General features: G+C 35.3%; 5 protein-coding genes and 1 long non-coding RNA gene across 15 annotated transcripts; 4 read left to right on the top strand and 2 right to left on the bottom strand.

Moving 5' to 3' along the window:
• Positions 1–2,261: 2,261 nt before the first annotated feature.
• Positions 2,262–8,036, top strand: LOC108172714 (uncharacterized). Of its 2 annotated transcripts, none has more exons than XR_011571254.1 (3): positions 2,262–2,530; positions 2,639–3,063; positions 7,257–8,036. It is a non-coding gene; the product is annotated as an uncharacterized lncRNA (long non-coding RNA). The 2 variants fall into 2 exon arrangements; XR_001789289.3 differs by lacking the exon at positions 7,257–8,036 and adding an exon at positions 4,318–4,837.
• Positions 8,037–8,659: 623 nt separating this feature from the next.
• Positions 8,660–10,956, bottom strand: LOC103444233 (GDSL esterase/lipase At5g37690-like). Its single transcript, XM_008383154.4, has 6 exons — positions 10,662–10,956; positions 10,438–10,565; positions 10,192–10,318; positions 9,889–10,001; positions 9,243–9,492; positions 8,660–9,160 (listed from the first exon to the last, which is right to left on the bottom strand). Exons 1-6 carry the CDS (start codon positions 10,888–10,890, stop codon positions 8,931–8,933), a joined length of 1,077 nt encoding a protein of 358 aa, XP_008381376.3. The 5' UTR covers positions 10,891–10,956; the 3' UTR covers positions 8,660–8,930.
• Positions 10,957–11,877: 921 nt separating this feature from the next.
• LOC103429405 (uncharacterized) lies at positions 11,878–26,670 on the bottom strand. The gene is made up of 12 exons (XM_029108632.2): positions 26,464–26,670; positions 22,307–22,900; positions 20,730–21,929; positions 20,318–20,645; positions 19,881–20,136; positions 19,575–19,791; positions 19,054–19,403; positions 18,387–18,896; positions 16,922–18,119; positions 16,433–16,780; positions 15,995–16,232; positions 11,878–14,768 (listed from the first exon to the last, which is right to left on the bottom strand). The coding sequence occupies exons 1-12, from the start codon at positions 26,545–26,547 to the stop codon at positions 12,271–12,273; spliced, it is 7,821 nt and encodes a 2,606-aa protein (XP_028964465.2). The 5' UTR covers positions 26,548–26,670; the 3' UTR covers positions 11,878–12,270.
• A 1,024-nt stretch (positions 26,671–27,694) lies between these two features.
• Positions 27,695–32,746, top strand: LOC139188086 (uncharacterized). Of its 9 annotated transcripts, none has more exons than XM_070805141.1 (9): positions 27,695–28,155; positions 28,268–28,350; positions 28,433–28,521; positions 29,515–29,628; positions 29,795–29,909; positions 30,857–30,915; positions 31,649–31,783; positions 32,220–32,337; positions 32,470–32,746. In XM_070805141.1, the coding sequence occupies exons 1-9, from the start codon at positions 27,968–27,970 to the stop codon at positions 32,493–32,495; spliced, it is 927 nt and encodes a 308-aa protein (XP_070661242.1). In that variant the 5' UTR covers positions 27,695–27,967; the 3' UTR covers positions 32,496–32,746. The 9 variants fall into 9 exon arrangements, with proteins under 9 accessions (XP_070661242.1, XP_070661236.1, XP_070661238.1 ...); XM_070805135.1 differs by having other exon boundaries at positions 32,506–32,746; XM_070805137.1 differs by having other exon boundaries at positions 32,220–32,316; positions 32,506–32,746.
• Positions 32,747–35,361: 2,615 nt separating this feature from the next.
• Positions 35,362–40,188, top strand: LOC103411769 (uncharacterized). The gene is made up of 5 exons (XM_008350391.4): positions 35,362–36,263; positions 36,366–36,424; positions 36,542–36,670; positions 38,462–38,597; positions 39,404–40,188. The coding sequence occupies exons 1-5, from the start codon at positions 35,565–35,567 to the stop codon at positions 39,734–39,736; spliced, it is 1,356 nt and encodes a 451-aa protein (XP_008348613.3). The 5' UTR covers positions 35,362–35,564; the 3' UTR covers positions 39,737–40,188.
• A 4,735-nt stretch (positions 40,189–44,923) lies between these two features.
• LOC103444236 (microtubule-destabilizing protein 60) lies at positions 44,924–47,487 on the top strand. Its single transcript, XM_008383157.3, has 7 exons — positions 44,924–45,003; positions 45,157–45,216; positions 46,109–46,138; positions 46,380–46,478; positions 46,591–46,650; positions 46,756–46,850; positions 47,123–47,487. Exons 1-7 carry the CDS (start codon positions 44,971–44,973, stop codon positions 47,253–47,255), a joined length of 510 nt encoding a protein of 169 aa, XP_008381379.3. The 5' UTR covers positions 44,924–44,970; the 3' UTR covers positions 47,256–47,487.
• The last annotated feature ends 4,320 nt before the right edge of the window (positions 47,488–51,807 follow it).

A 51,807-nucleotide genomic window follows, 5' to 3' on the forward strand; every position in this document is an offset into this window, starting at 1 on the left:
CACCAAGATAGCCTGCATCCACTAGGATCTCCAACGAATATTTGTGAAAGAACAACGGCCCTGATCTAGCCACCACATTAACCCCAAAGCCAAAAAGGTCCAAGCAATCATACACAAACATAATATGACTAACTGAGCCAACATAAATATATAGTATAATAACGACTCATCAAATACCTCCAAACTTAGCTATTTGTTTGTCCTCAAGCAAAACAAAACTCAAAAACAAAAATAAAAACTAACAAACTAAAGACTTAAAACAAAACCTAACTAATACAAAACTTTCATATTCAAGTTGCAATCCATAGGAAACGTTAAAAATTAAAACACCTTTCCAAAAGTTCCAGCCAATTCCACTATAAAGTCTAAACCATTTAGAATCAATTAGAAAAGAATTCATGAACTTCCTTTGGCGTAAAGTGAATCAACATGGTTAAGGAAGCTCGACTAAACCTCTTACCTCTCGTCCTTTTTATTCAATACTTCACACATACTAACTTGAAACGTAACTATTATTTTTCTTTCGATTTCTTCTCCTCTTTTTTTTTCCTTCTTTTTTCATATTTTTTTTCAGTAATAGTAGTGGTCGGGCAATGTCAGTTCACTTACGCTTTCAATCCAACCCATGCAACAAGCTTTAAGTCAATGACTCTCAAACCACTAAGGCTTTAAGGCACTAGGTGTAGAACATCCCTAAGAACTTGGTAACTCAAGTTGAAAAGATTATGAAACCAACTAACCATCCTGCCCCATAACAAAACTCTACCGTTTGACGCAAGAATCATTACTGATTAGGTAGGACTGGCCTAGTTATTAAGCAAAGCCTATGGTGGAACAATTATTACTTTATTTAGAACAAAATTGACTCTAATATAGGATTAACCTTCACTATGTCCATTTGTTCTAATGTTTAAAATAATCTATAGATATTAACTTAAAAACAAAAAATTTTAACTGACAGAAAAAAAATTCTAAAAAAATTTCTTATTTCCCACCCTCAAATTTATATCACACATTATCCTCAAGGTGTGGAGAATAAAACAAAGATAAAGATACGACAAAAAAAATAAACTATAAGTTAAAAACAACCTGAACTAAGATAAATAAACTAAACTATGTAAAAACATGAAAAGAAAACTAAACAGAAAAGGAATTAACAGAAAAACAAAATAATTGAGAAAACAAATAGTAAGGCCATCTCCAACCGAAGGGTCCAGAGGGCCAGAGGGCCGAAAATAGCCCTAAAACCGTCTCCAACCGAGGGCTAGGCCAGAGGGCTCGGGAATCTGGGAGGGCCCCACGGGATCGGAGAGGGCTGGAGGGCTGGCTATTTTTTTTTTTAATGTTTCTTATTTCTGTCGGTTATAACCGACAGAAATAATATAATATATATTATTTCTGTCGGTTACAACCGACAGAAATAACATTTTGAATTCAAACTTCCAACGGCTAGCGCCACTAGCCGTTGTAAATCCTTTTTTTTTTTTTTTATGAATTTAAACCTTTTTTTTTCTTTTTTTTCTATAACTTCCTATAACTTCTATTTTACAAAATTTGTTTCAAATTTTTTTTAATTCTATTTTTTTCCTATAACTTATATTTTACAAAATTTGGTTCATATTTTTTTCATATAACTTCTATTTTACAAAATTTGTTTCATATTTTTTTTTAAATTCCATTTTTTCCTATAACTTCTATTTCACAAAATTTGTTTCATATTTTTTTTAAATTCTAATTTTTTCCTATAACTTCCTAAGCCATTATACAACATTAAATTAAATTAAGTAACATGAAACAACATTAAACAATATGAAACAACATTAAATAACATTAACCGACATAAAAATTATACAACACTAACCAACATGATTTTTAAATAAAATTAAGTTGTAGTTTTTAAATAATAAATTATGTTTGGCCCTATGGCCCTTTGGCTCTCGGTTGGAGACGGTTTTTTTTGACAGGGCTAAAACGAGCTCTCTGGCCCTCTGGCCCTCGGTTGGAGACGGAGGCAAATATGGCCCTGTACTGTTCATTAAAATATTAATATCTTGGAGAATCTTGGAGGGCCAGAGGGCTAAAACGAGCCCTCTGGCCAACCATCGGTTGGAGATGGCCTAAGGAAAGATATAGCCTGGGGGTTCGAACTAAGGACTAGGAAGAACAAGAGGTGCTGCTCTTTGCGCGCACAAGCCGAGCGACACGTGCAGCCTTCACGTGTCAAGTACCCTAGGAATTCGCTATACAAACCTCATCTAGTAGCAGCTGCTCATCTTCGAAACCCTCAGCCGTTTTTGGCTCTCGCATTTTTCCTCTCTAAGTCTAAACATTGCACCTCGAGCCCAGCGCCAAATTGCTCTTCCTTTCATAAAAACCTTGGTTGCTGCAATCAAAACTAAAGCTTCCTCTCTAAAACTCTCAGATCCGAGCCACAACCCCCAAAATTAAACTCGACTCCTCCCCAGCCCCTCTTCTCTCATCTTCGTTCATCTCCTCAGCAGATTTCCCGTACCATTCCGACGCCACAGAGGTAGAATGCAGCCATCCTTTTCTCCATTTCTTCTCAATTTCTTCTTCTGGCTTAGAATCATAGTAAAATCGATACTAATCTCTCTTGCATGTTTGTGTCATGTGGTAGGAACCTCGTTTGGTAAATGAAGAGAGCGTGAAAATTGAAGGAATGACGGAAAATCATAGATCCAACGGTCAAAATTGGGAGCGGAGATATCAAAGACCTGCGGATCCGAGATTATAAGGTATATATATATATGCCTCTCTTTTGCTTTTTTTTTTTTCACATTCGAGCAGGAACCAGCTTGATCTGTGAATGTGCTATATGCGTATGTTGGTTTAAAATTGCTGAATATAATGAACTGTGTGATTTGGGCCTGTGTATCCGTGTATGAATATGATCTCTGCATGCTCATAATTGTCCTTTGTGTTTGTGCATGTCTCCTGATGATTAATGTTGAGCAAAATTTTGCATGAAACTTGATCTGCGATACGTGGACCCTTCTGCACACTTGGATCCCGGATTGTAGAGGCTTCCAAGCAAACCCCACTGTAAGCAATCCTGAATCTCAATTCATTTTATTTTTCGTATCGGCACTGCCTAATCCCATGAATGTAGAAGAATGGATGATGAATGTGCTGGGGTGAATGAATGTTGATTGCAGCTGAATGCAAAATTTAGTCTAATGTGCGTGTGTACTGGATATTTAGGGCCAATCAAATCCGAATGAAACCGGCAAAAACACACATTAAAAATCTAATTAGAATAAAACCCAAAATAAAATAATGATTAACCAAAAAAAAAATTAGGGCCTGTTTAGTAGTGTACTTGAATCCAACTTTTTAAACTTAAAAACAATTTTCAAGTTTTAAGCCTTAAAAACTTGTTTGGTAGGATTATTTTAAAAAACTGAACTTAAGACTAACTAAAAAATATAGTCTATTATCTAAAAACATAAAAAGGAAGTTTTTAGAGGTTTTAAACTTAAACTCACTTCTTTCTTTTCTCTTCCTCCTCCACTCTCGCTCCAAATCTCTCTCTTTTCTTCTTTCTCTATCCTCTTTTTTTTTATTTTTTTTTTTATCTTTTTCGTCTCTCCTCCAATTCGCTCTTTTTATTCTTTAGGTTCTTTTTTTCACTCATCTTCCTCTTTATCATTCTCTCTCTTCTCTTTCTACCTCTTTTGCGACCTCCTCTTTTTAGATCTCTTTGTTATAGTTTAAGTCGTAAGATTTAAAAATTTTAAATTAGAAACCAATCAAGTTTTTGAGTCTTCAAAAAAACCTGTTTTCAAGAAATGTTCTTAAAAAATATTTTGAGAAATGATAAAAAATTTCAAATAGGATACCAAACAGGCCCTTAATGTTTTTGTGTTTTTCAATTTTCTTTTTATTTTTCATATATGTATTTGTTTATTTATTTATTTTGATGTGATTTTTGTAATTGAAATAAAAGCAAGAAAACTAAATTGAATGAAATTAAAAAGACAGGAGTTGGAAAAATTGGGTTGCGTTCCACTTAGTGCTTTAGTTAACGACTATAGCTAGACGTAGAGGAAGTAATTGATAATCACATCACTTGATTTTTTAGAGTCAACCACTCTTTAATAGCATCATTGGGCAAAAGTAGGTACGGAATGAGATGTTGTTTATCAATTATGTGTTTTAGGTGAGTGTTTGAATCCTCCATATTTGGCCTTCTATGTGAATGAAGCTTTATAATCAAATAGAATCCCTTTCCCGTATAGAATTTACCCTGCTCGGAGGATTTTCCATGAATTTCCTTAGGTTTAATGGGCTGTGCAGGTGCAGTGTTTGTGGAAACAGCTAAAACATTTTTATCAGTGGTTGTCTGTCGTGTATCCAAGTTTAGTCTCCAAGAACTGACCATGTCATTTTCCAAATTATGATTTGTTGTGAACAGCCCTGTCCAACTTGTCAGTTTCAATACATTAATGCAGCTCGGTGGGTTGCTGTGTAGTCTCGGGATTGGGTATGTAAGGAATATGGACTTGAGTTAAAACAGGTTCTGGGGAAATTTCAGGGGAGTTTCCTCCTTTGGGCGTGAATAAATGGCAGATTGCTCCTCAATATTTGCACTAATTTCCTCTTGATCATGAAAGCTTTTCTCATAGTTTAATGCTTGAATCTGAAATCCATGATTGATTATTTCTATGTACAACTCAGTTGATTCTAACAATCTATGGAGTTTGTCCTCTCCCAAAAGCTCTTGTGGCACATTAGATTGCTCAAAATAGTGCTCAAGATGCTTTTGCAAGCTTTGGGTGTAGAACTTTGATAATGAGTTGTTCAAATTTCTTTTTGAGTCGTTTCTCATATTGATATGCTCTTGGACAAACCCTCTGGAAAATATTTCCTTTTGGGATATTTCCTTTTGGGACACTGCAAAATATCATGGGTTTTCAAACAGCCAAGTGCACAAATTGTAGGTTTAAATCCTTAAAAACCCCATTATCCAAATTTGACCCATATAGGTGGTCCTCCGGGTTGTATATTGAATTCAGGAGGAGGAACAAATTCCATTGTTGCACAAATTGTAATCTAAAAAAGATAAAAAATAAAATCAAGTAAATAAAAAGATATCTACAAAATAATTAACTAAGAGTTGATAAACACAAAGTATTTAAAACAATCTTCTACAACAGTGCTAATTTCTTGTTAGAATTTTTACCATCTGCAAAAGTAAGGATAAAAACACTTTAAATACTTGCAAGAGTACAAAGTAATTGTAGTATAGATGGCTCTAGTAAGGTTGTTATCTACAGGGATTAAATGATTAATTTGTATCAAACCAAATCTTAATTAATTACTTAAAACAAAGTTTTGGAAAGAAAAAAAAATGATTTTGTGATTTCAAATAATAAAAACGAATTTAATAGAAAATAATTAAATAAAGTGACAATATAAAATCAACTAAAAGAAAACGGTTTTTGAAAATTAAAATGTAAAATCTTAAGGTTCTGCTGTCATTTTAACAATCCTATGTAGTTCTTATAATTACTTAGGAATTAAACATGCATATTTGAATGTTAGGTTTTCCTAATATATGCCTACTTGGACTCCCAACATAAAGCGTATATCAAACAAGCAATCCGTTTATGATATTCAGATCAAATCTAAAAATGCATGACTTATTCAGTTTTGTGAAACCTTTTTGAAAAACCATACAACCCTGAAGACGTGGTATTCATCTTAGGTGAGCTTGCACATATTAACCACAATAAGTCTTCGTCAATTTCAAGGACCGACCTCCGACCAAAATTGCATCAAATTAGTTTTCTAAGATCCTAATGGTAGCTTAAGCATTAAGACAATTAGATAGTTTAAACCGATGATTAATAATTCAAACCTACATGCATAATATCATAAGCAAATTGAAAAGAAACTACATATTCTTGTTAAGGCTCATGACTTTGCCCTAGCAAACAGAAATTAATTATGAACAATCATTAACAAAATATTATTAAAAAAAAGATAGCTTGAAAATAAACTTGAATCCAAAAGCTCTCTAAAGCAATGCGTCATTTCTTCTCCTTTTCCCCTCCTCCAAAAAAGCCTAATGGCTAAAAAGCCTTATTTATACTACTACATAATTAAAATCCTTACTAGAAAATGTCTTCTAAAAACTAGGAAATATAATAGAATAAGATTACTAGGAAATGCATTCCTATTCTAACTTTGGCAAATCTGCCTAACCACAAATCAGCCACGTTTTTGGACTTCCAGGCTTCAAAATGACTTGTATTAAATCCAAAAGACATTATCTTGGACGCCAAAAAGCCCAAATAAACCCAAAACGTCACTTTAACAGCATTGCGCGGTGCTCCTTTATTTCATCGCCTTAAATAAACCATTGGGTAGAAAATTATGAAACTTTGACATGAACAAATTGAGAGACACGTGAATGTCCTCCAATTTGAATCACTCCAAAATTCGTTCGTTTCATCATGTTTTGTCCCAGAGGAAGTCAAATTTTCTACATTGAAAATACATAATAAAGTATCAAAGTTCACACAAAATAACCAATAAAGATAAGGGTAAAAGTGGTGCCCATATTGTTCTTGGAACTATGACAGTCATAGCCCGACTCCAATTAGCATGGTTGTCTCCATCCAAAATTTTGGACGCACCAATGCGATTTCTAGGGAACGTGTGGGGTGGTCCAACGGATCAGAGAGCCTTCCAGTCGGCTGTCCAAGCTGATATTTCCTCCTTTAAAAAGGAAAAACAAAAGGAAGAAGAAAATAACACAGAAACACACAATCGCCCACACAAAGAAAAACTTGCTGTCCAAGCTGATATTTCTTCCTTTAAAAAGGAAAAACAAAAGGAAGAAGAAAATAACACAGAAACACACAAGCGCGCACACACAGAAAAACTTAACACGTCAGACAAAAGATGACTGCATGACGATTCCTTTTTGGTAGAGATTCTTGCAGTTATAGCATCTACATTTGGCAATCATTAGTTGGTCCTGTAGAAATATATATTTAGTTGATGATTACAAATAAACACACAAGCTGTTCAATACGAAATCAGACTGAAGAACTATGAATAAGATGAATAAATCAAACTTTTAAATTTGACGGTTCAAGACTGAAAAATTGGAGAGTGAAATTAATAGATGCTTAATTAGTGAATGAAGTACATACGGTTTGATCACGATCATTCTCCTTTGAATCACTTAGCATTAGTACATCACCAATTTCCTCTGCAATTTGTAGTGTTTCTAGTCTTGGATCACTTTGGAGTAACCCTCAGGAGATATCTTTAACTTGATCAGCTGGCAATCCTCGACAATCCAAGTTTCTAAGGATGGGACTTTGAAAATGAAATTTCCCGTGCAAAATCCTTGCAGACTTGGTAGACCAGAAAGTTTCAAAATGTTGCAAGCAACTGAAAGTAATCTCATTTTCTGGATCATCTTCCATGCTCGCTACTATTTCTACCATTCTTTCACAGGACTTCACTTCCAACTTCTTGAGTTGCAGCAACTTAGCCACGGGTTAGGGTATTAAGTACTGCAGTTCGTGACAACCCCATATCTCCAAAGTGGTTAGATTCCTAAAGGATGTTAAAGCTGAAGTTAGATTCTCTAATCTATCACAAAGGTTCAGGGATAGAGCTCCCAAGTCTGGAAAAACAGTGACCCCTAGTTGGGAGTTTTCTATTCCTAGATGTATCAGCTCTGGCATATCGATGAGACCCAAAACCTTTACATGTCGGAGAGCCTCAACTTCATGTATTTGCCCGCTACTACTTCCTTGGTGGTCGTGGACAAATAAGTCTTTCCAAAGAGCAGAGAGTACACGGAGAATTTCAAGATTCCGTAAATTCTCAAGGATTACATATGACTTGGGATGTGAAGTATTATATAATTTTTGCGTATCTTATATGTTGGTTGATTATTGGGAATGATGATTAAACTGTGACATAGGCTTCTGCTTCTGAATTATGTTTGCACGTTCATAAATCCCACTTCAATAGAAAAACGATTATTTGTATTTTTATGTAATTTGTTAATTACCTAAATTCGAGAGTCTCGTCTTCTTAGTTGTCTCAATGTCACTTGCATTTACATTTGATATCAAGGGCTGGAGAATGAATTCTTCATCCTTATATCAAATTTAATGGTGAGTGAGGATGAATTGGTTGGCGGGGGAATTTATTGAATTTGCATAGGTTGTATAAATATGTTTGCAAATTCTTTCCTTTGAAAGGAAATTGATAATAAGATATTCAACTCGGGTAGTTTGTTCTTTAGCAAGGCTAAAAACGCTGTTTACGTTTGATTACAATCCAAATTAGATGCTGTCAATTTAACAAATTCAGATGAAGTGCGAATACTTTGTAAGAAGGTGCGATGAAAAAAATACATTTATCTGGTTTTTGCAAACAGAAACAGTCGTCATTCTATGACGGTTTAATATCTTGAATCTTGGTTACTAATCCCTTGCATTCAGGGTTCTAAAATGCCCCGCCTAAGTGCTAGGCCTTTGGGATCATCACGATTAATTCCTAAGCATTTAAAAAATAATTAATAACACATACATATGCCTATGTGCCCACTTAGACCGCTTCGGTCTCAACTTGCACACAAAAAAAAATTGCTAAAATTTGTTGCGTATTTGTATAAACACTCATTAATATGTTATATTACTTTATAATTTATAGATCATTTTATTTTACAATTTATGTATTTGTTTTAGTTATAAGTAAATATGTATTTATATGTTTTGTAATAAATTTAATTTAAATTAAAAAACACCTAGGCCCCGTTTGGATACCTAGTCACCAGGCTCTTACTCGCGGCTCACGTCTTATAGAACTTTGCTTGCATTGTTGCCTCAATGGGTCTCTACTATATATGCTTCAATTATCATCGCCAGAGATGCCAACTAGGGTGAAGGTGTTGGTGTTGGTGTTGGTGTTGGTGCACTAGGAGGAATCGCGGAAAATAGCCTCGAGAAGAGTTTGTCTGCGAGAACCTCATTGGCTGCGTCGGATGGGTGGAATGCATCCCAGAATACGTAGTCTTTCCGGTTGGGGCATAGCTTTGAATTAGGCAAGCATAGCCCCCCAATGCTTGTGTCCACATTGCAACACGAAGTGTTCGAAACCTTAAACCCTGAAAAATTGTCACATACATTGTAAATAAAACCTGTCTCAATCGAATTTGAATCTACAGTTGAATAATCGAGTTTGGTTACCATAAGCGGTAGGGTTTTGGATTAAGTCGTAGACGTCTCCATACGTGTCTGCAAATGAGAGATTTGCCTGTGGGAGTTGCCTGTTAAGAGAGGCAATGAGCTTTTGTACTTTGGAGTTGAATTCTAGCACCCACTCGTTTACTCTTTTCAAGCACTGGCCTTTCTTTGATTTCACCCTCTGAGAAGGAATGCAGCCAAGTGGCCCGAGACCATGGAACATCATCTTTCGGGCACCCAGTTGGTAGAGCCTCTAGCACAAACAATTCAAACATGCACTGTTAATTAACTAGAGTTTATGGCTGTAAATTGGCTAGAAAGAGCTTGAGTTTGCACCGGTTTCGGATTGTGTTTGACTTGATGAAGCTCGTGAAAGAAACAAGCAAAACCAACGCTTGGCTCGATAAGAAGCAAGCCATACTTGAAGATTGTTATGTTTAGCTTGTGAAGCTTGTATTTTTTCACGAGTCTACTCGAACCAGTTTAGATTCAAGAAGCTTATTTGGAATGAAGGATCATGTTCCAGCTTCAATTCCCATCAGTTTAATGGTACTTCTCTTCTCAATACTAGAAGAGGTGTGAGAGGTTTTAAGATTGAATCCTTTATTATTGTTTTCGTTTTTTTATTTAACTAGTAGTGATTACTAACCTTAAGTTGTCCCTCTAAGGTGCCGATCAATAATTCCACAAATTCATCGTAAGTGTACTGCTGACTATCAGCTAAAAAGGGTTGCAGGTAATTGTTGACATAATCATTGCTGCCTGAAAAAGTGCAAAGAAAATGAATAAATACGATATTTATACAAGCAATTGTCTAAACTACTTTAATTACGGGACATGAGAATTTAGACATGGGCCCAAGGAAGTTAATCATTGACTTAACATACGTTTACGAAAAATAATGAGTTCTTTTCATCTAAAATAAAATTTCATTTGTCTAATAAAAAAGTACCAATTCCAATGAAGTAGATGGCTTCACTGCAAAGCTTGGCTGCAGCCTCTGCCCCAATCTTAGCCTTGATGGCTTCCTTTGTCTTGTTGAATTTTTGTATTTGATCATCAAACGACATTCTCTGAATCTGTCACGAAGAAAAATAACAAAATAATTAAGATTATAAAGCATTTACTCTTGCATCTGAAGTCGTAGGTTCAACGATATGATCATAAACATAAGAGGGATTAGTATTATTGTGATTACAAAATAGAGTCCGGTGTCATTGAGTATTCCTGCTCCACCAGATGCATAATTAACCCCTTTAAGCAGTGCATCATCATTCTGTGCCAAGGATAGATAAGGTGGTGGTGATGGAATCCCAAGCTTTTTGGCTACAAAAGATCAAAAAAATCAGTAAGTTCCTGAAGACACAAAGGAAAACAAAAATATCGACGTTGGATGAGTAGTATAAGAAGTAAGGACACTACATATTATGTCGCCAATGGTTCTTCCATTAGTGAACCTCCCAGTAGCTCGACCACCGGCATAATCGACACCATACCAAGGATAATTTGACTTTGCAAGAGAATACGACAGATAGTTGTTGTTCCCTACTTCTGTCAAGGAGTCACCGAAAACGAAGGTCACGGTAGATGCTGCCAATGAAGCGACGGCTAACATGGTTGTGAAAATGGTGGTAGCTAAAGCCATCCACATTGTCACTTCCCTCTTTGAATCTCTCTCACTAGGAAATAAAGTGGCAGTTAGTGAGGCAAAAATTTATAGTAAATTGATCATGAAATTTTGGTCATGTATAAATCCCAAAGTTTGGACAAATTAGGTGATTGATTAATGAGATAATCTTGAGGAGTTGGCCTACTCAGCTGCCTTAAAGTCAGCACAGTTTGATGTTATTGAAACCGATTACTAGTTGCTTGTATATTTCACAAGTATGGTTGTAAAGCATAAGTCAGAAGTATGGTTGTAAACATCACCCTAGCTAAGTCATGGGTTAAAGTGATTTTCTCAACCATACTCTTGTCTTTCATACCTTGTCACCCACTTAGGTCTTTTGTCGATATTTCTTCCTTGTTTCTAGGAACCACTTTACTTGTTATTAATACTTGTCTGGTCCACTTGTTAGGACTGATTTGGTAGTGAGGTATGGCTCCTTTTACTCTTGTAAAGGATACAATGTGAAATACAACACAAGATTTGAAACCAAACTCAACAGATGTGTTACTTGTTAGGTGGATATTTCTTCAGAGTGTAAAGATTACAAAATCTCGACATTAACAAAAAGCATGCACAATGGTGTTAAAATTCACTTCCACTTGTTCTGCTCTGAGTTTTCTTATTTGGCTGCCTACTTTGGGTTAGTTGGATGCCAACTAACTTAACATCCTTAATAATGACATCATTACCACTTAGTACTACAATCTTGTGGTAAGTTTTGGATTTAAATATCGTAAATAGCGAGTTCTGTACCAAATTATTCCCCCACTATTTCGGTATAATTGACTACTCACAAGCTCAACATTCAAAATCATACCTAACGTGTGGTCACTTGTTAATTTGCATTCCAAATTATACATCAAATTGTCACGCAGAAATAAAATGAAAACAATCAAAGGAGAAACTGCTTCAACCATGTAGTTTAAAACTATGTGAATTTGGAGAAGTTTTGTTTATTATAATGGAGAATATTTGAAAGTTTCGGATTGTAATATTTGAAAGTAGTAGATTGCCCTGGTGATTAGAGTCTTCATTTTCAACCAACTCTATCTAGTCAAAGCTAACATCGCAACATGTAATGAAATGTTAAAAACAATAATCATAAAAGGAGCCATCAAGTTCTTGCACACCAAAACAAAATTCACATTGCATATATATAATGTCTAAAGGGCTACTTTCCGCCCATCTTGTTCTTGTTCTGTCTTCCCCTTGTTTCCGGTGCGTTGGGAAGCAGAAGCCGCATCAGCCAACATATTTGACTCATCCCATATGAGATTCTCCTCGCCTACAGTTTGACTGTCCCTGGTCGCACTCGGTACAGAAGCAACATCAGTTTGCGGAGACTTTGGAGACTTGTTGGATTCACAATATAGTGCGACTTTCCCCAGTGTCGCGTGGCTTATCTAATGCAGCGCCAGTCTTCCCCTCCTCAGAATTGGTTGCACAAAGCACACGACTGCAAGATCCAGCTTGCAAAGCTTTTAGGACCGGTGGTTTAGGAAACAATTTTCTCAATATGTCATCCCTAGACTGGTTGGCCTTCATGTCAACAAAGACAGCATCTGAACACAACAACCCCGAATTGGTCCCAAAACTTGCTATTACTAACGTGTTACCGACCTTCTTAAGAGCTGCCGCGAGCACATTCACATCTAACCAAACAGATTTGCGGCGGCTCCTGCTTTTGAGGGTGTCATAAAACTCCAGCGGCAGCAGTTCAGTGATATCTTCCCTCTCCACCAACTCACGGAGTAAATTTAGACCACTACCACGATTCACATAAACCAAGCATAACAAGACGACCAATCTCAACATGAGTAGTGAATAGCAGTTCTTCCAATCTTCGATGGACTTTGTAATCCATTCAACCATATCCCCCTTATTGAAAATGCACTCCCGAGCCACATCAATCACAAAACAACAGATGCCATCCAAAGATGGTCGAACATCAGCCCCCCTCAAACTTAAGCTGGTATCTTCCCCTTGGTATATAAGCCACTCGGTAAAACAAGAACTTGTAGTGATAGCATAACCCCGAAAGCAAGTTGCCCATAGCAGAAGGCGCTCTACAAGGTATAAAAAGCAACCAGGTGTTACATAATCCTTCACAGCCCTCCAGTTCACATAATAAGTTTCAGCTAAAGCTTCATGGAACCTCAACATTACATACACCTCTTTCGGTTCTTGACCGGTGTTTCCACGTTCAATATTCCCATAGAGATTCTTGATGAAAGCCTGCCATGGCAGGTTGCAGCTAAGTTTTCTCACAAGCTTCTCATACAGCTCATTAGTAAGCTTACCAGTCCCCAGAATGACCATTACAAGTTTCCCAATTTTCCCAAAAGATAACTCATTCTTCGATCTGGTAAACTCCTGAATTACTTGTTTCAGCATATTCTTTGAAGCATCAGTTCTTCGAAGAGAAATCATATTCTCCCTCAATGAATTCCTCCAATCCAAAGGAAATACCAAAGGAACAATAATTTCGATCGAAAATGTTATAAATTTGTGCAATCTCTTGGCATCATTTAAGTTCAAACATTTTGATTGCAAAAGATACACCGAGACATCATAGATATAGGTAACGCACCTGCTTTGACAGAACACTGACTCAGCATTATTGACGGGAAACTTGTAGAGCACTTTCAGCTTGTCCAAAACCTTCATGCCAACAGAGAGCAATTTTGAACTCCAATAATTTCTAGCGGCTGAAGCAAGCTGGCGAGCATCAACGGAGATCAATTTCCCTTGATTTCCAAAATATCTTTTGTTCAAACCACGAACCCAATCAGCATCAGGAATCAGTAAACCATAAACTGGACTCTGATTAAGATCCATTGTCCAAACTCCTAAGTAATTCAAGCAAAACTCTCCATAACTTTTGTATTTACTAACTTCCTGGGTTTCAAGGCATCTGAGATATTCAAATATGTGAGCAATTTTATCCTTCCAAAAATTCCAGAAGTAAATCAACGAGTCCATGGAAACTTGATTTTCAGGTATTCCACTTGCTGAACACTTTATCAGATCATCAACCAACATTTCTTCCCACACATACCGATCGGCACTTGAAGAAAGATGAGCATCCAGTATTTTTTTAGCTGATAAAATTTCACCTCCAACACTCTTGTGTCTCTGGCAAGCATTCATGTGATTTTTCATCACAACCAAGTCACTCTGCTCATTTAACAAAAACTCAACCTCAGTGCAAACAAACTCATAAAAACTTTCCGTCTCGTTCTTAGCACATGACTTGGCTTTTGATAAAAGCTCCTCCTTTTGTGAAAACTGCTCTACGGGCCATCCCTTGCTGCCATATGACCAAAGAGAGTTGGCAAGCACATAGATTAGAATATGCAACGATGCCTCTCTGAACTTGCCAGCCTTTTCAAGGAAATCAACTTCAAGTATAATATCGCCTTTTAGTTTTGCGATTTCTGCAGCCTCAAGATAGTTTTCAAATCCTTCTTCCAACAATAGAAGCTCATCAAGAATACCGTGCTCCTTCAAAAAGTTTCGCTTTGAAATTATAGAATGAAAAGCTCTAACAAAATTCATCATGGATCTGTTATCTTTCAACTCGTAATAGTGAAGTGCGCAGCTCTCGAGAAATGCCTGCTCAATTTCATCTATTCCTTCCCCACTTCGAGCCGCAGCAGTGTCCTTTATTGGATGCTGCTTCCAATATTTGATGTATCCCAGACCCATTTCAATTAGCTTTCCTTTGGCACATTCAGTAAGACACTTGGAGAAAAATTTGCCCTTAGCATACACTTCCGCAGCATCTTGATAGCATCCTGCTCGAGAAAAACATTCCCCAGCTCTTTCCAGGTCACCACATTTATCCAAATAAATCCTAGCTGCATCAGTAAAAGCTGTACTATGAGAAACTAACTTTATCAACTAGATTAAGTCAAGCAATAAATACGAAGATTCACGTCCAACAAATAGTAAACCCAAAATAGGAAAAATTGATATAGATCCAATTTTGTGAGGCACTGTTAGGAATAATCCAGTTGTATGAAATAGATCCAATGACTAGGATTGCACATCAACATATTTTTATTTTCATACCAATATATCCCTAAAATTATAAATTGTTATAAATATGTAAATGCACATAATCCCTCATGGGATTAATAGTTGAACGAATTCCTTAATGGTAGGATTTAAACAAATCCATTATATGATAACTTCAACTCTCCCGTAAGAATTATAGGTTTATGGCGACTGTTGCTGGGCATCAAGTGGGAGTATCATCCCTTCCCCTTTACAAAAGTTATTGCAGCAAAGATGGCAACCTGTTGTTCCATGAGTTGCAGGTGGCTGCGCTTCGGCTATTATTCAGGGAAACTCAATTGCATTTCAGTCCTCATGTCCGTTTTAGTATGGTTAAAGGGATTGCGACTCATAGGCAAGGTGTGGTGTGGGAAAGTTATCTGGATGCCACACTTGATTTCATTGGTGTTTATCTACCTGTATCATAGATTTTTCTATTTATCTACCTTATATATATACATATACATTACCTCTATTATATATTAATGGTGTTTTATCTACTTCTATCACATTCTTTTTTATAATCTATCTTAGATTAATTGTTAATCCACATATACTATAGGTTTTTGTTCACAGGTATAAAGTATTTGTCTTCGTATATAGTAGATATATCTGGAAGTAGATAATATTTTTGTTTATCTACCTGTACCATAGGTATTTGTTCATAGTCTACCTCACATGTTTTTGTTCTTTATAATCTACCTCTATTACAGATTAATTATAGTAATAACATCACAGGTTTTTACCCTTCACAATTATTTAATTTTTGATGAACTTATCATATTTATTATATATGAATTTTTAAATGTTTTCTTTTATTTGAAAGTGGGTAGATAAAGCATTCAAATATTAAAATTTAGTAAATATGAATATATTGTTATTTTTACTCTAAGGGGAAAAATAGACATAATAAAAAATCAAATAAAACTGGACTTGATTTGAAAACAGTGGAATTTTTTGAACTTGGATCAAAATGCCCCATATAAAAACTGGAAAGCTAAAATTAACAGTTATTAAAGAGTCATACCTGCTCTTTCATACTCTCCCAAATCGGAAAAACATCTAGCTGCGGAATCTGCCTTGCCTATAGCATCAAATATATCAGCAGCTTCCTTAAGAATGGTCTTGACCTCCGCAGGATTTGAAGTACGCATTCGATCGGCGTTAGCTTTAAGGCCAGCAGCTTTGGACCTCCTTTCCCAATAAGTATCACCAGCTCTTTCAAAGCACATTGTGGCCATTTCGTAGTTATGTTCATGATAGAGCTGCAAGAAAACAAAGATAAAGGATTCCGTAAATATTACTGAAAATAACGGTGTTACATCATAAATAAATTATTTTAGAGGTGGGATTTTATTTAACGATGAGGATGACGAATAACAAATCAAATAAACTCAGGAATATTACATGTCTAATACAACAATTCTTTGTTCCTCTTGAATATTATAGAGTAAATAATGCAAACCTTAATGCCTCGTGATTTCCACTCCTCAGGACTACTAGCAACTTGCATTGCCTGCGCAAGGGAATCGTCCAGTTGTCTAACCTGTACAAGACATTTCTTCTTCCAATAGTCAAACATGGGCTTGGAGAACTCTTCTCCATTCTCGCAAAACCATAATCTTTGTCTTGTCCGAGTAACAGCAACATATAATTGCTTCAGTTCAGAGCATAGGATGTTGTGCCCTTCACGGAAACTTGGAGGTCGAGGCAATGTTGAATCAAGTAGATCTTTCTTCTTCATGTAATCATATATCACCCTCCATTGCTGTTTTAGTGGCGATGATCCAAAAAAGTTGTACAAGAGTACATCCTGCAGACACGAATCAAAAGCAAATATAAATTTAAAAAACATAAAAAAAGATCCAAAGCACTGAATATCGTAATTAATAAAAGCCCCTTGCTTTGTTAAGTGTAGCCACAAAAAAAAGAGATGAAAAGTGCTATCAGTCACCTGGAATTCAAGCCCCTTGCATTCCACTATGGTCAGGACAAGAGCCTGCTTCCCAACGATTTTGAAAATTTCTTTTTGAGCACCAACATCACGCACCAAAATAACTTGCTCTGCTCCAAAGCCAACTATGTTAGAATTATCAGTTCCACTATTTCCAAAAATTTTTATGATTGCATTTTCATCTCTGGATTCAAGCAGTACTGGAGCTTCCCCATATATTAGACTGGTTTCAGGTTTCAAAACATCAATAGATTGAGGGAAAAAATGATAAAGTAGTTCAACAATGCTCTGTGATAATTTCAGAACGCCAGCATGCGTACGGAAGTTTTGAGTCAAGTGAAATATTTCTGAGATTTGTCCCTTTTCTTTTCTTTCCTGCTTATTACCTCTTGATTCCAATAAAAACTTCTCGTGGAACAGATGTCGCATATCTTCAAACCTAAAATCAATTCCCCTGGCAATGGTCTGTGCCGTATCACCAGAAAAAACAAAACCGTCTTCGACATTGTTGCACATATGCTTGAACAGAGCAATTTGGCTCATGGTGAGATCTTGAACTTCATCAATATAGACAAAATCCATTTGATCACCCACAAATTTTTCGTGCCTGATCCGACGGTGTAGATCTATGACAAAATCAGCCAAATCAAATTCACGATTTTCCAGCTTCATTTTTTCATAAGCCTGAAATATGTCGTAGATTACTTCTCTCTTTTGCTTGCTTAAATTGGAAACCCTGCCCTCTGACAGTTGAACATAATCCTCCCTCCCGAGTCGGCCATCACCTGCTTCTATGGCTCCTATACCACCTTTAATATGAGATATAATCTCCGTAAAGACTCTTGAAGCATCAAGCTGCTTTGTTAACTGCATATTAAAATGGGGCCAGTAAGATGAACTGAACCTCTCATAATTAACCTCCCTTGTCCTGATGAAGGCCTGCAATGCAACTGATCTTGAGCTTCTCAATTGACCGTGAGTGAGTGTTGTTGGATCGAGGAATCTTTCAAAGTATGAGTTAGTCAGTGTTCCATCAAGCATCATCAAGAACTTATGAAATGTTATTACAAGAGGGTAAGAATCGGGAGGAATATCCTGAAATGAATCCTTGATATCCTTGAATTGAAATTCCTCCTCATCAAAATCAGCCATATCAATCAAAACTTTCTTGGTCGAATCACTCCCACCACATGCAAATCTGTAGACATACAAAAGTTAGTAACTTAAGGTGGCTGATGTGATGTTTGAAATTTACAAAACATTTCAAGTAACGAATCAAGAACAAGAAAGAAATTTTTGTTTGACAGAAGGAAATCAAGATTCCAAATAAACCAAAGCAGAAATTTCTTCCGAACATTGTATATGCAATCTACAGAGTAAACTATGAATAATGAATTGATGATGCTTCAAGAATCAAGAATAATGAGGTCACATGATTGACTTATAATGATCTACAAACACGCACCTTTTCAAGTGTAGAACATGTTGTTTTATGGCAAAACATAGCTTAGGACTCACGGTAACAAAAAGCTGGTGTAGAGTTCTCCCCTGAGTAGCCGAAGAACTCGGCTCAGCCATGCTATTTGAACTACTACCGCATCCTTTCTCTGCCAAATGGTGACATTGTTCATTTTGGAATAATTTCATGGTTAAAACTGTTGTCTTCCCTGTTCCTGACCGTCCAACTATAAAGGTACTTTTATGATAAAGGATAATCTCCATTTCCTGGTCAGTTACTTCAAATGGAAGATCCAACTCTTTACCCTCACGGTCAGACAGCAAGTGATTCACTACACCGGATGACAAGGCATAAAACTTCATGAGCAACAAACTCTCGCTGACCTGTGAATTCTCAACATAACTTCTACCATCCGAAGCATCACCAACAAAATCACTATCGGTTTCAGCGGCACTAAGATCTTTAAACCGAGGCACATCCAAAGAGGTTGGCCAGCACTTCGGAACTTCCAAGTTACTGGTCACAAATGACAAAGAAAATTAAAAATTACTTCAGAAGTTCAAAAGATTTAGAAAAGTTCGTACCTTCCATAAAGAAAGCAATCATAATTAACAATTCAGGCACGTTAAGCCAAAAAAAAAAAAAAAAAAAACTAGAATGCAGAAGAACATACCCCTCAAGACATTTCTCATTGCAGCGATTGATAAAATCATCTGTATATCTCTTGAAAATACTAACCAAACGATTTACCAATTTTGGGATGTCCTCTAGAGGCAATATGTCCCAAACCTTTAATACTTGAAAGTATTTCAACTCCTTTGCAATGTCAATTGTGCAAACAACATATAGACCTCCAACTTTATATTGCCTCAAGATTGATGATGAGCCAGAACTAGTCTGGACATTTTTCTTTTTAGGTCTCCATCCACCGGAAAGCTTCAGTAGAAGATTTAGCACGGACTTCTTCAACTGAATTGACTTAAGCTTTCTGAACGACTTCAGAAAATTATCACTGAAAAGTACCTGAAGATAATAGATTGGGGGAAGAGGACCATAAAAATGAACATAGAAAATATTTAAGAAACCAGAAAGTCCAATATGAGAAAACATAATTTCGACTATAGAGATTTCATGAAAATAGACAAGGGAAAACTAGAAAGTAACCCAATCATAAATAAAAGCCCAGAGCTTTACCTTCCATCTAGAACTTCTGAAAAGTAAGCTGTCAGCATTAAGCAAATCATCAAACTGGTCTAACTCTTTCTTCGCCTCTAATATGGCCTTGGCCATATCCTTGTCTTCATCAGCATTAAAGAAACACCGCCGATTCTTGGCATCATGGACCAAATCCTCCCAAACAGATTCGCTACCACAAAGAGTTCTTTCATTTCCCAAAATCCAAAGGCAGTGCCTGAATTCATTAGACGACCAGTAGTTATTTTCACCCTTACCAACAAGTAAAAACGATGCAAAAGCGTACAAGTTTACATAGAACCATACCGAGCCCTAGTAAGAGCAACATTAACTCTTTGTGGATTCGATGTAAAACCAAGTGAGTGATGTTGATTGGATCGCACGGTAGACATGATAATTATGTCCTCTTCCCCACCCTGGAACCCATCAACTGTGTTCACCTTCACTTTAAAGCCATCAAGTTTATCGTACTTCTGTCCAAGTTTGTCCTGAAGTGCAGCTACTTGAGCTGCATAAGGAGAAATTACACCGATACTGAGCTTCTCTTTTGAAACATCCCATTCTGTATACAAAGAGAAAGAAAAAAGAAAACTATCAGTTTTATCCAAACTAAGAAGTATTTAGCCATTACAAAAAATAATAATAATAATAAATAAGAACAAATAAATATTACAAGCATATAATAGAAACATAATCGAAAATATTGAATTTGAACATGAGCATGGCACCCTGGCTAGACATACTTTTGTACAAATTCTGCAGTATTTTCAAAGCAATTGCAACCTCTACCATATTCTTTGGACTATGTCCATCCTCGTCCTTCTCCTCTCTTCCATCAATTACATTAATAAAAGAATAAGGACCGAACATTGACCCTGGAAGAAAGTGTTTCTCATGGCTTCTCCTTTTAACATTAGGAGCATCCAGGATCTGGTTATAGTAGAAACTTGAATTTGGGAAGGAACTTATTGATGGATGCATTCTGTATTGCATGTTTAGAAGGTGTTTAGAGTGACCCATTGAGCTCAGCCTCTCAAACAAGCTTCTACCAAAACCAGCTTCATAGGACACCTAAAGAAGAAAGAATAAGTCAGAAAGAAAAATTGCAATCAGACAAATGATTAAATAAATATAACCAAGTAAGCATCAACATACATTGCTTTTCACCATAGCTGGTAACTGACATTCATCACCAACAAGAACGGCATGCTTCACACCTGGAAGTTGCAGTGGTATCGTTGACTCACACTCCTTCAATTGTGCAGCCTCATCGATAACAACAACGGTCAGTGGCTCCATTTCCACTCTATGCAGTTTAAACGAACTGGATGCAGTGCAAAATATTAAGGAAGCTCTTTGCAAACAGAACTCCATTACAGATTTTTCGTTCCTAACATCTGGAAGGTCAAGTCCTCTAATCGAATTCTGAAGAGTACGTAATACTGAAAGGCACTTTCGTCTCTTCATGTACAGATGAAATGTGTCGCCTACTGGCTCTGGCACATCTTCAACTTCTGAATGAGAGAAAAGCTCTTCCAATACTTCAGAATCAACATTACCTTGCAACAATAGTAGTCCAAAGGAATCAACTAACACTAAAAGCGAAATCATGTCTTGGAAATTATTTGCCGAAATGTAATCTTGGCTTATATGGGTACAGAAGGTAGAAATACAACATTTTAAGGGTAATGCAGTAGGAACAAATCTCTCTCTGAAAAATTCAAGAAACGATTTGCACTTCCCCTTGCTAACTTCGGTCTCACTTCCGCAACCTTTCCTTACCAGTTCACCATCACCGTTTTGTTTTTTCTCTTTGGCTAACTCATTTTCCAAGAAAATATGGTAATGTGAAACACAATCCTCAAGAAGCCCAATCATGGAAGATGAGCAACTACTCCAACCTGTCACCGGCCCCAGGCATTCGAAAAGACTTTCAACACGGTGATCCAAAAATATATCTTCAATATCAGAACCAACTTTGAGTCCCTCTTTATTCCCAAATAAAAGAATTTTTCCCAGAGGACAAAACAAAGCACTGGACTCTGCTTCAGTCACCATCTCGACAAGATGAGAAGCTACTTCAGTTACTGCAACATTTGTTGGGGCACAAACAAGAGTCCTACAATTCATCCTTAACAGGGTCAATAGCAGAGTAGCGGTGGATTTAGTTTTCCCTGTCCCAGGTGGACCCCATATAAGTTGCAAAGTAGACTTGGAATCACAAAACAGCATTTCAAGACAGGCCAAAACTGCCCCAGTTTGTGACTCATTCAATCCAGAAGATGAACACTCAAATAACAGCTTATCCCGAATGTCAGCATTCATTTCATACGAGGGAGGATAGTTTTCCTGAGCCTGTTACCAAGCATAACATATATAATCAACCCCAATGATAAATGATGGTGTTGAAATATAGTAACAGAAATTATTCGATCAAACTGAATGGAATAGTTAAATGGGAGAAAGAAAGAGACCGTAGAATCCAGAGTACACAATTGGAGTAGTACACATATACACACGACAGAAACTTTGATCGAAAGATAAAAATGAAAGAAAATCATCACGCTTGTATCAAAATTATTAGAGTACCATACACAGCGTAAACTAACAAAAAAGGTAATTTGCTGCGTATTTTGTATAGTGTGTACATTACATATTACATCATGTATTGTCCACATACCATGAATAGGTCCCATTTCAGTGAATGCAATGCACAGAACTTAAGGTCTTACCACAGAATGAGTGCACAAAACATCCTTGATAATCTTCAGGTTTCCAAACATGTGCAATGCTGCCCATATTCTGCTATTAGTGATCAAATTCACAAGGAAAACAACAAATACTGATGCCGGAGTGTTCTTGTTATCGTTGACTTGAAACCTTTTTGATGCCTTGACTTTAAACACTTTTATTTCAGTCTCTATTATCTCATCATTAAATTCATCTTCTCTCTTATTTTCTGAGATTTTATTTTCCGTGATGTTAGTGACCGATACAAAAGTCCATGACCTCCCTACCCTTTGTAAATCAGAAACAGTTTCGGGTTTCGCATCTGCTAAGACAAAAAGATCCCCAGGCAAAGTTTTGTATGGTTCCTTTCCACGTTCGCTGAACCTGTTTCGCCACTCATCAACCTTGATATTATATATCCATGTTTCATCAAACTTGGACTTGGATTCATTAAAAGCAACCACTTCAGCAAATGGTGCTCTGTCAATGGTTTCCATACTCGACTGCACCTTTGCACGAGTTTCCTCTAATAAAGGAAATGAATAGGACCCAAAATAATGCAGAGCTGAATCGAATGATTCAGGAATATTCTTCACCTAGAAAAGTAAAAGTTCAGACAAGTTAGTTGATAAATCTATAGATGATGACATTGCATGAAGAAATTATAGAAGCTCAAATATATTGCATTCACAGACGTTGAAAGCGAGTTCTCTAGCCACAGCATAAATCTTTACTTTAACCAACTCTAATGGTTGAGTATAACTAGCTTAAGACTGCACATTACAAGTAAACTTATAAGATAAATTAGGTTCTCATTCCTCATTTTTCATTCTCATTAATTAAAACCTTATTTCTTTTTCATTTTTGATCAAGGTCCCTTGACTAATCCCAGGTCCAATGCTGGCAGGACGACCGTCCGGGGCCCAAAATAATTGGGGCCACCAAAATTATTGGGGCCACCAAAATTATTAGGGTGGTATATTTATATATGTTTTCATAAGAGTATAAATTTATAAAAATGCGGTTTAATGACAAAGAAATTTAATTTGAACTGCTGGCTTTGTTGTTTGAAATTAATAAGGAGGTCTTGGGTTCAAAACACCATGTATTCTTATTTACCTTTCAATTTTTACAAATTTCTTTTCATAAGAGTATAAATATATAAAATTTGGCTAAACAATCAAGAAGTTTAATTAGAATCAATGGTTTTTGTTGTTTAAAATTAACGAGAGGTCCTAAGTTCGAAATGCTAAGTGCATGTTTATTCTTTTTAATTTTTACGAATTTTTGTTTGGTTATTAATTTATTTTTAATTAGTAGCTAGTAGCTATGTGGATTGTTAGTTTTAAACATTTGTTCCAATTCCAGTCTAATCTTCAACAAAGAGTAATGCGTTGACCAAATTCTTAGACCAAATTTGCAAACATATGACATGTCCTAAAAAAAAAAAATTTAGTACCCATTTATTACTTATACATATCAATTAAAGACTCAAAAACATCAATATTTTTAATCCCATATTGACAAGATTAGTAAATAAGAAAAGACACCACACGATTTATACAAAAACACTTTAAAAGTTCAGATGGAAAACAAAACTCATATCTATCTACTAGTAAACCTGGAGTTTTTTCTTATATAAAGTGAGGGCATATTTTTTAGCATCGCCCCGGACCTCAAAAATCTCTATACTGGCCTTGAATCTCCATGTCATGGTTTTACTAAAATTATTTACAAGTCATCATTTGTCAATTTTAAAAATGAAAAACTTATTAATTATTTCCAAATATATCTTTTTAGTATTTTTTTTCATATGTTTCTCTTTATAATTTGTATTCTTTTTAGTTTTAATTTGTACCCATAATTTTGAATTTTGATATGTACCCATATTTTTTATTTATTTGTACCCATATTTTTTTTGTGAATGTACCCATGTTGATTATATGTATTTATTGTATGTTTTAAATATGTTAATAGTTATTTCTTAAAATATATCAATAGTTACATGGGTGCATTATCTTTTTGCTAGAACTATGTGAAGCATAATATTACTCTATTATTGATTTTTAAGGAGTTGTTAAATTGTAAAAATATTATTAAAATTTGTTTAAATTTTATAATTTGTGGGATATTGAATGCATAAATGTAGAAGTTAAATCTATATTGGCTAAATAGCCAAAATGGTCCCTGAGATATGCATAACACATCACTTTGGTCCCTGAGATTGAAAATCAATAATGGTCCATGAGATTGTCCACCATCCATCATTTTGGTCTTTCCATTAAAAATTCTTTGGGCAATTTTCAAAGCTTCGTAACTCAATCGTTTCTTAACTGAATTCGACCCATAATATATCAAAATGAAGATAGGAACGTGTAGAACAAGATTGTACCTATTTGGAAGCCCAATGGTTGCCGGAGATAGCCGAAACATAGCCTCAAAGTTGACTGGTCTGCAGAAAAACTGGAAAACTCGCCGGAAACTGGGTAAACTTTAAATGTTCATAACTTCTTCAATACTCAACGAAATCCAGTGATTCAAAAACGAAAATCATACTTCTCGATGAGAAAAATAGAATGGTACCTTTCTCAATGGCTAACTCGTCATGATTTGGCCGGAAAACGGCTCGAAAGTGGCTAACTTGAAAATGGTTATCCACTTTTGAGCTGTTTTCCAGCCAAACTACGGTGACTTAGCCATCGAGCAAGATACCATTCTCTTCCTCTCATCGAGAAGTATGATTTTCATTTTGAATCACTCGATTTCATTGAGTATTGAAGAAGTTATGAACATTTAAAATTTACTCAGTTTTCGGCGAGTTTTCCAGTTTTTCTGCAGACCAGTCAACTTTGAGGCTATTTTCCGGCTATCTCCGGCTTAAATAGGTATAATCTTGTTCTACACTTTCCTATCTTCATTTTGATATATTATAGGTCGAATTTGGTTAAGAAACAATTGAGTTATGAGGCTTTGAAAATTGCCCAAAGAGTTTTTAATAGAATGACCAAAATGATGGATAGTGGACAATCTCAGCGACCATTTCTATTGATTTTCAATCTCAGGGACCAAAATGATGTGTTATGCATATCTCAGTGACCATTTTGGCTATTTAGCCATTAAATAATGCTAGGGACCTTGATCAAATTATTTAAACAAATAAAGTTTAATTCTAAAAATTAGGTTGACTAGAGACCGGATATATGATAATAAAGGCTGAAGAAATTATATATATATAGACACACAGAGATATTGGGGGAAGTGAGAACCAAATGCGGGAGGTGCATGATGAATGCTCTTAACCAATTAAGCTACAAAATTCTTGTATAGACGTGGATTTATTAGAAAACTGAGATGGGCTTTCCCTGTCTGAGTCAAGGCCAATAAATAAAAAACTACTACCTTGAAAAAGCAAGCCAGGCTTCAAAGATTTAAAACCAAATATCAAGGTAGTATAAAAAGATTTTTAAAGAGTTTACAAATTCAAGGGTTTTCAATCAAGATTTTAAATGAATCCATCGAAGTTCAGGGTATTTAATCAAAATTTTAAAGGAAAACTCCATATAAATTTAGATGTATTCAATCATGATTTTAAAGCAGTCGTTAAAACTTCATGGGTATTCAATTAGGAATTGATTTTGAGTAGTGTTATTCACACACCATTTTTACTCCTCATATACCCTTGTTAAATTTTGTCGGTTGAATTTCTTCAATTCATTTTATCCGACGACTAGAAATTGAGAGGATGTGTGATAGGTAAAAATGAGTATGTGAATCGCACCATGCTTGATTTGATAGAATTTTAAAAAGTTAAGAATTTTGATAGATTTAGAAGAATTTTATAGTGTATTTTAGGCTTTAGGAAATCAGACTTCTTTCTCTAAGATTTTGAATGAGTTCAGAGTCGTGAAACTCCATTAAAACTCCAGCAAAACTTCACGAATTTATAACTCTTTTTAGGGTCTTAAAACTCCATCAACCTTCAGAATCTCAATTGAATACACCTACTAAAATTTTTATTTCTGGAGTCTTAATATCTAAGCAGTCCTGAAAATACAAAACAAAACAAAAGCTACAGTAACAATCTCATCCAAATTTGAAGAAAAAACAAGATAAAGCTAAAAAAAAATGAGAATTTATTAGTAGAAGTGATAGCAAAAACCTGGTTTTTGTACAGATTGTCATTGAAAATGTCTTCAAGTGACCAAGAAAACACAGTATCCATGAAACGGTCGGAAGCAGACATTGTCTCACTCACTCATTCTCTTCCAAAACCTACTTCAATGGAGAGAAAAGTATGAAATGATAAGTTTCAGAAAAAGAGAAAAAGAAGTAAGACTGCCATGTACATTACAAGAAAGAGATGGAAAATATATGGTAACGCACAAAAGTATTCCCTTTTAACAGGAAAAACAAGAGAAATTCGTTTTCACTGTTCACAATTTTGCTTACAGGGGAAGTTCTTTGAAGACTTGGTGACCATTTTCACCTTTAATAAAATATAATACTAAAGCAAAAGTAAAAAGCAAAACTATTCCCTTTTCTTTTATATAAAAATTATGGAGTTGTTGTGCTTGTGAAATGTGATGTAAATGGTACGGTAACACACAAAAGTATACCCTTTTAATCCGAAACCAAAAAAATAAAGAGATTCGCATTCATTTTTCATAGAATCAGAGTTTAGCTTACAGGGGACGCGGGGAAGTTCTTTGAAGACTCGCTGACCATATTGACCCATAAAGGTTCAACCTTTACACGTCCAATTATAAAATAAAAAATAAAATAAAATACTCCCTTTCCTTTTATCAAGAAAATTATGGAAAATAGTAAGCACTATTTTGAAATTGATTACGTGTGCAGTAAAATATAAAGTAAATAAGATACAATATTTACGAGGTTCGATAATTGTGTCTATGTTCTCGGGGCAGTAGTAGTACTTTCTTTTATTATCTGAAATAATAGAAGTATCATGATAACTCGTATTATTTTCTCTCTTCTCTCTAGCCTAGCTCACTGGTATTTTCTTCTGTATCTCTCTTCTTTCTCTCCTCTCCCTTTGTTTTTTTCTCTCTTTCCTCCTTACTTTTCTCCGTATGTCTCCCTCTGTTTCTTTCTTCATTTGTTCCTTTGATTAATAGGTAAAACTAGTGATAGACAAAACTTAGTGGGAAAAGTGGTCATCCACATTATCTAAAGTAGTAGGGGGCAGGCACTGTTCATTTTTTTATTTATTTGGTTTATTTACAAGAATGTCATCCGGGTTGGGAGGGTAATTCTCAAAAGTTCAGAGGGTGATTTTGTCCCAATGGTTTAGCGCCACTCGATTTCACGTTATTTACAACAAAGCCATTAGGTTTGGGCTGATATTGGGGTTGGGTTGGAAGGGCAATTTTGTCCTGTTTGTTTGAGACGGATTGAGGTGGGTTTAGGTTTGTTGTCATTCAGTGAGGGTTTCGGGGATGGGAGGCCATGCCTAGATAGAGAGAAGAGAGACAGAGTGAGAGAGAGAGGGAGAGGGAGGAGTGGGGATCTCATCTCTCACCCTTCCTCTTTCTCTCCTACTCAAACCTTAGCAGCCACAACACCATCTCTGGAATAGCATCGGCTCCTGCTTCCTAAAACCAAAACCACGACCTCCATTTCTGTAACTCGAGAGCTTCGGTGAGATGAAGGAAAGGAGCAGGGAGATGGCCTCTTCTCGAGTCTTCTGTTTCATTCCGTTTCTCTCATCCAAAAAATTAATCATTGATTCTCAAACTCTCCCTCTGTCTCGCACTGCCACACCAGGCGCCGCAGCCGCTCAAAGACTGGGTCTCCAAAGGCGGCGTTTTGTAAAACCCTCCCTACTCTCAAGGCAAGTAATCTCATGCCCAATTTGGAATTTAAATCTATTTATTTTTTTTAAATTGATTTGGGGTTACTGAAATCAGCTATGGAAAATCTGCTACTGTCTGAGAAAACTCAAGATTACAGTATTCAAGTTTTGGGTTCTCCTCAGACTTCACAATTGTGAACTGGGCAGCCAGTGCAACTGGTTACAGAGCTTCCTGTGAGTTAAAGTTTTAAATTTTTGTTTAAATTTTTTAGAGTTTTTATCGTTTTAGTTATCTCTGCTGATGTTTTGCATCCAGTTTTGTCTGAATACCGTGTTACAAAATCAGATCTGGAGCTTGCCCTTATTCAGTTTGCCAATGACATAAGTTTTGAAGCTCATGTTGAGGTAATCTTTTATGAAAACGTTTGATTGCACAAATGTGTTTCATATATACATCATATGCGTCATTAACAAATAAATGTCCATTTAACACTTACTTCTGCATAACTTCGTTGTAAGTATATCTGTGAGTACTTGCCCGTTACGTACTTCTAATAGCAAGAAGCAGCTTAGGAATGGACGGTTATTTCACTTCTGCATGAACTTTGTGCACTTTGAAATCTTGATTTTGGGCTCATTCTTATAACATCTTCAGAAATATTTCAAAACTTGACTCCCTTTTTCTTAGTCATTATTGCTATTTTTTTTTTTAACCAAGTCATGAGAAAAGTTAGGGTAGGCATGTATGAGTATCAGCTGGAAAGCATGTTTCTTCACCACATGAGGCGGATAATTGTTCAGCTGTATATGGATTTTCATTTGTTGGACTGTGCTGCTTTAAAGTTCTGTATTGGTGCTATCATTGAAGATGCCCCCTGTGCTATGTTGGGGACTTTCTTGATTCAAGTATTCACTTGGTTTTTTATTTTCTTACAAGTTTTCATTTGAAAAAAAAAAATGCTTCATTCGTATGCATTCTATGTTGCTACTGAGGTTTACAATTTTTTTACTTTTTGCTTTTTATTTTTCCTCCTCAGGTAATATTTTCCTTTTACTGCATATTGTATCTTCTGTTTGGGAATGCCTATGTTTTTTTAACTTGCTGAGAATGCCTCTGTCAAAATTTTAAGGGCCTTTCTTTGTTTCATCCTATCATTTTCTTCATTTTCTATGTCCAACTATGAAGCATTTTTTTTTTATTGATATAAAGACCTTTTCTTTCTCCAATTATGCCTCTGTCAACTCTTTTTAATTTAAATGCACTCATTTAGCACTCACATTTATCTGATAGAGTAGATAAAAAAAGAGGGAAACATGGATTATGTATGCACCTTCATTTTGTTTTCTTATACGTCCTACTGTTATGAGATTAAATTTAACAGACATTCATACTAACAGCTTCGGATTTCAAAATTTGTAGAAACCAGCTGTGATCTGTTGCAGGAAATATTTAGAAAAGAAAACACCTCTACATACCGAAGATTATGTCTAACTTTAGCATACTTGAAGCCGGTATGCTATGCCATCAGCTGCTTCTAATTTTGTAAACAGTTAATACTATCTTAAAATTGAAATTATGAATCCTTAAAATTGAAATTATGAATCCTTATGTTCATGACTGAATTATTATAGTTCTTTAAGATTTATTGAATACATATTTTCAAAATGTCTCTCACAGCGGAATCACCGCCACCAACAGCTATGGCTGCGCACTTCGTTGTCGTCCAGTATTCCTCCAAAATTCCACTGTCTCTCTTTGCTCTCTCCGACTCATTGCGTCTCTATTCTTCCAGGTACACCCATATCTATATCCCAAACGACTCTTTATATGTATCTATTAGTTATGTGCTTATATACTGTAAGGATGCTTGGGCTAGTATATATATTTCCACATATTGTATTGGTAACCACAAGCATTTGTGTTTTATCTGGCAGTGTGATGCCATTTTTATCCCAACAGGTTCTGGAAGTGATCTCTGTTTCTGTTATCAAATGTGTGTAGTCTCCTTTTTTTTTTTCTTCTTTTGGCTGGAAATAATGGAGAAGATAAAATTTGAAGGACACAGTTGTGGTAATCCTTGAGATAAAAGTAGATGATCCAAGGATTAAAACATATATTTCAAGGAATTAATGTTGGATGCAAAGAACAATGTTACAGTTTCACTATCATATATCCAAATATCGTAAGTTTGGGACTTAACGTAAGCTGTAGTTTGCAAGACCACTTACAAGTAAATTTTTTTTTTTTTGGGGGGGGGGGGGGAGGGGGGAAGCAGTTGAAAAACTTGATATCACCTTTGCATTTGTATGTTATCAATGTAAAGATTATTCTTTTGATCAGTTAGATGTCACAGTTTTTATAATCAATGCTTTGGTTAACTATAAATCCACACACCATTTTCATAAGATTTGTTTTTTTGCCAACATATTAATTTTGCTCAATGATAATGCTGTAATTGGAATATTTGTTTTTATAGAAATGATGTAATGGGTTAATCTAAAATTCCGAACTGAACTCTTACATGACTGCTATTGCACATGCTCCTCTTTTTTGGTTATTGGGTTTTATTTTATTTCATTTTTTGGTAAATGCAATTGTTGGTTTTGCAAAGAACTGACTTTTCTCTTATTTATAGTTCTCTATGCATGTAGTTTCACCTTTTTTGATCTCGAGTATCTGGTTGGCTTTATTTATCAGGCCCAGCGTTGTGATTCTGGATGCTGACATGATTAACCACAGGTTGGTGTTCCTTAGGAACTTGGTGCGGAGAAATGCAAGCATGTTGCAGCGTATTATGGGTATATTACTACAACTTTTTTTTTCCTTTCTGTATATGATACTAGATTTTAACTGAGACCAGATTGTATTAATCAAACAAAAGCATTGTTTTCCAACTGGTATAAAACAAGATTCTTTTCCACCAAAAAAAGACTAGGTATCCATACTGTATGGTTATTTTCTTTATAGTATAAACCTGTTGAATCAACCATTGAATTGGTTTTGGAGTTTTCGTTTGATCAGAGAGATAGAGTGTTTTTTTGGGTGAAAGTTTTAATCAGTGAGACTTGGAAGAAAATGGAAGAATTTTCCTTTTCTATGTTCTAAGAATCAGACCCTGTGCATTCTTACTATTTAATGCTGAGAGTTTCTATTCTGTTATATTATAATGGAACCAATGCAGGTTTACTTCGACTACATGAGGAGCTTCAGAGTTGAATTTGATGAGTTTTTTTAGGAAGGAATAATATCAGAAATTGAAGTTGGATTAGGTCTGTGTGGAGAGCTACGGTATCCTTATCCTGAACGGCATGGTTGGAAATATCCTAGTATTGGTGAATTCTAGGTACCTTAATAAATGATGATCCTTCCTTTCATTAGTGGCATGCATAATAGCTAGGGACTGACGGTTATGTTAAGTTAATAGCCCTTCATTCATTTGTGGTGTGGTTATGACCTTAAGCCTGTAGCTCATTTGATTTTTACTTTTTTCTGAACTTTGAAGTATCTCTTATTCAACCTGGTTTGGTGCAGTGTTATGACCGGTACTTGATGAAGAATCTGACGCAGGCTGCAAAAGCAAGGGCCACTCCTTCTGGGCCAGAGTACCAGATAATGCAGGTTCTTATAATTCCCAACCACATGAGACAGGGTTTTTCCGTGACAGAGGTGATTATGATAGCTACTATTGCAGATTCTTTCGTAATTGGTACTCTTGTGTGTTGATTGATCATGGTGATCGGGTATATGAATCCTAGAGCACCATTACGCTTGATAGATATAGGATCCTTATTGAATGATACAAAAAAACTCAAATCTTTTCTATCTATTGGTTACTGGTAATTTGGATTGGTGTCTGAGATTTTGAGAATGGCTCGCATCTTTAATTTCTTTTTCCTTCATTATTACTGTTTTCAAAATTTTTACTGCTGTGTATTGATGATTTGTAGTCTGAGGGCTTCAATCTGTTGGAATTTTGAATGGTTATTGCTTCATCGGAATTTGGGTGGTCCAAATTTTGAATTAGAAGAAAGCCCATTTGATTAATATTTTAGATGGATTTGGCTCTCTATGTTTCATCTGTTATTTCTTCCCCACTTGGAAGGTGGAAGGCCCAACTTTGAGCTCAGAGCTTGAATTTCTCAATATTCGTTTCTCTGCACTCTCATCAGTCACTCTTGATCCTCTCTCTGAGGAACTGGGTACTTTTCCAGCTCTAACAAGTAATACTCCATTTAATTGCTTAATTGAGGTTTTTTGTTTCTCTTTTTCGTTCTTTCATCAGTTCGTTGGGTTTTTTGTTTCTCTTGATCCTTCTTAATTATCATCTATTAATGTTTCCATTCATAATGAAGCAACCTGTTTTGAGGTAGCCACGTGAACCATTGCAGGAAACGTGCAGCCGACTCGGGATTTGACATTGCAGGTTTCATTGACTTCCTATCCTGTGCTTGCTTATTTTTTATTATCTGATTTTAAACTTTTAACAGCATAAAGCTTATGAAAATTCAAATGTATTTGACCACGATATAATTTTAGAGGATTTCAAAAGTGAAGATTTTTTGTGGATGTAGAAGAATGTTTCAAGTCTTTAACATATTTTAATGTGGACTATCCTTTTATTTGGGTCAATTTACATTGTCGATCATTGATAATATTAATGTTGCAATCCTTGACTCCCAATGAAGAATGGCTGTTTTGTATCAATCATTATTGGAAGGAAAAGAGAGGCGAGAGAAACATTAGTTGTGTAATAGTTTTACTAAACAAACAGAATTATATCACACATTTTGTATCCTATAGCTAATCACCGTAATCATAGTTAGTCAGTTTAATTATTAGCAGCTGATAAGTGTTTGTAAAGAAGTGTAGCCATCGGAATTTAAACAAATTCAAATTTATAGATTCAAATTTAAACAAAATCGAAGTGTAGCCATTGGAATTTACCTTCACCAATGCACTAATTTTTTGGTTAATACGAGAGATTTTTCCATGTATCTGAAATATGAATTGGTACATCACGTGTCATAAAGTAGAGGTATATTGAAAATATATATATTTTTTCCATTTATTTTATAACATTGACATGTGATGTATCGGTTTATGTTGTGAATACATGAAAAAAAACTGTCGAGGGCTACAAATTGTGAATTTTTGTTGTGCGACTACTTCTCTTGAGGGTATTGTTCTATCCATTCTATGGAAAAAAAAAATCAGTACAATTCGATTTTGTTTTGGGCCACAACAGATTTTAACTTAAAAATGTTCCCAAATTTTCATTCACAATAAAATTTCCATGCCATTCAGTTACAGAATGAATATGCAAAGCATGCAACTTGCCTTATTTGCGTATCTTGCACAATTACAGCATATTGTAAAGTTAATTTGACAGTCGGTTACACTAGCATAAGGGCAAACATTGTAGGAATAATACGTAACCTAGTAAGGAACCAAATTTTAAAAGACAAGGACGAGAATGTTACTAAACTGGAGAGGTACAATGTGTAATGAGCCCATATATACATATATTCACAAGAAAAGATAAAGTGGTATTCTATTAATCAACACAAGCAAATATAGAGGTTTTAAATCAGTACATTGGTCTAGTGATTAAGAAATTGATCTATAGTGAATTTGCACAATCAAACAAATTATGATAAACTCTTATGCGGCTACCACAAGCACAAACGCCACCAGTTTAGATTTGTCACAAAAAAGATAGACACAACAAACTTTACCAACGACCACACCGATGATCACTGCAGAGAAATGCCACATAAAGTCATTGCAGATAAGCAAGATCACATCAAGTCATTGTTGGAAGACAATACCATATAATACAAATATACAATAATCACATAAGCACGACCACAACAATTACAAAAGCGAGGCAACAAGACACCTATACTACTACGAGAAACCATTGGTGGGCTCATCTAATGAGAGAAATAATGGGAAATTATTTTTTAACAAATGATATTGTCTACACTAAGGGGGTGGGCAATAATGTGGTTCTAATTCGTCTTTGATGAGAATCGAACCTAAGACCTCTCACTTACAAGTGAAGAAGAATATCATTAGACCGTGGTACTAAGTGACCTATTTTAGAAAAAGACCTTTAGACTCCTATTTATAAATTCAATATAACGTGCTTATAACTCAAACTAACATTTGCTTATACACTTTGTGTATATGAACATGTTTTTTTAGAAAATGAGAAGGAGAGAACGTGGGGGGGGGGGGAGTGAGAGGTTTTAGTTTTTAGTTTTTTTTTATAAATATTGTAAGTATTTTAATATCACATGTAGGTGAGGCTTCACTAAAAAATAGTAAAATTTGAACCTATGAAATTACATTATAGCCCATCAATTTATTTTTATGTGATAAAAGATTAATTTGTTTTTTCATCATCTTTTAGTTGATAAAGAAAGTTTCACTAATTAATAGAAATATAAAAAAAAACCCAACAACGTTTCCCCTGCCGCCACCCACCCCGTTTCTCTCCCCAACCGTCTCTTTCTTTGAAAGCTGAAAAAAAACTGAAAAATGGCCAGCTCTCTTCGTCCCTCGTTTTTCTCCCTCACCACGTGCTTCTCTCTCTTCCTCGACCAACACTCACCCCACGACCGACCATCCCTATCCTCACTGAGAATGTGACCGGAATTCGAAACCATACCCGAAACACTACCTGATTAAGGATTCTCGCCCATTCGAACAATGGAAGGCGGATTTCGAGATAAAACCACAAGAAGACTACTCAATACCTTAATTCTAAGCAACGACATAAACGGTAAAGAATAGAAAAGCTTGAGGAGTTACCATATCCATGGTTGACCTAGGAAGTTCTAGTAGATGAGAATTGGAGAATTTGCAGAGAGTACTTTTATGAGAAATAACCATAAGGGAGAAGGGGAGAGAGAGGAGGAGGAAGAGGAGAGGGATGGTGATGAGGTGCGATAGTGGTGATCGGTGTTGGGTGGGTGGGGACGTTTGGGTTCTTAGTTGTCTTCGTTTTTACAGTTAAATACCTTTTTAATTTTTTATGATGCGTCAGATTATAATATATATGAAAAAAATTAAACAACGCGTGAATCCTTATTTATTTATTTTGGTAATGTTCTCTTTACATTACCTTTTTTCTTAGATCGTAAAACATGCTAAATGTAAATCACGGCCTTTTTTTGGTCAAAAGTAATTAGTTTGCTTCTAAAGCCCTTTCAAATAAAAATTAAAATAATAAAAAAAGAAGAAAAAAAAAAGGCAAATAAAATCCCATGTTACCGATAGCCTCAAGATTAAGACAAGCACTCGTCTTTTCAGTGTCTGACTGTCTCTCCCGCGTGAAGCTCCGCCGTCCAAAATCGTGAGCACCTCACAAATTTAACAAAAACAAAACCCCATTTCCTCAGAACTTTCAATCCTTAAAATCCCACCAACTAACCAAACAGTAATGTCGGTGGCGTGTGGCATGGAGTGCGTGGTCGTGTTGGGCTGTATGCGCTGGGTGTGGCGGCGCTGCACCTACATCGGCTCCAACGACAGCGCCACCTGGTCCTCCGCCACCCCCGACGAGTTCGACCCCGTCCCCCGCATCTGCCGCCTAATCCTCGCCGTCTACGAGCCCGATCTTCACAACCCCCACTTCATCCCCACCGTCGGATTCCGCCCCAACCCCGACTGGGTCGTCAAGCGCGTCACTTACGAACAAACCCTTGGACACGCGCCGCCCTACCTCATCTACGTCGACCACGACCACAAGGAGCTCGTCCTAGCCATTCGCGGCCTCAATTTGGTCAAAGAGAGCGACTACAAGCTCCTGCTCGATAACAAGCTCGGAATGCAGATGTTCGACGGAGGCTATGTCCACCACGGCCTCTTGAAGTCGGCGATTTGGCTGCTCAAAGAAGAGGGCGAGACATTGAAGCGGCTCTGGCTCGAAAACGGGTCCAATTACGATATGGTGTTTGCGGGTCACTCTTTGGGGTCTGGTGTGGCGACGCTGCTGACTGTGATTGTTGTCAACCACCGGGACTGGCTTGGCGGGATCCCTCGGAGAAAGGTGAGGTGCTACGCGCTTGCTCCGGCGCGTTGTATGTCGTTAAATTTGGCCGTCAAGTATGCCGATGTTATATACTCGGTGGTTCTGCAGGTGGGTTTGGCTGAGTTTAATATTGTTATTTGTGTTTCTTGAATGTGTTTGTTTGGTTTCGAACTGTTTTCGTGACTTGTGGATTGGTGATTGTGTTCGTAGGATGATTTCTTGCCAAGAACTGCAACCCCCTTGGAAGATATTTTCAAGTCAATCTTTTGGTTGGTTTTCTTTGAAACCATTAATTTTACTATATCACAATAAAGAAAACAAATTTATTTGGCGTTGTTGATTTTATAGTGAAGTGAATTACTAAGAATTTTGGTGGTTTTGGACAGCTTGCCCTGCTTGATGTTTTTGGTTTGTTTGAGGGATACTTTCATACCAGAAGGTAGGAAGCTTAGGGATCCTAGAAGGCTTTATGCACCCGGGCGGATGTATCATATCGTAGAGCGCAAATTTTGCAGGTACCCCCCATGATACTTACAACAATCTTGTCATTTTATTTTTGTGGATCTTAAAAGTGGTCGAATTTCCATTGACAATGAAAGATGCCATTCGGTACTTACGGAGTCAAGTGTAATGAATTCCTGAATGAATGCAACTTGCCTTTTTTACAGCTCTTGCACATTTACGTCATATCATTAATTTTCACATCCACACGAATCCAGTGCTTTGGATTTTGAATTTGTGACAGTAATGTGAAATTGGTGTCCTTGGCAATTGTTGCACGATGGCTACAAATTGTTTAGCTTTGTGATTCACATATTCTTAGTGGCTTTTCATGTGAAAGTACTATGTACATCTGACGAGAACATTAGTCTTTAGACTCCATAGGTTCCTACCCACTAGAATCTCCTTTCTCCCTAGAGAGCTCATAGAAGAATCCCTACCTCAGGAGGTGGGCAGGGAGTATGATTTTTTATTGACAAATGATAACGTTAGTGGGTTAAATTGGTAGTTGTTAGGGCGGCCTGGGGGGAGGGGAGGGGGGCTTCGGTGTGGATCAAACCCGCACTAGGTTGCATAGGCATCATTGATGTCCACCATTGAGGTAGAGCACCATCGGCACAGGGACTATGGTTGAAGGTTTTTTTTTTTTAACTCCTCCCTAAAGTTTAGCTATGGAGCTCATTTAGGGAGCACATTGGAGATACTCTAACTCGTAACAAGAAAACATTTATGCTCGTTTGGATGAGAGACTTTCAAAGCCCAAAGAACTTTAAAATCTATTCTTTAAAAAGCACTAAGCCTACCAATGAACTACTCAAACTGTCAAACATTACAAAGCTGCTCTAAAACACTACAAATGCACTACAAAGACACTAAGCAAGGGACTTTCAAAATGACCTTGGAAGGTGTCATTTGAAAGTTCTCTCAAAGTTATAGCATAGTCATATTCAAAGTCCATCCACATAATTTTTTTGTTGTATTCCTAGCTTAGTTAACCTAAGTTCCATGGAACTTTAAATTAGCATCTAGTCCTTTTGAAAGTCCCTCAACATAACTTTTATGGTCCTTTCCTAACTAATTTAGCCTAAGTTCCATGGGACTTAAAAGTCCCTCATCCAAACGCACACCAGTTGTAACTTTTGCCTTCATTTTCTTTGGAATAAGTTTGAATCTTGTCTAATGTGTTTTGCTAGATTTTTACCAGGGTATGATGCAATTTGGAATAGATAAAAAATTAATGTGGGGTTTACAACAATACTTTAGAATGCTGCCCTGTTAGCTTTGAAATGATGCAAACCCCTTCTTTGTATCCTACAGGAAATAAGGAAAGACGAAAAGGAATAAAAATGCCTATAATTGTACATTGATTGGTCATAGTGCCGCAAAAAAATTGGATATAAAAAATATTACCATTTTCGAAGTTCTCTGTTAGTTAGGTATTAAGTGTAGGAGTATCTCTTGGTAAATACATCTTTTTTTATGTCAGGTTATGGTCTACTGATTGTGATAAACTGTTGGCGTATCTATAACAATGCTTGCATTTTTAAAGAAATCCATTATAAGCATTCAGCTATGGAGCTGGAAGTTTATTTATACCATACTTTGGCATCAAGTAAAATTTCCTGCTACCAGTTTACGAAGTTCTAAAATTGGATCAAATCTGTTTGTTTTGATGGGTTTCTCTTTGCGGGTTTGTCTGTTGAACTAGTATAAAGTTTTACTTTCTAGAAGACATTAGTGTTATGTTGGAACCTAAACTGTTGTGTTCATGCGATGATTGAATTCCTCGTTGCTTGGTATAACAGATGTGGGAGGTTTCCTCCAGAGGTCCGAACTGCCATTCCTGTTGATGGGAGATTTGAACATATTGTCTTGTCATGTAATGCCACATCTGATCATGGAATTATCTGGATAGAAAGGGAAGCAGAGAAGGCTTTATTAGTAAGTGGAACATAACTTACAACCATAACCATTATCATTTCATTTCCCTACTCCCATGGTTATCATTTCATACATTTTATTTTTGTTATGTAAAACTAAATTAAATATGTTTTTAGCTCAATGGCAATTCTTCAATTTCCGCGGGAATGCAAAGAATATCAGCATTGTGTTTATTCTCCTGCTCAAATCCCGAAACTATCATGATTGATTAGCTGTCCAGTAGTGTTCATAAACTACCAGAAGGGTCTTAATGCCCCCATGTAACTTGTGTCTTAAGTTATCTTTGGTTGTTGGAAAGGGAAAAGAGAGGAGAGAGAAAAGGGGGGGGGGGGGGGGGAGTGTTTAAATTGGTGTAAGGCACAAACGTGTCCTTGATCTCTTTTTCTTAGTTTGAGCAGAGGTAACAGGAGGGAAAAGATCAGAAGGAACAGGGCTTGTCTTCAATACACCATATTGACAATTTGATTTCCATTTGATATTGTCCCTTCATCTACTAAGCAAATCAACTGCTCAAAGCTTTCCCTTACTCCACCCCCCCCCCCCCAAAAAAAAAAAAAAAAAACTCACATTAGTGGACATTCTTCAAGTACCAAGCATGTGTGAATTAGTATGATTACCAGAATGTGTTAATTACAGTTGTTTATGATTGCTAATTCTGGATCCGTTTTGCTAAGCATATTAGTGTATGTGAACCGTAATTTAAAGTAAAATAATGATTTGGGAGTTTTGTTGTTTGCTATTGAATTGTAAGTGCTTATCTTACATATGTTGAATAACTACTGATCAGTGATGTAATTACTCTTCAGCGAATGAAGGAAGAAAGTAGTTCTGAGACTGTAACAACTGCTCCAAAAATACAAAAACTTGAGAGGTTGCAGACCATTGAAAAAGAACACAAAGATGCATTGGAAAGAGCTGTCAGTTTGAATGTGCCTCATGCTGTAACATCCAACAAGGAAGCCCCCGAAGACCAAAAACCGGAGAAGGCTCCAGAGATTGAAAATCAGAGCGAAGATGCGGCAGATACAAAGTTGAAGTCCACTGGTGGAAGGGCAAGGTGGGATGATTTGGTTGAAAAGCTTTTCAAGAAAGATTCTGGGGATGTACTGCTAACACGAGATTCAAATCCCCCAGAATAGCAACATTCTTTGTTGGTGTAAAGTTTGCTCAATACAAGGCAAGGAGGAGATGAAGATACAAGCCAGCAGTAATCTAGGGTTTAAAAATAGGTGATCCACTCCTAATTGCACCAAGATCTTTTAAGATAAAGCCCTACACTTAAGAGCCATTCGGCTTAATACCACCCAAGGTATTGGGCATAGGTGGTTAATTTGGGACACAATCAGTGCATTGCTGGACTTAAGAGCAGTACTAGCGGACACTAGAGGACACTAGCCACGTCTCTTTGAGGTTTAGGTACTTGTGAATGGTCCATGATTCATTTCCCACCCGCTTTAGAATATGTTAGAATTTGTACATTCTATAGGTAAAGGAGTTGTGCATTACATAGAACTACTGGTCCATTACCCATGGGACCATGGGAGAGAATTGTCAATACAAAAGAATACTGAAATTCAGTTCCTCAAGCTCCTATCTGTGCGTCGAGTTCCATCTATGTTTTAATATAACCTCTTCAACTTGCAACCAAACATCAACTTTCGTTTTTACTTTTGTGAATCCAATAACCAAAAGCCAAAGATATATTTGTGGGAAATGACATTGCACTTCTAATTTCTCCTCATTCATCCTTCCCATTTTTTGTCTGGGACCAAAGGAGAATCAAGGGACAAACACAAGAGGAGGGCAAACCGATAGTGTGAAGCTCACAAACCATATTAAAATCAAGGATCTATTCAAGTATTGATGACATTAGATAAATACTTGCACCAATGTCTTTTGTGATAAAATCTCGCATCTATCGTATTGTGTACAAGATAATATGTAAGCTTGGAAACAAGATCGGTATGATTAGTAGTGAGTTGCTCTTAACAACTTCCACATATATACATCGTCTTACCCGATGAGCTAATTTCACATAGTCCCCTATTATTAATAACAAAAAATAACACAAAACGAGTGGCATTGGATGCAAGGATGAGATTGAGAGGGATAAAAAATGGATTGGTTTGGTCGGTTGATCAGTTTGATAGTACTTCAATTAAGGTAAAAGAAGGATCGGCAAAATAGGCGATCTTGTGCTTTTCACAGTATATTTTGGTACGTAACTGCAATGCTAATTTGAATGTTTAGAGTTTTTTTTTCTTTGTAGGTATCCATCCTTCATTTTTTAAGACAATTTCAACGTGTTAATTAATTAAAGAATTATGAATCTTCAGTCAGATGAGGTAAATAAACGTTGGACATGTTGCCAATACTCGGGTCCATAAGTAGTATGTAAAAAAGGTCGTACCCAGTGCACAAGGCTCCCGCTTTACGCAGGGTCTGGGAGAGGTGAATGTCGGCTAGCCTTACCCCCATTTATGGAGAGGCTGCTCCCAAGTCTCGAACCCGAGACCTACCGCTCATGGGCGAAGGCACTTGCCATCGCACCAAGTGCAACCTCTTTCCATAAGTAGTATGTAAGAAGCTAATTAATCATGGAAGCTCTAAACTTGAACTTTAAGCATGGATGGGATTCGTGGTATAAATTTGGTGGATTGATGGATGGATGGATGGATCCATGACCTAACTAACTTAATGACATGTTACTTAACCACTCACTGCTGATAATTCAAAAGCTCTAATTGGGGTTTAACTTACTAATGCAATCAGATTAGGTCTTCTGTCTTTTGTTGGTTAACGGCTGTAACAAGAAATACCTGAACGTGTTAACAACCTTCTGGCCATCTAAGTGCTTTTGCTTTTTGAGAAAACAGTCGCATAAAGCAACACTGCACTGACTCTTGATTTTGTTACTGTGGAACGGTAACAACTGTGCATGCAAACGGTGCAACTGAGCGATTAGTCAACTGGAGAAATCTACCAACGTTTTACATAATGACCTATATATTATACACTAATTATTATTAAATGAGGGTTGTCATGCGTATTAACTTTCTAACTAGTTGGTTTGAGCAGTGGACAGTAAGTACGACAACACGATTTAGATATTAACCATAATCTAACAAAAAAAACTATAATTACAAATTAACCATAAGGTATTCACCATAATAAAAAACACCAAATAATTGATTCTCCATCAATTAATGAGTTTATACATTTCACCAATAAAACAAAAAAAAAATTTTAATGAAAATACATTTTGATCACATGATGTAAGCAACATGTAAAAAAACTATGATTAGAAAAATGAAACTACAATAAAATCAAGAATCTAACCAAAAACATTAACACCCAAAACTACAACTTTCGGCTAGAGAAAAAAATTTAAAATTTATAAATGCATATAACATTTTAGAAAATATAAAACGGGGCTGTAATAGGAGGATCTTATTATGTGTATATCAATCAAAGATCATCTTTGAGAAAATTCACTCAAATTGAAAATCTCATTTAAATATCAAATTGCGATGAAATAAATTGATGAACATAGTATTGTTGAAGAAACAATAAATGCTCACGACAAAAATCAAATAACTAAACGACTTCTAATTTAGATGAATTTATGTAACAATGATTTTGAATGATGACCTAAAAAATTATCAGCTTGGATTATAATATAAAATTGTGAACTGGATCCCTTCCTTTGAGGGGTCCCTCGAACATTTTATTTGAGGGACACCTTATAGCACTTATTCCGTAATTTTTTTTCAACAATCTAAATCATCTAAATTTTAGTACATCATTCATAGAACATATTTGCAAAAACTTAGACAAATTTAAGGCCATTAAGACATTCAATTGTAGTGAAGAAAATAAGCGAATACAGTTTTTTAAGGAAACACTAAAATGACTACCATTTAATCCAATGGTAAAATGGTTTCGTATTTGGATCATTTTTAATATAGATGATTTTTGAGAAAAGACCTAAAAATAGAAAGTTAGATCGTTGAAATACTATGTAAAGTGCTCAATCGTGTAAACACTTTTTTAAAAGGGTATGCTATGCACACCCCTTTTTACTTCTCACACACACCTTGTTAATTTCTATTTGTTGATCTTCTTCATTTCACCCGATCCGACGGTTAAAAATTAGAAGGGTGTGTGAAAAGTAAAAAAAGGTGTGTGGATATCACACCCTTTTTTTTTAAAATGGGTGTCTCCCTATTTTTTTTTTTTTTTTTGGAAAAAAATGCTAACACGTTGAGCTACCCCAACAATGCAACTTAAGGATTGTAATGGTTTTTATTTTAGGTCTTCTTTAACAGTAATCTCTAAAAAAATAATGTGATCAATTATAAAATTCACTGGCAACATAAGCAAGAGTCCATTTCTCTCAATAAATGTAAGCACATGTAATTTACATATTTTATAAGTTTTTTTAACACTTGGTCACTATTCAGTTAAGTTAGAGTTTAGACGTAAAGGTTTGACCAATTGAGTTGAGGTTTCACCATAAAACTAATTAACAATATGGAGAGTATCTCAATTCCTTATCAGCTTGGATTATAATATAAAATTGTGAACTGGATCCCTTCCTTTGAGGGGTCCCTCAAACATTTTATTTGACGGACACCTTATAGCACTTATTCCGTAATTTTTTTTTTCAACAATCTAAATCATCTACATTTTAGTACATCATTCATAGAACGTATTTGCAAAAACTTGGACAAATTTAAGGCCATTAAGACATTCAATTGTAATGAAGAAAACAAGCAAATATAGTTTTTTAAAGAAACACTAAAATGGCTACCATTTAATCCAATGGTAAAATGGTTTTGTATTTGGATGATTTTTAGTATAGATGATTTTTGAGGAAAGACCTAAAAATAGAAAGTTAGATCATTGAAATACGATGTAAAGTGCTCAATCGAGTAAATACTTTTTTAAAAGGGATGTGCTATCCACACACCAATTTTTACTTCTCACATAGCCTTTGTTAATTTCTGTCTGTTGATCTTCTTCATTTCATCCGATCCGACGACCAAAAATTAGAAGGGTGTGTGAAAAGTAAAAATGAGTGTGTGTACATCACACCCCTTTTTAAAAAATGGGTGTCTCCCGAATTTTTTTTTTTTTTCGGGAAAAAAATGCTAACACGTTGACCTACCCCAACAATGCAACTTAAGGATTGTAATGGTTTTTATTTTAGGTCTTCTTTAATAGTAATCTCTAAAAAAATAATGTGATCAATTATAAAATTCACTGGCAACATAAGCAAGAGTCCTTTTCTCTCAATAAATGTAAGCACATGTAATTTACATAATTTATAAGTTTTTTAACACTTGGTCACTATTCAGTTAAGTTAGAGTTTAGACGTAAAGGTTTGACCAATTGAGTTGAGGTTTCACCACAAAACTAATTAACAATATGGAGAGTATTCCAATTCCTTATAAGCTCATGCAAGGTCATTTCTTCCATCAATGCAGGACTCATTCTCAATATGCCCTCTCATGTGTGGCGAATTTTTAATCCGAACATGTAAGCAACACAAACGGAGTGAAGTGGAACATGTGTGGCAATTGAGCTTCGAACGTGGGACAACCTCTCTAAGACCATGAAGAAAGTTGAGGGTCTACCATAAAACTAATTGGCAATATGAGGAATAGGCCAGCTCTTTATAAGCTTATGCAAGATCCATTATCTCATCAATGCAGACCCATTTTCCACAGTAGACATGTAGTATATGAGTTTTCAATCACTGAGTCCTATATAATTAATATCAGGTTCGTCTCTCTACTGCTAACTAATTATCTCAAACCTTGAGAATAAGATTAAGCTGTAGCCGCACTAGCTTAGACAATACAACCGGCACTGATAAAGAATGAGGTTTTACAGCATGCCTAAACCCAAACTGACTACTTGGCCACCCTTGAAGCAGTAGTACTCGTTACTCATACACTTCATATATAATAACATCAAATAATCGATTTATAATTATGAATATTCACCTGAGAATTAATTTAAACTTTTTAGTTTTAGCACATAATGATGTGAGGCGAGAGCAAACTTTTTGGATTTATATATGTTTAGGTAAAATTAACCAGGAGGAGATCTGAAGGAACTTAAACTTATTATAGGGTTCGACAATAATTTGCATGAGAGGGAGATTTAATCAGAAAGTTTGGTACCTGAGACTGGTGATAAAACATGCAAAATCTTGATGTAGCAACCGAAACAAAGTACTCAAGACAAGTACCAATCTCCAACCAATATTCTATCCAACCCTTATATATACCATCTCACTTGGAGCATTTAGCACCCACAATTTATTCATTGGAGAGCTATAATTTCATATCATATATTTATATTTATGGAGAAGACACACTCCAAATCTACTCTTAAGGTCGTGCATGGTTCTTAATTATGTGATTGACTTGTTAAATTATTTTGTTCTTCTTTAATTTCGATGCTGATGAGTATAATGATAGCTTGAAAGTGTCTCTTATATATCTTTCTTATTTCTTAACTTGGCCTTCTTCTCTTTTTTCTAATGAAGTTTGTGAAGAGTGCTTCACAGTTCACAACGGGTTTATGGAGCACAAATTCTGAAGGAATGGTGAGATCAGACATAAATACCACCTCAATATATGAAAACCATATATATATATATATATATATATATATATATATATTCGCTGCCAAGTTAGCATTTCAACATAGTATTAGTGTAGTTAATGGGGTTAATCAAGTGTTAAGCGGCTATATATTGTTGTAATTATTATAGGGAGGTGATGAACAAACCTTGGTTCGATTAAGGTGATGAACATCTCTGTATATTTACAGTACTGGGACTTGTTCATAAAGTTATACCACTTGATTTATAGCTCTTTTATATGTTTCTTAATTTATTTTGGGTGGTGTTATCCACACACATCTTTTTACCGTTCACATACCTTTTGTAAATTTATGTTTTTTGAATTTTTTTTTTCCAATTTATTTAATCTAATGACCGAAAATTGAGAGGTATATGTGAATATTTAAAGGGAGTGTGTGAAAAACATTATCCTTTATTTTATGAAAATGTGCATTGTATCATGACGTCATAAAGGTGATTCCATACAATAAATCACATTGCCATACTTTGTGTCCTTTCTTATAAAGGTTAAGGCAGAGTTACACCGTACATGATCAGGTCTAGAGAATTATATCCTTTTATGGAAATTATTAAGTCGCAAATGAGAGTGTAATAGCTAAAAAGGTACTTTCTTAATGATTTAAATCTAATTATTCGAGTGAAGTGGCATGAAGATAGAAAGTGCTTTCCTTATATAGTTAAGATCCCACAAGGTCACATCCTCAACAGAAATGAGTGATATACACTCTATCTTAATTTACTAGTGAGCATAAGCTACATCTGTTTTCAGTAAAATTATGCCTTCTTGGATTCTTGCATCACTTATAATTTACCATAGCATTGCCACTAAAATCATATTTTTCTTAATTTACAGCCAAAAGATGAATTCAAGGACAAATCAAAGGTAAATAATTAACTTATCAGGTTGTGTAATCTTACTACTACGCACTGGACCATGGTAAGCACATGAATTTTAGACTTTTGAATTATTTGGACTTTTTTATTAAATAAAAAAAAATCTTGATCGTCCTTAATTAGCCTGATACATATCATACACTGAAGCATGAGAATTTTAGTCAATCTCACTCTCTTGTGCCCCTCTTGCATGTTAACTACTGAACCTTGTTTATATATATAATAACTAGTCTTGTCAGAAGTCTCCTACAATGGAAAATACCAAAGCTCAAGAAGTGAAACTTCACACTCAACAAAGAGCAACCAAACGAGCAATGTTCAACTACATGGTGAGTCGTCAGTTTTCCTTTTCGTGAAAATATTGACCGTAACTCTTTAATTTAGCCTTTCTCGGAACTCTTTATTTTCAGTTTTGTCAAATAATGGATATATAAATAACAGGTTGCGACCAAGCTGAGTATCTTGGAGCAGCAGAGAAAACAAGAAGAGATGTTGCAGAAGGTAGAGGCATATATATATGTATATATACATGTATACATATAAAAATATTTGAGAAGCAAAAACATGATTCTGATGGAAGAGTGCTGTAATAAATTAATTGAGCAGATGATAGAAGAGGAAGAGATTCGCTTGCTGAGAAAGGAGATGGTTCCAAGGGCTCAATTGATGCCATTTTTCGATAGACCTTTCATTCCGCAAAGGTAAAAACAATTTATTAATCCTCTCAGTGCAAGCATTTTGCTCCAGCCAACCGTAATTTTGTGTGTAGTTGGGATACTTTTAGTATGTTATAATATACAACATAATTAATATCTCATTTTTTTGAGGTATTTAGTAATAATAATAAAAAGTAAAAACGTGCTATAATTTAACCAAAATTGTGACATTACGTAATAGAGTTCTGAATATACTGAAAATTTACCATATTCCTGTGCAGTTTTCTTCTTCTTCTTTTGATCTTCTTGCATTGCAGATCGAGCAGGCCTTTAACAATTCCTAGAGAACCAAGTTTCCGAATGATGAGCAGCAAGGGCTTCAGCTGCAACTCTGGCAGTGAACTCTACAATTTCCAAACCACAACTCAAGCTATGAATCCCATCAAGTAGACCATTTCAATAAGTACCGCCAACAGATTATTCCTTAAAACATAATCCCAATACGGTGCTTCATGCATACTGTGAGAAACGCCTTTTTTTTTTCAGATCCTTAATTTTCTTGCGTAGATACTAAAATCCCAAAATTGGATAGTTGTAATTTAGTTGACCCTCAAGGGGGAATTGCTAGTGACGATTCTCCACAGTTTAGAAATAAAGACACTGCATTTCCTTTGCTTTTCTATCTTAGTCTATTTTGTCACACTCACTGTGGCACATTCGTGAGTCCGTGGCGCATGGTTTATATATATGGGAACTTTAACGAAAAGCACCCGGTACTGTTCACTTTAACGAAAAACCATATTTTTACACTAAAAAGTCAATCCTGATACTATTCACTTTACCCTTTATTTTGTCCTTATCATTAAAACTCAAAGTTTTCAAGCCCTTTTCATTAGTTTTCCTTTATATATAACAACAACAAAATTGTGGCTTAATTAATTGACATGATAAAATTAACATGGATCAAAAGATGGTTGATATGGAATGTTAAAGAGACAGATCAATGAACTTGAAATCTCAAGGCTTTTTTCTAGCTAGAGGACGTGTTTTCTGAAAGTGAAAAAGAAAACCCAATTGGAATCGATGGATATGAGTTAGGGGCAGACCTGCTACAAGCTATATGGGGTCTAGCTGAACCAACTTGTGTGTTTTGCTAGACAACACTAGCAATCGGATACATGCTATGCACAACATGAAAGCGAAAGGTGAAAGAAAAGATAGAAGAATTTTATTTTATTCTAATTTTAAATCAGTACAATTATTTTTATGTGGTTTTTAGTTCAAATACCATTGTTAAGAAACTTTTTCTAGCGAAAAAGTCAACCAAAATTATGCTATATTTTTAGTTTACTTAATTACTAAAGATACAAGGCAACCAAAATTACACTATAATTCAAAATAGTTTACTTGATTGTCACACAATCCCTAACAACATTTCTAGTGACTGGTGACTAGCTGGCTGACCAACTTTTCCGGCGATCAGCCACTTCATTTTATAGAAAAAATGATATAAAAAAATGTCTTCAAGAGTTTGACCCAAATCTCAAAGTGAAAAGTAACAACTTGTATCACTACACCAAACAAACACTTGTAAAATGTATTACCTTCATTAAGATTAACGAAGGATGATATAAATATTATAAAACGTAATAATTTACGTAAAATTAATGTTGTTAAGTTGGTAAGTTGATATTGTTTCACTCAATGACGTAGTTAGAAATTACAAAGCTAAAATTATTACTACGAAATTAATTTTTAATGGTAAATCTAAAAGTAATAATTTAAAGCAAGAAATTTATATAAAGTAAGGAACCATATTATTATTACGAAATTAATTTTTTAATAGTAAATCTAAAAGTAATAATTTAAAGCAAGAAATTTATACAAAGTAAGGAACCATGTGGTATGGAAGTTTCAATTTATTACTATTCAGAATATATTGGTTAAAGTAATGAGTTTATTTAACATTTATTAGCTGCTAAGATTTAAAATTTCATTTGCTAGTGGAATGTGACAATTAAAAATCATAAAATAGCCTAAAAGATTAATACTTTTAAGCTTAAAGAACCAAAACTCTCCCTATGCTTTAACATAGGTGAGACTTGTACTTGACTCCAACAGTGGCTTTACTTGTGAGGTCATGGGTTCAAAAAGGCCTGGCAAATCTTGACACGACTCGATAACCTAATACGACACGAAATTCACAAGTGTTCGGGTCGACATGATAACAAATCGGGTAATTATCGGGTAACTCGATAAGTACCTGTTAAGATAACGGGTTGGTTCGGGTATACACGTGGTTAACACAATACACGATAAGTAAAATATTAATTTTATAATTTTATAACCCTAAAAAAATACTATAATAATTATATATATTAATTTAACAATTTTATACCCCTAAAAACTATAATAATTATATATATATATATATTAAATTAAATATTACAAAATTTTTGACCATTGGATCGGCTTAAATATACATACCATTCAATTTCTTAAGTGTTATATGTACAAAAATAAATAAATTTAAATCTACTTAATATATATATATATACACACACACCATTCAACTTGATGGGATACAAATTCTACGAAACTAATTTCAACGATCCAACCGTCAAACTTGTTTTTATATGCTTTGAGATCGCATCAGCAAAAAATCACAAACAACAAACATTCAAAGATCAAGTAACGGGACAAAACTTTTTTACGGTTATCAATGAACAATCACGATTTAACGGTTATTTTAACTCTGATTTTGATGATTTTTTACAGCTACACTCTTTGACCCTATATGAATACAATGAATGAGCTTGATCTTCAATTTAAAATATTTACACTAGTGGATACCACAAGATCTTATGTTATACTTAATGAAAGTATGAATAAACTCTTAAATGTAAGTGAATCTATTGTTTTGATGGGATACGCATTCTACGAAACTAGTTTCAACGATCCAACCGTCAAACATGTTTGTATATACTTCGAGATCGCATACGCCTAAAATTGCAAAAAACAAACATTTAGAGATCAAGTAACGAGACAAAACTTTTCGACGGTTATATATGAAAAATCACGATTTAACGGTTATTTTCACTCCGATTTTGATGATTTTTTACAGCTACACTCCTTGACCCTATATGAATACAATGAATGAACTCGATCTTCAATTTAAAATATTTACATTAGTGGATACCACAAATCTTATGTTATACTTAATGAAAGTATGAATAAACTTTTAAGTATTAGAGAATCTATCATTTTGATGGGATAAGCATTCTACGAAATTAATTTCAACAATCTAACTGTCCAACATGTTTGTATATGCTTCAAGATCGCATACGCCAAAAATTGCAAAAAACAAACATTCAAAGATCAAGTAACGAGACAAAACTTTTTGACAGTTATAAACGAAAAATGACGATTTAAATGTTATTTTAACTCTGATTTTGATGATTTTTTTACAGCTACACTCCTTGACCCTATATGAATACAATGAATAAACTCGATCTTCAATTTAAAATATTTAAACTAGTAGATACCACAAAATCTTATGTTATACTTAATGAAAGTATGAATAAACTCTTAAGTGTTAGTGAATCTATTGTTTTGATGGGATACGCATTCTATGAAATTAATTTCAACAATCCAACCGTCAAACTTGTTTGTATATGCTTTGAGATCGCATACACTAACAATCGCAAAAAACAAACATTTAGAGATCAAGTAATAGGACAAAGTTTTTCGACGGTTATAAACGAAAATCACAATTTAACGGTTATTTTAACTCCGATTTTGATGATTTTTTACAGGTACACTTCTTGACCCTATATGAATACAATGAATGAACTCGATCTTCAATTTAAAATATTTTGCACTAGTTGATACCACAAAATCTTATGTTATACTTAATGAAATTATGAATAAACTCTTAAGTGTTAGTGAAACTATTATTTTGATGGGATACGCATTCTACGAAACTAATTTCAACGATCCAACCGTCAAACATGTTTGTATATACTTCAAGATAGCATACGCAAAACATTGCAAAAAACAAACATTCAGAGATCAAGTAACGTGACAAAACTTTTCGACGGTTATAAATGAAAAATCACAATTTAACAATTATTTTAACTCCGATTTTGATGATTTTTTACAACTACACTCCTTGACCCTATATGTAACATCCACATCGCCCAGGGTAGTGGATCCTGTAAGCCTTATATGTATATTCCCAGTTTACCTAGCACAAGGCCTTTTGGGAGCTCACTAGCTTCGGATTCCGTAGGAACTCCGAAGTTAAGTGAGTTCGCACGAGAGCAATCTCAGGATGGGTGACCCACTGGGAAGTTCTCATGTGAGTTCCCAGAAACAAAACCTTGAGGGCGTGGTAGGGGCCCAAAACGGACAATATAGTGCTACGGCGGAGTTGAGCCCGGATGTGGTAGGGGCCCGGGCCGGGATGTGACACTATATGAATACAATGAATGAATTCGATCTTCAATTTAAAATATTTACACTACTGGAAACTACAAAATCTTATGTTATACTTAATGAAAGTATAAATAAACTCTTAAGTGTTAGTGAATCTATCGTTTTGATGGAATACGCATTCTACGAAACTAATTTCAACAATCCAACCGTCAAAATTATTTGTATATGCTTCAAGATCGCATACTCCAAAAATTGTAAAAAAAAAAACATTCAGAGATCAAGTAACGAGACAAAACTTTTTAACGGTTATCAACAAAAAATCATTATTTAACGGTTATTTTAGCTCCGATTTTGATGATTTTTTACAGCTACACTCCTTGACCCTATATGAATACAATGAATATATTCGATCTTCAATTTAAAATATTTACACTAGTGGATACTACAAAATCTTATGTCATGATGATTGATGAAAATTGACGATTTTGTAAGAGGAATATCATGCAAGCTTTGAGTTCCATTGGTAAGGTTTAAACTTTTGAAAAAGGTTTCACAACCATGAAAA

This window comes from Malus domestica, chromosome 09, assembly GCF_042453785.1.
Source record: "Malus domestica chromosome 09, GDT2T_hap1".
Lineage (NCBI taxonomy): Eukaryota > Viridiplantae > Streptophyta > Magnoliopsida > Rosales > Rosaceae > Malus > Malus domestica.

Bases quoted from the DNA above. Each gene is read 5' to 3' on its own strand.
- LOC103444233 (XM_008383154.4), bottom strand. From the start codon at position 10,890: ATGTGGATGGCTTTAGCTACCACCATTTTCACAACCATGTTAGCCGTC. The intron at 10,566-10,661 runs GTAGTGTCCTTA...GATCTTTTGTAG, and splicing joins AACCATTGGCGACATAATAT to CCAAAAAGCTTGGGATTCCA. The intron at 9,161-9,242 runs GTAACCAAACTC...ACAATTTTTCAG, and splicing joins CCAAAACCCTACCGCTTATG to GGTTTAAGGTTTCGAACACT.
- LOC103429405 (XM_029108632.2), bottom strand. From the start codon at position 26,547: ATGTCTGCTTCCGACCGTTTCATGGATACTGTGTTTTCTTGGTCACTT. The intron at 18,120-18,386 runs GTGCGTGTTTGT...GTATGTCTACAG, and splicing joins CATGTTCTACACTTGAAAAG to ATTTGCATGTGGTGGGAGTG. The intron at 16,233-16,432 runs GTTTGCATTATT...GTTTTCTTGCAG, and splicing joins GGAAATCACGAGGCATTAAG to CTCTATCATGAACATAACTA.
- LOC139188086 (XM_070805135.1), top strand. From the start codon at position 27,968: ATGAAGGAAAGGAGCAGGGAGATGGCCTCTTCTCGAGTCTTCTGTTTC. The intron at 28,351-28,432 runs GTGAGTTAAAGT...TTTTGCATCCAG, and splicing joins AACTGGTTACAGAGCTTCCT to TTTTGTCTGAATACCGTGTT. The intron at 30,916-31,648 runs GTATATTACTAC...GGTTTGGTGCAG, and splicing joins CATGTTGCAGCGTATTATGG to TGTTATGACCGGTACTTGAT.
- LOC103411769 (XM_008350391.4), top strand. From the start codon at position 35,565: ATGTCGGTGGCGTGTGGCATGGAGTGCGTGGTCGTGTTGGGCTGTATG. The intron at 36,671-38,461 runs GTACCCCCCATG...TTGGTATAACAG, and splicing joins GTAGAGCGCAAATTTTGCAG to ATGTGGGAGGTTTCCTCCAG. The intron at 38,598-39,403 runs GTAAGTGGAACA...ATTACTCTTCAG, and splicing joins AAGCAGAGAAGGCTTTATTA to CGAATGAAGGAAGAAAGTAG.
- LOC103444236 (XM_008383157.3), top strand. From the start codon at position 44,971: ATGGAGAAGACACACTCCAAATCTACTCTTAAG. The intron at 45,004-45,156 runs GTCGTGCATGGT...TTTCTAATGAAG, and splicing joins ACTCCAAATCTACTCTTAAG to TTTGTGAAGAGTGCTTCACA. The intron at 46,851-47,122 runs GTAAAAACAATT...CTTGCATTGCAG, and splicing joins AGACCTTTCATTCCGCAAAG to ATCGAGCAGGCCTTTAACAA.